Here is a 72,089-nt window from a genome sequence, read left to right on the forward strand (position 1 = left end):
GCATCAGTGTCCAGGTGCACTCGTGATAATCTCACACTCTATTTGCACTATTTCTCTTCTTGTCTTCATCATGACTATGTGTCAGAATACTCATTGTGAATGAATCTACAATTGAATTGGAATCTAGATATTATGTTGGTTGATTAGAAAACATTAGGAAACCCTAGATCCAATTAAAGAGAAATTAGATCTAAACAGGTTTGGGTTCGAATTTGAATCAAATTGAGAAAGATGATCTTAAATTTATAGTCAAACCTATTGGATGAATTAATGGATATGTTTAGTACATAATTATTTATAAATTAAAATTCTTGTTTAGAAAAGCCTTTTTAATTCTAAGTATATATTCTCTTTTGTAAATCAGTATATATATATATAAGTTTATATATATATATATATATATATATATATATATATATACTTTTAAATATAGTAATAAGTAATTATATATATATACATATACATATATATATATATATATATATACACACACACACATATATATATACATATATATATACACACATATATATATACATATATACACACATATATATATATACACACACACATATATATGTATATATATACATATATGTATATATATATTTGTGTAAGTCGAAACAAGAAACTTGATTTACAAAATTGTATTTGCAAATCGTATATTTTAAAATGCGATGGGAAAACTTTAGTTAAAAATCCGAACGCATTTGTTAAGAAAATGTTTATAATGCTAATGTTTTTGGGGAAGGGCGGATATATCCACCCCTGCCCGCACCTGCATTTATGGCACGGGCGGTCACTAGTACCCGCTGACGCAGGTACTGCGACTGCCGTCGCAGGCCCTACGTCAGAGGGCAGGGCCGCACGGCCTCATAATGCATTAGCAGTTTCAAAATCGCATATAATTTTTATGCCAGCGATAATGAATCGATTAATATATTTTATTGTTATTGTAATATATGAGTTTTATGCGATAATCAGTTTTAATAAAGTTTTCACAATAGTTTATATTTAATAATATATATTTATCACATATTAATATATGTTATTTAGTTAATACAAAAATGCTATTTAACATGTATTAATCAGTTGTAAAATGTTATTATTAATAATAATTTGATTTAAATTATTATTAAAGTAATTTATTTAGTATAGATTTGAATGATTCTTATTTATTTAAATACAGTTTATTTTAATTAATAAAATTATTGATAATTTTATTAATTATTAATAACTGATGATTACTAAGAAGTTGTTATGGATATTATATTGAGTTGTAATGGAATGTTAATTGATGTGATTAACAATGATACCGATGATTATTATCGATAATTCCATTAAGTGTTTCAATTCTGATAATATTTCATCAAGTCTTAATTGAGTTATTAATATAATAATTTGATCGTAAATGGTGAGTTACATGTTAATTAATTAACTTAAATGTGAACAATGTTATGAATTGAATTAATATGTTATTCTTAATTCGTTATGTAAATTATTGATACACCTTAATGGTGTTAAGAGTTAGTTAGATATTAACTGATGAAGTTTATGCAAGGTTTCTCTAGATCAATTAATTATAGTTATCATTTATTAATGTTTGTTGGAACTACAAGCTATTAATAAAAAATGGCTAATTCAATTAGATTTAAGCTAGAAAAGATTATTTAACGATTGAAGTTTTGTAAAGACATTAGTTCTTGGATTTGAAGTATAATTGATTTTAATCAATTAATGAGTTGTCAATATAATTAAATGTGATAGAGATTTAACTAGGAAATGATTATTATTAATATGAAATCATTAAGAAAGATGAATGTAGTCATTATGGATAAGATTTCTAAAATAATTTGTTAATATTATTATTATTAAAATAATAATATTTGTGTATTGGATTTTAATTAATAATTAAGTTATGTAATAGAGATTTATTTGATATAATTATTTTAACGAGATTGTAGATTATCTATATTGAAGTTGATAAATCTTTTGATTTGAATTATGACTTTAGGTATTATATGGTTGTCAACGGTGATAACGATTAAATTAAAAGACTCAAACTTTAGTAATATTTAATTGAACACTATTAGATGTTAATAGGTCATGGATTGTGCACCTATGTTAATTGATTGATTTAATTGATCATTTTAATAAAGTTATAATCTTCTTATTCGAAGACTAGTAATTGACTTTCTTACATTTTGACGAATAATGATCCTTGATTTATTTTGGAAGTTGAAGTAACATTAAAGAGGAGTTAATCAATTAGAATATGGATCATGGTTAAAATAGAGAACAATTTAATTAAGGTCAATGATGATTAGTTTAGTGAATATTTGTCCTTAAGTTATTCTTAGAATGTAATTCTAAATAATAGAAGGATAATGCTATCGGGGAAAATGGGTTGACTTGTAGGTCAAATGATGAAACTTAGACATTGGAAGTATACTTGAAACTGGAAACTGAAACCCCTACACTTGAAAATGGAAAAAGAAACTCCACACATTATTCAACTATGAGATTATAGCAAAACCAAAACATGTGTCTGCATTGTGTATTTTATATGCTTCTTGTTTTGGGTTTTGGGTTGACTAGTGTTGACCAATCCTAGGTTGTTACCAGAGGCTCGGGGGTTATGAGATATGTTGGCATGTTGATCTTATTTGGTCTCAATTTTTATAAGCACAACCATGGTATGTGATCGTATGCTCTATGAAATGTTTGTATTTGTTCATCAGTCTTCATGTGTGGGGCTGAGATGTATGTGTATGAGACACTTGAGCTAATCATTTTTTTGAGTCATCGATCAATTATCCTTGGATTACTTTCTAGTCGCCATGATGGGACTGAAATATGTGGATTTATTTCCTGATGATGTCATATTGTGACATGTTTGACTCAACCATTTTGGAGTATTCGATCAGTATGATTTTGAGATATTTGATTAGTATGATTTTGAGATATTATTGGTTGCTTGTTGAGAACCAATGGATGTGATTATATATTTTGGTTATTGAGAACCAATGGATACTTATGATTATCAGTGATGCCTTCAGTTGCCAATAGAGAACTATTGTGGTCATGATGTTCTATGGATGTTTTTCAGATGCTCATGGATATTTTGATGATTCTTATCTTGGTGATTTGATGATTCTTATTATAGATATTTGATGCTTTTATCATGGATATTTAATGATTCTTTTTATGGATTATCTTTTGAATTTTCTTTATAGTCGCTTGTATAGGACTGTGATGATTTATGACTCCATGAGCATTAGGGTAGGTAATCTACTTGTAGTGTCGGGAAGTGGCTTGCAATGGGGGTCGGGGCCCTAAGTGGCTACCAAGATAACTCATTGTAAGTTTGGTTAATAAGTGATAACATTTACACACTAAATGGGGATTAAATGGACCTAAAAAGATAATTGTTTTGGATGTTCTCGCCCATGCCTTGAGCGCTTGTACAGGCTAGGATGGGAGTAGTGAGACGCATGGTTGCGACCTTGCATTCCATATTATGCCTCGTTAGTATGAGAGGATACTAGTGGCTGCATGAGATCTGTATGGACTCGTGGAGTTTAGCTAACTGTCAGGGTAACTTGTACGAGATAAATGTGATGACACTTTCCCGCTTGCAGAGTAGGTTTCCTACATGTCATTGTGTGCCTTTGGCAAGTAGATGTTAGTTGTTTTGTGATTGGAACCTTTGAGTTAGTATACTTTTAGGATTCCTGGACTTGTAGAGATTTGTGTTATGTGATTTTGATAGCCTGTTTGGGACTTGAGATTATGTCCTCAGCACGGTGGGAGTGGACCATTTAGGTTTCATGCGGTCGGGTGGTAGTGTTTTATCACTCTTATCATTTGAGATTCGTCCAAGACACCGTGGCTAGAGTATTATTGGTTGGTATTTATCTTCATTCTATTCCTGGATCATTATGATAGATGATATACCTTATGATGGATGTATTTGCTGGTATGTTTCTTATATTGATGGTTTGCATATGTTAGATGATGGTATCCTATGTTTTACTTTGCATGTTAGTAGGATGTTTTTAGGAGTGACATTCCTACAATGATAATACCGATGATCTCTTTGGTGCTTTGGAATGTTATGGACGGAGGGATGGCTAGGATCCATGATGGTCTAATGATGCTATTTACGGTTGGGAGGAACCGTGCACTTAGTTATTTATGTTTGTGATATATGGTTATCTTTTATGATGGATGTTTATATCTTTATGATAATGATGTATGATGTATGGTTTATGGTTTCATTTATGTTATTGCATCATGGATTAATATTGGATGATGATGTACTTTATTTACATGGATGTTTGTCATACTTTGTAAAATGTATAGTGGATGATTGAGCAATCTAAAATGTACACTTGTATATGGTTTAAGAACATTGGATGCATCATTTTTATTTCATAAGGATGTGATGTTAGATGAATAAGTTATGATTAGAAGTAATTCAATGTTAAGGGATCTTTAAAGAATGTAATTTAATATGTATGTTATGTTTACTTTCAATTGGATGTTACTATTGCTTCCGCAAGTATTGTGTATGGTTTTACTTTCATGTTTTAAAAAAAAAATTGTTTGGCAAACTTAGTGAAATTCTTTGGATCCCTTGGCGGGGCATTACAGTTAGAAAGAAAATAATAAGGTTTAATCTATGTGATTATAACTCACTTTGCAATTTTAGATCTCTATTCAGTTCAAGTGTTGATTCCCTAATAAGCCTTCCTTGTCACGTCTATCCTTTATTTTCTTGGCAACCCTTCAAGAAATCACCCTTATCTTCATAATATACTTAATCCTTCTACTTAAATTTTCTTATCAACCTCAGTAACTTTATTCCATCTTACTAGAAATCTTTTAAATACAAACAACTTCTCTATTATCTTCTCTTCTTTGCATCATTTCATTCATACTTACACATAAAGTTTGTCTCTATGCCTCCTTAAATAAGTGATTATGGTCTTTTACCATTTCTCAGAATCATTATAGATCGTAGTATTTGTGACATAATCCAATAGATTCATTGTATCTAACTATCAGTCTATTTATCTCCTTCTTTTCTAGAAACTTCTCCTAGAATTTGTTCATTATATATCTTACCTAATCCTTTCCTTGAATTAAATGATCCAACACATTAATCCTTATATTTAACACACTTTCTATATCCCAAGAAATCAACTGAGTCTACTCAAAATCATTATTTCTCATATTCATTCAGTATATTGTCATTCAATCATTACTAGGTTCTGACACTCGATCATCACTAGGTTCACTTGCTCGACACTTACACTGGGTTCTAACATTTGGTCATCATTGGATCACTTGGTCAATTATAATGCTTAGTCAACACTACATTTCACTCGGCTTGTATTGGCACTAAATCGAAACTAGCATCCCTCGCCATAAACTCCAAGTTCATTAATCTTCTATTGTATTCCTTGGTAAAGCTTAAGAAAACTTTCAGTCTTTATAATGTAAATACTCATATTATCTTGTCAAAGTCTAACTAATCAAACATCCATTGTAGCTTCCTTTTCATAGCTCAACCTTTCCTCTAGGTGCTTTTGTTATGAGTAACTTCTCAAATCCTCTCCATCAATCAAATAGATATGACACTTAGATTAGATAGAAACATTTCTTAGTAGTATTTTTGACATCAATGATTATATAACAATTGTTTGAATTGTAGTTTCCAATAGAAGATATCCCATCAAGTTCAATTTTCTTTTTTAAAGTGAATTAAGGAACCAATAATTGATCATTCGTACATCTTTATTGATTTGATATGTACTTTAGAACCACTTGCATAAAGAGTGTTGTTGTAAACATTTTCATTTTAAATAAATAAGAATATTACTTTATTTGTGCAAATGATCATGTGCATTGATCAAATAATGACCAATTGTGGTTCATTTTTAATTATTTTTTAATAAACTACTTTTGAACATGTATTGGGGATCAAATTATTATTTTGGGGGTTAATTTTTTGTATGTACTACTATGTAGGGTTATTTACTATTGGGCGTCACTATAGAAAAAATGAACAATTATTGCACCCTAAGTTGCTATTGGGTATCTCTCCTTATAATTTTTTTGAGTAAAAAGAAGGATTCCAAATATGTACAACATGCTTTATTGAATTTCACCAATTGTGCAATATAATAGAGTGTACAACTCTTATGTGTTATGTTTTCATAATAAAAAACTTTATACACAATAATGGTGATCGAGACATTAAAAATATCTACATGGGTATCAAGAAATGGTAGTAATGAGTAGTACAATAATTTAAAGTGCAAGCATTTTCATCTTTAAAATCATAGTAGTGCACTAAATAGTAGTAGTGAGTAGTACAATTTGATATAATGCAACTTTAGAATCATTCTTTAATGCAAACCTTTTCATCACTCGTCAATAGTACAATAACAATCCACTACTATATTGATGGTATAATGCAAAAAAATACTAAATGAATACTATATAGCCAAATAATAGAAATTATTAAAAAAATTACTCTTTAGTGCAAAAATTATTATAGTAATCAAATATTTACACTCTTTTAACAAGTTAAAACACCGTAAACCCTAACAAATAACATCAACTATTAAAAAGATACATCATAAGGTCATAGTTGACCTTACTTGTTGATATTGATTTCTTTTACAAGGCCTCATAAATACACAATGATATAAACATATAAAATTATCATTCTGTCTAAAGAGAATGATATTTCAAAGGAAGAGATACCTAGACTACTTGTATAATTGTTAACTCATTTGAAAGGTGCAATTTATATTTGATTTTACTTGAGTTTCTTATGAGTTAATAAAAAGATTCAATCTCAACTTCTTAACTTGCACATTTGAAGATTTTTGTAAATATTTTTGTAGCCTAAATTAGGTTAGAATGTCAATATTTATTAGCCATGAACTTTTTATTAGGAATCAAAAAATCTTGTCATTTGTTTCTAAGTATAAATATGTAATTACTTGCATAGTTATTATTTCAAAAGACATGTATTGTGTTTGATTTTACTTAAAAACTAAGTACTCTCATACCACTTGGTAAGAATATATTTAGTATCTTGTGGTTGATATTTCCAAATTGTTATTGTTATAAACATTGTTATCTTTTCTACTCAAAACTCTTAAAATGTTAAAGTAAGGTTCTCTAAACTTTAAAGATTAGTAAAAAGTTTGATCCATAATTTTATTTCTATGAAGTTGAGCTTGTTAAATTTTGTATTGAAAAAGTATGAATTTGTAGTTTATAGAATCCTATCTCCTTTACACACATAACTATTTATGTTAGACAAGATGCAAATTATTAACCAAATTTTATTTTACCATAGATTGTACGAAAAATGTTATAAAGAAAGGAAACATAATAGAGATTAACTATGTGTGTGTGTGTGTGTGTGTGTGTGTGTGTGTGTGTGTGAGAGAGAGAGAGAGAGAGAGAGAGAGAGAGAGAGAGAGAGAGATGATAGTTTTAGAAATATACATTCCTTTAGTATCACACTTCATTTACAAGTTCTTTAAGGTTCTTCTCTTGCAATTTCTAGGACTCCAAGAAAATAAATTCTCACTATTTAACAAGTGAGTTGAAATATTTTCAAACCATGTCACTAGTCTTGCATTATGTTTCACCATTACTTATATTGATTTTGAAGATAATGATGTATATCTTGAACTGATATTAGTTCAATTGGTCCATGGAAAAGACAACACATAACATTTTCTTATTGAGACAAATTTTCAAATATGAGGTGAAATTTTGGCTTGGATAATTAATGATTGGTGGAGGTGACAACTAGGATTAGGTTTTTCTAAGGATTGAGGAAGACAATATTTAAGGTTTGGGTTGTAAATAATCAAATATATTTTAAATTTTATAATATTTTAGTGATGGGGTTAAATTACTTAAGTTTTTAATTATATGTTTACATTATTAGACAATAGAGATGTAAAATAAAATTAGACAAGAGCCTACAACATAATGGTAACTTGTGAGCCTCTTATCTAGGAGGTCTTGGGTTCAAATCTACTCAGGTTTAACACATATTAATAATTAATTTCAAAAATAATAATTAGTAATTAATATAGGCTTTGGCCCATTACAGATATTTTATTAAATCACAATATCTTAAATTTATTATTTAATTAGGTACTCCCCTCCAATTTATAAGCACAAATCTCACCTATAAATAATTGGAGAGACTCTCTACATCTCAATAAAAATTAGATTGCAAAAAATTGTAATTTTATTCATAACCAATATATAGAGTAAACATCAATCATAAGTTATTTACAAAGTTGGCCTCTCTAACTTATTAAAACTTCCTTATCACAACTTTACATATAGATCCCTACCAAATTACCTTTATCTTTTGATATACATCCTCCCAAATATCACAATTAATCTTCGAAGTTGTCCATTAGTCAAAGAAATGCCTCTTCTCCAACACACCCAAACCTCTATATTCCTTTACCTATGTAGCCACCTATGTCTAATTTATGTTACATATTCCTTTTCCCTTGGTCTTTTTTCCCTATCATTTCCACTTTATTTAAACCCGGTCAACTTCTCTAAGGGCTCGTTTCATTGCTGAAATTAGAAGGGAATTAGCATATGAAATTCTTAAAAATTTATAATCTATTGTTTGGGTCTGCCAAATTGGAATTGGGATTGAAAAAAAAATCTGGTATACCCATTTACCCCCTGAAATCTAGATTTGGTATTCCACCTAAATAGGTGGAATTGGTATAATGCTCATTTTAATTCCAATTTGCCTCAAAACTAGCATTACAAAATAATTACAATGAAACTTGTTTTCAAGTTTGATTGAGCTATATTTTTTCCCACTCATTTTTTTGTTATTACTCTTTGTGGAACATTACCTTTGCTCATAAATTTGCTTGCCTCTGGTTTTTATGGACCTTGCTGAGGTATGGGTTTTGGGATTTTTGCTCTGTGGTTTGGGTTGTGCATGTCTTAGGGCTTGAAAGAAGTTTTATTTTCCTACAGTATAAGGAGATTGAAGGCGAATTATCTTTCAAGGCTCTGAAATGGTTTTTCTGCAAGCTCAATTTCTGCTATGTATTGAAAGGTAATGAAACCATTGAAAATATGTTCTCCGTCATTTCTTGTGGCTGTAAATGGAAACTTTTTTTTTGGTTTGCATATACATGGCTTCTTTTTCTTTCCTTCACCTGATGGTCACTCTCATCTTTTCTTCAAGAAGGGTTTGTAGACTATTTGATTTCCCTTCTCTTCACATTTGTATCAATAATGATAAACTTAATATAGCCCGTAATTAAAATAGATGGTGACTTTAAAAACCTTTCCATTTATTCTACTATCAATTTTTCAATCAAGGAAAATAATATATTAAAAACACTTTCATTCTTGTTGATTTTTTTAAATATTAAATAATGCTTATTCTGATTGGCATTCCAATTCTAATTGTGAAACCAAATAGAGCCAACTTGTATTCTCATAATGAATTCTTGGTCAACCAAACAGTCTCAAATCAAATTCTGAAAACCATAAGCTGGATTTCAAGTTCTAGAATCCCAAATACAACATTTTGAATGCCAATTCTTAAATTGTATTCCACCAACCGAAAGGGGCCTAAGGGCCTATTTGTTTCCTAGAATTGAGCTAGAATTGAAATTTTCCAATAGCAAAAAATCCAAATTCCATGTTTTGTCTATATAAGAAATATAGAATAGGAACTTATAAGTTATATAATTTTAACCCATCATGTGCATAACGATTCTATACCTAAAAACCTAGAATTGGAATGGGAAAACCAATTTACATTGAATCCTCTCAAATAAAGTGCAAAGATCTTGTTCAACATGCTTTCATAGCTGAAATATGTAGAGTTGAGAGACAAAGCTCAAGTTTGTATGGGTAATGCATCCCTCCTCTTGTTCGAGGAATCAAGACTTTCATTCCCTACCCACCATACATTATTAGTGAATATGGTAACTAGTGATCAAGTCATTCCATCTGACAATCACTATATTTATAGCTATATGTCTCCCATTAGTAAGGTAAGGTGAAGCCCCTACTTTCCTAGTTGAATCCAATTATCCATCAGAAATTTGGAGCTTCACAAATGGGAGAAATATGATGAGGGTTTCCACACACAAATAACTCTTCTTGGCCTCAATTCACCCAAATATTTACCAAAAACTCTCATTTCAGGAGCAATTAGATGATCTATAAGCTATTAGATATGTCATTTTTCAATCCCTAGATGATCTATGTGTCAATACCTTGTTCGAATCTACAAAATGATTAATATCATTTGAGTCTCAGATAGAAATTCCAAGAGATGTTGGATGACAATATGGAGAAAATAGCCATGAGAAAGGTCATGATATACATGCATGGTGTGGTCGACTCTAATATCAATAATTTTGGTGCCTTGTTAGAGCTAGTGATAGACAAAGTATGTCTAAAATTCCAATTCCATATTTGTGGAACCAAACCTAAAAGCACATCTTCTAACTCATCTTCCAAATAAATGAAACATTTCAACTATATTCCAAAAACTATTTTCCAAGTTTAAAACTTCCTATATTGTCAAATACTAGAATCATGGTTTCATTCCACCAAACGAATAGACCCTTATACCAGCCACCCTTAAACATCACACACTAACGAAAGAAATAAGTTTGAGAACAAAAAGTCAACTTTCACTATTTAACACTTTTGATTTAAAAATTATACTTAGTGTATGATATTTAAGTGGTTTCCGTAATACCTTTTCTCCTTCCCCTTCACTTCCCTATTTTTTTTTCCTCTTACCACCGTATGAGGATAGGGGCCGGGGGCATTCTTCCGATCGCAAATAAGGACAAATAAGGTCTCTAAGCATGCTGGCAAAGAGTTTTGTACATTGGCTATACACCCGCCATTTCATTTGCTTGAAGGCAAACAAAGTTTCTTTACACTATTTGATTTACGGAGACCCCTTCACTCATGGCAATTCAAACAATAGTTCGAAGTGGCATTTAGTGAAATAGTCCACTTCCTTCTCACATATGGCAATTTGCAACTACAACATCGGACAACCTTTTTGTTTTGGCCATCTCCTCGTGACTTTAATGTCCATGTTTTCAATTTAACCTGTCTTTTCATGCACAATCAACATTACCCAAATGTATAATATCAGTTTGTTTGATCTGGCTTTGATTCCGATTCTTTATTGATTGTGATAAGGAAGTCTTCTCGCAAACAACTAACTTGTGAATAATAATCCACTATAATTGAACATGAATATCATTTGGAAACTAGTAATGTTCGGTGGCAGACAAGTTCAGCAAATATAAGAGAGATTGGAATATCATGGGAGACTGGATTGTGAGAATCAGGCATGTAACGGGTGTAGGAAGAAGAAATAGATATGATGGATCTTTTATTTGACAGTGAACAGGAATGGTTTATTGAAGATCAGAATGAGAAGATCTTGACCAAGCGGCGATGGCTACGGAGAATCTTGAGCATCAGCATAGTGGGAGACATACAAAGAAGAAATGGATTGATCGATTAAAAAAGAAGCAAACGGACATCACCAGACAAGGAAGAACAGCGTTGGAAAACATATGTGTCTTTGTTCTCTTACATTTAAGGGGAATGGCTTAAATATCACATGCTAAGCTTAATTCTTAAATCAAAAGTGTAAAATAGTCAAAGTTGACTTATTTTTTCCAAACTTATTTCTTCCCTTAAGGCCCTTTTGGTTGCTGGAATACAAACAGAATAGGAATAGAAAATTAGAATTCGTTTTTAATTCTCTGTTTGGTGCACCAAATCGGAATTGAGAATAGGAATACGTATTCTCATTTTGCCCCAAAATGAGCATTTGTCCATTCTCCAAAATACTTGTAATTGGAATTGCTATTCTAATTCCCATTTTGAATTTTTCTTATTTGAAAATGTTTTCAAATCCCCTTCATTATAACTTCCTGTTGGAGCTCCCCAAAATTAAAAATCATGGCCATTTTCAAACTGATGATACTAAACTATATATATATATATATATATATATATTCAAGATCTATAAGCGAACTTTTTAACTGCTTGAAATTATACACAAACTATGCAAACTTTTTGGTATGCATGTCTCACAGCATATGGGTTGAATCCCGAGGAGAATATAGTATGAAAGAACAATGTACAGAAGAAAGTAAATGTGCATACAAGACACAGATTTCAGAAGCATGTAAAAGATGTCCGAGTAGTTTACAAAAAAGTTTTGATTGCCCAAAATCAACACATTTTCAAAACCACAAACCTTGGCCGAGATGAGGGATTCCCATATTTCAGATCTCTGCTAGTAAATAGAAGTAGAAATCAGATATATACAAGGAGACACTTAATAAATGACTTTATTTTGTCTGATTAAAGTTTTGATGATGTTTTTGTTAGTTTGATTGCAATTTGAATAATAAGAATGCATCAAATTCTAATTTCTATTTTGCCTATCCAAATAGAGAAAACAAATTCCTATTCCAAAAAAACAATTCAAGAATAGCAATTCCCATTTCTCAATTCCTATCCCCGCAACCAAATAGGCCCTTAGTGTGTGATGTTTAAGGGTGATTTAAGCAGGCAACAATCAACTTATGAAAGAGTTCTTGAAATAGAAGTATTTTATCCCATGTCACTACTTGATTTTTTGTTAGCTCATAAACATGTGTAATTCATGGTTAGTTAAGAGTGACTAATGATTTGAGCATCCAAAGTTAAAACTATGCCTAGATCTTAATAAACTCAATGATAGTGTTGCCACAATATCTACAAGGTTGAGAAGGTAGGTTTTTTTTGAATTTTAACTATTTGCATTTGATGAGTCAATTGAATGGATTGTATTTTTTTAAATGTATTGAAAGAATAGGGATTTACATTTATTTCTTAACATGTTGCTCAAACACAACAAAACAAATCTAAGAAGTGAATTTTTTTTATTTTTATTTTAAAGACAATTCCAAGAATTGAGTGATGGATTGAACTACTATTTAATTGGGATATAGTATCTTATCATGTAAATAGATTTTTATGTATAAATTTAGAAGTATGATTAAAGTGTTCTTTTCTTAATGATAGATGACAAAGTGTGATCTAGAACATTAATATTGAAAATACAAACACAATCTAATTCATAAGCTAGACATTGTAATTGTAATAGATTGTGGAGATCGGATATCTCTCATGCTACATTTTTTAAATTTTTATTTGGACTAAATGTGTAACAATTTATAAATACATATGTATTTTTTAAAGAAAAAGAAAATAAGATAAATAAATAAAATTCATATAGGGTAATCTTAGAACTCGTATTTGATTATGAACATGTGAATTATTGTCTTTCAATGAGAGAACTCATGCAAGTTTCACTAAGGTGAGTTTTACTACCTTTTTTCTATAGTTTTTGAGCAATATTAGGTACATTTTGGTATAAAAATATTATTTCAAAAGAGAAGGACATTGAGGATACCATGATGAATAAAGAGGTTGAAGAAGAGAGCCTAATACAAGGAGATTTAGGTACACATTCTAATAAAAAATTCAATACAAGTGTGTCTCCAAACCCTCAAGTTTATTCTCATAATGAAATTGGTGATTTTGTACAAGCATGTTATGATTTGAATAATTTAGGTTTTCTTCATGAGAATAGATTGTTAGATGATCATGCATGAAAAAAATTCTCCAATAGAAATGGAAGCTCCAAAAGAAATGCAAAGAAAAAATGAAAATGAGATTCAAATTCCAAATAACATTGAAAATGAAATGCCAATTCAAAATACAAACACAATAGAATTTATAAGCTAGACATTGTAATTGTAATAGATTGTGGAAATCCGATATTTCTCATGCTATGTTTGTTAGAAATTAGCTCTTAAATGTGTAACAATTTATAATCCATACATATGTATTTTTTAAAGACAAAGTAAATAATATAAATAAATAAAATAAATATAGGGTAATCTTAGAACTCATATTTGATTATGAACAAGTGAATTCTTGGTTTTCAACATTGATGGCTTTCAATGAGAGAACTCATTCAAGTTTCACTAAGGTGAGTTTTACTACCTTTTTTCTATAGTTTTGATCAATATTAGGTACATTTTGGTATAAAAATATTATTTTAGAAGAGAAGGACATTAACAATACCATGATGGATGAAGAGGCCAAAGAAGAGAACCCAATACAAGGAGATTTGGGTACACATTCTAATGAAAAATTTAATACAAGTGTTTCTCCAAACCCTTGAGTTTATTCTCTAATAAAATTGGTGATTTTGTACAAGCAGGGTACGATTTAAATAATTTAGGTTTTCTTCATGAGAATAGGTTGTCAAATGATTATGTACGAAAAACTCCAATGGAAATGGAAGCCACAAAAGAAATATAAAGAAAAAATAATTTAATGAGATTCAAATTCCAAATAACATTGAAAAAAATGTCAATTGAAAAAAACAATTATATATGTGAATGTGTTGAAAACAAACTGATACAAGTATGAGAATGTGTTTCAATCATTGTTTTGTCACTAATGTCAAACCTGCTATTTGCTGGTAAGAAAACGACTTAGTTGATTTGAGTCCTATCATTTGTTTGATTGATGTGGAGGTATTGATCAAATGAGATAACAAAAGCACCTAAAGGAAAGGTTGAGTTATGGTAAAAAAAAAAAGGAGTACAAAGATTAGTTAAGACAATGATATTATAGTGTATTGATTATCTACTTAAGGCTACAAAAGTTGGATACATTGACTAAGTCTAGAAGAACAAGTAAGAAGAATTGAGTCTATCAAGCTTGACCAAGTGGATAGTAGGTGACAAGAAAAGTTAGTGCAAGACGAGCAAAAAATTAGTTGGAGCCGAGCAAAGTGAAAGTTCAATGTATGCTGAGTGATACATCATAAGCCAAGTAAAGTTTAGTTGATGTTGAGCACCAATAAGTTTTAGTGTTTACTGAGTGATCTAGTTGAAGACAAGTGGATGAACAGTTTGGAACCCGAGTGACAACATATTGATGTTGAGTGCCAGTATTCATGTTAAATCATAGATTTGATGAATCTGAGCCAACTATTTTATTTTCTTGAATTTTGTGAAGCATGTGGAAGATAACTATGATGAGATGGTGGCACATAATTCATGGTATACCATTTTGAGGCAAATTCAAATAGGATTGAAAAAAAAGTTTCTAGAAGGAACTCAAATGAAAAAATGGGTAGATTAATTAAATCCTAACTAATCCTACCTAACCCTAAAATGGACAATAGAGGTTGAATGACAAAAGATATTAATTTTTTATTTATAAAGATGGCTGATCAGAAGCAAGGTGGGTCATGTTTGAGAACCTAATTTAGACAAGAGGTCTAAGGTATTGCTTCATTTAGTGACCAAATAGAAGAGACTACTATTGGCAAGCAAAGAAAAAAGGCTTAAGAGTATGAATGCTTGAAGGGAAAACAAGCTATCAAGGCTAAAGTGTGTGAAAGCCAAGTAGAATGGAGGATTGAAACAAAGATCTGTAAACTACAAGTGAATTGTAATTTGTTATCAGATCAAGCCTTATTGTTACTTTCTAATCATTGTACCAGTCTAGGGTAAATCCTTTGGATTAGGGTTGACCTAACAATCATTTGTAAATCCTTTAACTGGGTGACAATCCAAATGAATAATCTAAAGTCCTCTAACAAGGCTCACTTCTAACAAGGTGATTGGAATTCTCTAACCAGATCACATTTAACAATATGTATTGTAACCTTTAACAAGGTTGGCCTTTCACAAGGCATTACTTCATAAGAGCGAGAATGAGTAACATCTTACTGGTGGTTTTTCCTAAATTGAGTTTGAAGTAAAATCTTTGTACCAAATGTGATATTGAATCTATTATGTTTCATGTTTACATTTCTACAAAGTTCTTTTGACCTAGGACAATAATCTATAAGTTTAAGTGATTGTATGATCTAATGGATGCATGTATGAATATGTTTTATGGATAGTGGTTCACTAAGCTATGAAAAGTTTTATTTGTACATCTTGACCTTGGATAACTGATTCACCCCACCCCCCCACTCGCCCACCCCCCCACCACTCAATTATTCTAAAGGATTCCAACAGAATGTAGACATATAAACACTAGTAGTGAAGAAACATATTTGAATGATAATGAAGTACATGAACATTTCCATTTTCTAATGATGTCTAGATAATCTTCATGGAGACAGATTAGGACACATGCTAATAGATTAAATAGACACAAAAAAAAAAATTATAATAAGAAATTTGGGTTTCAATGTCAATTAATGTTGCAATTAATTAAAATTTCTAAAATGAAAAAAATGATGAAAATCACTACTATAGAGAGGGGGGTTTTACGACAATATTTGAGACAACTTTTAAGTAGATTGTCTTTATTTGATATGATATAAAACTTATATATTGTCTTTAAGTGGGTGTCTTAAATAATTATCTTTATAAGACAATAGGAAATACCAGTATTATTATCTTTTGAGAGACAATTTAATTTTGTCTCTATAGAGACTACAATACCACTAGTTAATATATGTTAGGGCATGATGGAATTGAACCACCATCCTTCTACTTATAATGTAAGTGCTCTTCTGTTGAGCTAGCACCCTTTTAAGAATTGAAAATAATTATTATTTTCTTTTATAGGGACAAAGATAAAGGATTTAGCAATATCTCTTATTATTAGATACGAATGATCAAGATTCCCTAGATATAATTTATTAGATACAATAGTTATAATAATTAGAATATCATATTGCACCAAGAAATTATTTATAAAGATATCAAGAAAATGTTTGTATAGATTAGTTTTAACTTTCTTGAGCCATCCTCCCAAATAAAGAATTATATTTTAATTTTTCATAGTAAGAAGCTATGCAACCTACAATATTTTCTTTCAATGTGCACTAAAAGAGAAATAGTAAAGTAGATGTATTTATAGCCAATCAACTAATACATCCATTTTGTTTTGAAATGAAAAAATATATATCAATTTCAAAAGGATTCTTTTATAATCTATAAGGGAAAGAGGAAAGGTATTTTTTGAATATTATTTAAGGGTGCTAGCAGTGAATAATCATTGCATTATTTATGCCTTCCAAATATGGAGAGTCAGGTTTGAAAGATTGTAGGTGTAACACATTCATACTAGTTAGAAATTCTGACTTTTCATTAGAGATTTGACCTGTGGTGAATTTACAGAGCTATGAGATAGCTAGCAAGATTTTTGGTGAAGGAGAAGAAAGATTGAAGCTATCTTCACTTATGACACCAAGAAATAGTAGAAGGTTTTGCTTAGGCTAGTTGAAGACCAAAGACTCAAGCTATTGCTCAAATGTCCATCAATGGCTTTGGTTGAGGCTGTGCAAAAGGCGGTGGGACCACAAACTAAATTCGTGTTGGTCCCTATCTTATATATTGTAATTGTGCCATAGCCTCAACAGAAATATCATTGCTACTACAAAAAAAAATCCATCACAAAAAGAGTTCTTCTTTGAGAGAATACATACTATATCAATAAATAAAACTAATGATCCTATGAGCTACATTTACTTGTAAATGTTGCATACTAAGATTGTTCAACCATAAAATTGATGTACAAAGGAGTATCATTTTAACCATCAAGTCTTAATCTACAATACCGATATTAGAAAAAGCATAATGGCTTGCAATTTTAATATCTCTACTAGATTATTTGAAAGAAAAAAATCCATTCACTCAAGAGGCTAGAGTAGCATCTCCATAATTTTTTATTGGTACTTTGTGCACATACTAATATCCTCTCCATCTTATTCTTCCTCTTCTACATTCCATAGGAAATAAGCATATGATCCAAGAAAATAATAGTCATATGGAGCAGCCTCCACAACTTGATTTGAAATTCCCAACAACACTTCTATCATCAACCCAATCAATGTGTATGAGCACTAATTCATCTAACATATCTGATCCACTTATTCCGCAAAACTAACCATGCATTCCTTTTGGCAACAAGTCTCTCCTTAACTCCTTCACTTGACTTCTATCCCACCAATCAGACCCTTGACTCCATAGGCACTCCCCCATAGTTTCACAAGACCTTTAAAACATCCACAAACCCTTCCAATATCTTGCATGGCCAAATGGATTCTGACTGTACCATTTTTATCATGCTACAAAACACACCCTTCCTCAAACTTCATTAGATCCTATCCCTCGCTATGGGTTCCTCCCAATGCTTGCAGCCTTAGAGACCCTTGTCTCAACATAATGCTAGCCCTTGACATACCCAACCAATATAACTTGTACCCATCCTAAACACAATAACAATTTGTTGTCAAACTAAGATATTTATAACCTTACCCTTTGAGAGAATCACAAAAACATGAATGTGCCCTCTAATTTCTAATCATTACAACACACTTAGAACTCATCCTCCCACATTTTCAAACCATCTAATTTCTTGCAAATGTGAATAAATGAACAAATTCATGCACATTCCACTGTACATTGCCATATTTCAATTTAAGACAATGGTTAAAAGCCTTCAACATTCAAATTTGTGTGGTAGAAATTTCATGGTTCTCTCCATCTTGGAGAAAACAAAGTATACATCTAGTCCAACCATCTTGCTAAAGGTGGGCCTTGGATCAATTTGAAGGGCTAGGCTTTGACATTTCATTTTGTTCACTAGTTACCCTAGGTAAGGGTTTCCTAGTTTACACTAAAAATTTGATAACTTCCTCAATATCTAATTAAATTAAAATCAAACTAATTGTAAAGTGAGAATGTATCAATTTACTAACTTTTCAAGGTCATTAAAGGGAAATTACCAATTTGTATGAACAAGGAAACTGATCTGACACATGGTTTGTATTGTAAAGAATGAAAAGAATAGAGAATACATTGAAGTTGTTATCCAATTTAATTACCTTTTCACCCAAAGGATGGTTTAAATAGTTCCATTACATCATTCCCCATTAGTGATAGTTGTCTTTGAATTATATGACCATTTTGGGCTTTAGAGCCATGATTACTTGTAATAGGAAATAGGCTCATTGTTTAATGTTTATTCATCTTGAGGATCTTATGAGAAACTTTCTTACCTTAGGTATCAATTATGGAAATGCCATGAATTTTGTTTCTTCCCCATAAAGATTACATTTTTGTGCCACACAATTTTAATTATGAAATACAAGACTTTTTGGATAGCCACACCCCTCCCAAGATTTCAAAAATTACCTGTATGTAACATTGACTAAGTATTTTGAAAAGGAAAAAAATAACTAAAGGAATCATTAGTTCAGTATATTTAAAAGGAGGAAATTTAAATTTGAGTTAGTGGAATCAATAGCATTCCTTTTCTCACACTCCAACCTAAGATCATCACTTGGGAAAAATATATGTATTCCTCTAAGAAGATTTGAACTTAATGGTCAATTACAATAGAATTGCCTTGAGCTTTTTTTGGATAAAATGACACCTTTGGTGGACATCTATAGAAATTTCTTGTTAAGTCATCAATTTTATGTTCCTCAATAGTTGCAAAAGGAATTACATTGACTGCCACTATGAAAAATAAAAATAATTCAAAGGTCAATACTAGTTATTTATAGAAAAGCAAGTATAGGAACAAACTATTGTATGCAAAGATGTGATTGTCCCAAATTCATAAAAATCTTTGTTAAAGAAATATAGAAAAATTTGAATGAAAATCACGTGGCTTGAAAGCATTCCAAGGGTCAGTGATTAGAAGTTGTTGGTGTAAATAAGTATTTTCTATTTACACTTTACTTAAGTTTACTTAGTATGTATATTCATATTAGTTGTTATGTAGACACCTAGGATTTTTCATAGTCATATGATTTATTATGTAGACAACATAGTAGTTTGCACTCCAATTGAGAACACATTGTCTACTACATCTCTTTATGGGATACACCTTTGTATTCTTATCCTATCATTATTGTATGTACATTCATGCACAATGGAGGATAATCTAATCTTGGTGGACAAGTGCTTAGTTGTTATGATTATCTCTTTGTTGACTCCTAGTCATCTTGATTGTCTTTATATACAAGGCACTTCTATAATATATTTATCTGAAATCCATTATCAATTTAGTTAAAAGGAAATGGTTCCTAATACTAGGAAAATTCTATTAATCTTGTTTATTCAAAAACTTTAGTATTTATGACACTTGAAAATGAAAAATTGAACTCTGTCTCTAAAACAAAATCTTATGTTTCAAAATCAAACAAAATATTAAACTACACTTGCTATGTTGTACATTTTACATTGTGTTGGGTTGGGGTTGACTTAGTGTGTTGACCAATTTTGGATGTTTACCAAAGGCTTGGGGGATATTTTTATGATATGATATTATTTATATTTTGGTCATGATCTTTTATACTTGACCATGGTGATGTATTCATGTATTTCTATAATGAGTTTTGATCAGATGTTTATTAGTGCTTTCCAATTGCTTGTCTAGAACTAAGATGAATGATGTAATTTTCCTGGTGTAACCTTTGAGTTTTGATTAGTTATCTTTTTATGCTATCTAGTCACTCATATAGGACTGAGGTGATTATTGTGATTTTTCTTTAGGTGCTTTCCAGTTTCTTACATAGGACTGAGGTGAATATTTTGTTTTATCTATAGGTGTTTTCCAATTGCTTCTAAAGGATTAAGGTGAAAATTGTAATCTTATGAGTTGTACCTTTTCATGAGCTTAGGGTAGGTTACCTATGTGTACATTGTAAAGTGGCTTGAAATGGAGGCCGGAGCACTAAAGAGGCTTCCTAGGTAACCCATTATAAGTTGTTATAACAAGTGATAATATTTCATTAAATGAGATTAAAATGAATCAATAAGAGTTAGTGCTTTTCATGCCTATGCTTTGAGTGCTAGTGCAAGGTAGGACTTAGTATGCCTTGTCTATACGAGAGGATACCGATGCCGCATAGAGACACTAGGGGGCCAGAGTCCATAGAGGTTTCTAGGATAACCTTAAAGTTGTCTCATGTGATGACACTTGCCCACTTACATAGTAGATTTCCTATCTGTCTTTTTTTCCTCTGAGTTTATATGTTACTTGTGTCTTGGTACCTTTGAGATAGATTGCTATCAAGTTTTCCTTGACCTAGATGGTGGTTATGATTTTTGAGATTGTTATCCATTTGGGAGTTGAGAATATCTCCTTAGCACACTGGGAGTGGGCCATTTAGGTTCCATGAGGCTAGGTGGTAGTGCATTTTTATTATACCACTGAGATCTGAAAGATGGATGTCATTGCTAGATGTACCTGTGGAGTTGTTCTTTTCTTTCTTATCTTGTATTTCTCATGGATGGTGATATTTTGTGATACTGTATTAATTATCAAATATCATATGTGATAATGTATTTATTTATGATGTGTATTCTTTGAGCTTTTCATACTCTGTGACTTGTACAATGGATGATTATACACTCTAGTTATGCCAAGTGGCATCTTATGTAATTGTATATTATTTAATTGAATTTGTACTTGTGGTTATTCCATGGTGTGGATTGTGGTTATGTGTTAGATTTAATATTAATAAACTTATACTTGTGATTCAACATCATGGAATCCTTAAGAGATGTAATCTATTTTGGATGGTGGTATGTATGTGAGTGATTGCTTCTGCTATGTTATCTATTGATATTATTATCCTTTTTTAAAAAATGTTTAGAAAACTTAGTGAAAATTTATGTTAATTTATTTTGGGTTCCCTGGCGAGACATTACATCTTGTATCAAAGCCCCAATTTCTACATTGGGAGCTCTGGGTATACTGGAACACCACTAGTGTCAACTAGTTAACCTAAAATGAAACTTAAACAGTTTTATGTATCTATTAAAACTTGAACACTTTGAACTTTAGACTTAATTTATTGAACATAGAAAAAGGAAAAACTTGAAAAACTCTTGAGTTGGATTTCAAACATGTTTTCTTATCAATGTGCTTTATGGTGGTATTCCTTTTTTGAATTTGTGAGCATTTTTGTTGTTTTTGGTTGGGTGTTGTAGAAGGATGGTGTCTGAGACTAGATCTATTGTTAGGGGTCATAGTGCAACTAGAGGTAGAGTTTTTGGGAGAGGTAGACTTGGTAGTCCCCTTTCAACTCCTAGAGAGAGTCTTATTCAGGTGGAAAATAGGGAGGAGAGCCATAGAGAAGAGCATGCCGACTCAAAAGAGACTTATTTGAGATAGATGATGAGGATGATCTTAGAGTGCCTACCTCCTCCAAGGGGTGCTAAACAAGAGCGATCAAATCATGTTGGGAATGAGAAGAGATGGAGATCTAGGAGTACTCAAAGAGACCTCCATGGTGATAGATAGAGGTTGGTTAAGGAAACTTAGATGAAGGACCTATAGAGGTCCAAGATCAAACCCTTCAATGGGGTTGGTACAAGATATGTGGAAGAGCAGTGGTTAATTGCATTAGATAGATGTTTTGAGATGTAGGACTTTGACTATAATGTCAAAGTGAGGTTTTCCATCACCCACCTAAAGCTCTTCAGGGCTACATGGTGAAACATTGAAGAGAAGAAACTGGGTGTGAACATGAACACTTTTACAGGGAGTTATTCCATAAGAAATTTTGTGAATGGTTCCTACCAAAGGAAAGGCACTAGCAAAGGGCAGATGAGTTCCATGATCTAAGCTTTACTATGATCATGACAAAGTATGAGTAGAAATTCTATGAGCTCATGCCTTGTGTAGGAACTAGTGACAATTCACCATTAATGGTTCAACACTTCATTCAAGGTCTGAACAACCATCTCATTGGGGGTGTCAAGGTTTTCCAACCTAAAACCACAAAGGATTCAATACATTAGGATATCCTTGTAGAGAAAAATGTCACCTTGGGACATGGTGGTTTTGTGGGAGCACCTGCAGCATCAAGGTCCAACAGTAATCAAGGAATGGGTAGTAGTAGGAAGCCTCCTTCTTCTGGAGGCAATCAACAATAGCAGTAGGGAGGACCTTATCCTCCATCATGAATTGGTGGAAGTGGTTCACACTCTAGGGATTCTCGATACTCTCAGCACAATAAGCATAACTAGTATGACTAGCCAGCATGGAGTACTCATTCTTTTGCTAGTGGGAGTAGATTTCAGTAATCCAGTGCACCAAGAGTGCATAGGAGTTTTTATGGAGAATGTTTTCATGTAGACAACATCGACATAAGTCATCTCATTGTCCTCAATGGAAATCACAGTTCTCAGATCAGAGACCTACAACTTCATAACCCATTGTTGGAGATATGGGTAGATTGCAAAGGGTGTTTTCAGTGGAGTCTTATCATCCTATAGGGGGAAAGGATCCAATGGGACCTACATAGTGAGTGCTTTAGTTTAATCTTTCTTGTAGGCTTCTAGGAGTAAGCCTAAGTCTAGGGGGATGGATGTAATGCCCACCCTTAGTTCACTTTTCATATTTTATTGCCGAACTCTTTTAGGCCAAATTTATAATTATGTTTTTATAATTAGCAGTACTTGGTTACCATATTTGATTAGATGTTATTTCATATTTAGTCAATATATTTGATGAGCTACTTGATACTGAATTATTTCATGTGTTCATGGTTATTTCAGGTGTTTATGTTTATCTTGTCCATGATTATACATGTATGTTCATATAGTGATTTTAGTTATCTCATGATGATATTTAGATGGATAATCTATATTCAGTTTCTATGGATACTTAACCTATACTTTCATGTGTATGGTATACTTGTATGTTTTACTTCATGATTGACATTTCTGATGTGGTTGAGGGAGGGAGTCATATTCACCTACTACTTGGGATCTACACGATGCACCACTTCCCTCCATTACTAGTTTAGATTTATATGTATATGTACATGCTCAGATTTTATCTAGATTATAGGTACTAGGCATTGATTTCCCTAAATCGCAAGGATGAGCGAGCCCTATCACAATATTTCAATGGTAAAAGAGTGGAGATAGTTCTTGAGTCCAAATCCTAACCCTAGGCCAATTGTCCTAGAAAGTAGGACAAGTATCTGAGTTATTTACCCTTTCGAATTTATCAAGTGACATGAACTCAAAATTTTGACCCTTGAGTTTGATTTTGTACCTTGTCATTTTATGAGTTTTCGGGTTTAGATTGTGGGTTTATTTTTATTTTCACTTATAATTAAATCAAATAGAAAGATTATTAAATGATTTAATTTAACAAAAAAATTATGAAGAAAAATTAATATTTAATTGTATTTAATTAATTGATAAATTAATTAAATAAAAGAATTAAATTTAAAAGATCTAATAAAGTTCTAATTTTGGTGTGATTATATTTATTTAATTTAATAATTATTTATTTAGGAGTTTTCATTTTTATAATAAACTCTAAGTATTATTATTATTAGTTAAATTAATAAATATTTCATTAAAGACATCTTGTCATTTAAATAGAGAGAGAGAGAGAGAGAGAAATTAATTTTAAAAAAATTATTTTAATTAAAATGAAAAAAGGTTGTACATGAAATTAAAATATAATAAAATAATTAAGAAAAAGGTTTCGTGTGATTGCAAAACTGAAATCCTAAAGGGAGAAAACTCTTTATTAAGAAATTAGAGTTCATTTCTCCACACACAGATTTAGAGGAGCCAATTTCCAAGAAAGAGGATTTTCAAAAGGAAGGGAAATTTCTTCCAAGCTTTGAGCATCCAATCGATTAGAATCATATTTAAAGTATAATCTTGTGAGTTTTGTGCAGTAGTTTCCTCCTTGAAATCATTTTTTCTTCTCTGTGTTTGTATGGAAATATTATTTGAATTTAATTCAGGTTGAAACCCCTGTGTTAAAATTACTACTCTTTGAAACCATCTATGAAAGAATTTGAGAATTGAAACCCTCATTTGATAATTTTGGTGATTCATAAAGAATTGTTTTAGAAAATTATGAAATTGGGAAAGGGTTTGGAAAAAAATACTTGTATTTTAATTAGATTTTACAAATTTGATAGTTCTATTTTGTTTTCCTATCAGATCTATGAGCGAATTTATTTTTTTAAAAATAATATTTAATATATGATACTAATTACCATAGTAATTGAAAATCACTGTGGTAATCGTATATTGATATTTTTATTATGTGTTTTTTTGTTAATGATTATTTTATAATAGAAATATTTTTTTGTAAGGGGGGCATTGCTTTAATTTTTTATATTAAGAAAAATAAAATAAAACTTGAGTGAGGAGGGGCCATGACCTCCCCCCACCATGGTTGTAAAGGCAACTTGCCGCTAATGGTAGTGAGCACTGCCAAAGCAGCACACATTGCTAAGACAGTGAACGCTACCAAAGCAACAACTACCAAAGCAATTGGTTAACTAGCGACCTCCCCATTTGGAGAATGTATTTTGAAAATGCATGTACAATTGCTTGCGATTTTAATTTTATATATTTTTTATTATATTATTAGTAATATTAATAGTATTAGTGGTATTAAATATTATTAATAGTATTGTTATTAACCATTATTACATTGTTCAAATTAACTATTACTATTATTAGTCAATAATATACTTATATATTATTTTATTAGTAATTTAATAATAATTATTATTTTTAAAATAATTTACTTAATAAAATCTTAATGATAATAATGCTTAATCATGAGACATTGTTAAATAGTTTATGTTTATATTTTCTTTTTGACTGAGGGTGTTATTTTGTTTAAAAGAAAAATGGATTCAGTTATAAGGAAATGGTTCCTAATACTATGGAAATTCTATTAATTTTGTTTATTCAAAAACTTTAGCATTTATAACACTTGGAAAATGAGAATGTGAACCCTATTTCTAAAATAAAATCTTATATTTAAAAATCAAACAAAATATGAAACTACACTTGTTATGTTGTACATTTTACGTTGTGTTGGTCAATTTTGGATGTTTACTAGAGGCTTGGGGATGTTTTTATTGTTGGAAATATAAGGTAGGCAAGGTTATTGAGAGGGGAGAGGTGAATCAAGAACCAATAAAACTTTATCTTATTTCACCAATTAATGCTTCATGTAATATTCTATTCTAATTGCATGCATGAAAGAATGAAAGCATTTAAAAGATTTACAACACTTTGACACAAGACATGGTCACTCAAAAACCTTCCAATTAGAAAGTAAAACTGGGGTGGGGATGATAACCACGGGTTTTAGTACTATAATATAAAGTTAACCTGTTAAGGCTTACAATTGATCACTTCTAGTGATCTTCCCTATTAGGAGCATTAAGGATTGTGAGGTCCACCTTGTTAAAACATTTACAAAATACAATGAAGTATGCACTTGATTAAGAGATTTAGCAAAAGACTGTTAAGTCTACCTTGTTAAAGGATTTGACTGATGCACCTTTTAAGATGAACTACTAGCTGATCTGTGATCTACAACTCTAATTTGCAAAGTGAGATTCCTTAAGTTTCAATGATCACTTCAATGTAACAGATAAATATTTGTTGTCCCTTGTGCTGCTTGTAGCCTTCTTTAATTTGCACTCCTACTCATTATATAGTTCTATACATACATACGTGGATATGATACAATGCATTATATATATACCAATCTAAATCAAAAGTTATTAGAGTCAGCTACAATACTAATTTTATCATTATTCACAAAGTTAGCCCAACTACTTTAACTTGGACTCGAAAGAAAAAATCGGTGATGTTCTGATACATGAAAAACACTATCAATGCTCAACAATATTTGGCACTCAGTTGAACTTGAAGCTTAGTCCATATTAATCACTTCCAAGAAGATCAAACTAGGTCAGCATTGTGTGACTTGGTGAACACAGAGAAACTCAATAGTAATTGGATCACTTGGTTGACACTGTATGACTTGGTCAACACTGAGCTCGGTAGACACTATTAGACTTGGTTACCACTACAGAGCTCAGTTAATACTATGATATTCTTCACTTTCATTGAATAGCTTGGTGGCCTTTGTTATGCTCGATTTGCACTATACATTATTTATGAAGCTCAGTAAATACTATATAGCTTAGCAAACAATACAAACTAACTCATGCACTCAATAGACACTGTATTTTGACTACTTGTCTTGGGAACAACTAAATCACTTGGTTAACACTGCAAACTAAATGATAAGCTTGGTAGAAATTGTAGAGATTGGTAGCAATGTAACCAATTGACTAAGTGTTGAGTCACTGATAGACAAATTGACCTTAATGTCAACAATCCCCCCCTTTGGCATTAGCAAAAACACTTATTAAAACAAAAAAAATTGATCATTCAAAACTATAAGTCAAAATTTCCTTTTCCATTATTTAGCATCCTCAACTCGATTTTGACTTCCATCTATTGTGGCTTGATCACATACTCTATTTTTATGATTCTTCAAATTGCTTTTGTAAAGGTATTTTCTACTTATCCATACTACTATACTACTCCCCCATACATATCTCTCTCCTATATACATACACATGGAGTATAGGATACTTCTCCTCATTTACATCTAAAAAATATTCATTTCTCCCCCTTTTTGACATAAATGTCAAAGGTGTATCATATCTATATGTTAATACCAAAATGTGACAAGAATTTAGAATGTACCTTTAGAATAAGTACCATTATTTTGTCCCAATTCTCTTGTAATACCTTGCTTGCATGCAATGCAATCTGAACTTTTGTTGATAATTCCATCATGTGATTAGATATGGAGAAGTTTCTATCATGGATGAGTGTCTTTGCATGTACAATGTCTTTCTACAATGCATCCATGTTTGGAAGAACAATGACCTAGATTTCTACAAGTGTGGCTTGAATTATAGCTTCTTCCTTTAATAATTTTGCCTATAGATTTGTCAGATATCTAATCTTTGAATAATGTGCAAAACTATGACTTGGGTCAAGTGACAGATGGTGTACACTTGCTTTAATATCTATATCTATCTTGGACATTTTATCCTTAATCTCCTTTGTGAAGATAGATGTGTCGCTTAGTTTGAAAAATAGTGAAACAACATTATTAATAGATGTTTCCAATGAGCCAAGAATAGTAGCTAACTCTACTTGATCTATTGCAATTCTTTGTGCAGCCTTTTCCAACACTCTATTCTCAAATTTTCTTTCATATCTTTGTCATAGTTTATGTTATCCATTCAAGTCTTTATTATATTTTTAGATAATTTTTGCTAACTAGTCCAAAATGGGTTGTTTTCCATCAACCTCAATAATTAGAGCATCAATAAATATTCTTTTGATGTCTTCAAGAACTAGATTTTCTTTTGTCTTTTATTCTCTAAGCTTTTGCTACTTACCTGTCTTCTTCAGAATTTCACCCATGGTATTCATTTGATCAAGGATGAGGGTAGAGATATCCCAATTTGGATTAACTATATCCTCATCTAGATCAAATTCTTTTGCTTCATCTTTACCCTTTTCTTTCAGAATGGTAGAAACAATTTGTTTTCCCTTATCTAAGACTTTAGTACTCAGTTTGGACTAGTTCTCAACTATCATTGTACTAGTTGTGGATACATTTGGAATAGAAAAATTTATGTAAATTGATGGACTAGAAACAAATGTAGAAATGGCACTAACAACAAGAATACCTTGTTGTTTCTCAGTCAAGCTTGATGATGTGGAACCTTGTTGCTTGGTAGATGAAGTGATGGGCACTTTAGTCAATGTAACATTTAGTTGAATAGATCCAAAGCTTTGTTGGGTGCTTGGTATAGTAGTAGTATCCACAACCAACTTGGTAGAAGCTTTCTTTGAGCCAAGTTGCACTAAGGCTTTGCTCAGAGAATGAGGAAATGAGGCCGTTATTACTGCTGCAATTTACTCTACATCAATTTTCTCAATCCCTTCTATCTCTAGAAGGCTTCCTCCAATAGCTTCATGTTCTTCCTCCTCATCATCCAAATTAAAATCATCTAACTCATCATCTTTTATTTCTATGTCTTCTTCCTCATCTTCATCATCCTTGTCATCAACATGAACAACTAAGTTACTAGGTTGATGCAACTGATAGATGTTCTTCCATGTGGTTCTAGCTACCTTCATCACATATTCAATGTCCTTAAGCAATATCATGAAAGTATTTAACTTGAAAGTGAACTTCTTTTCATTTTTCTTGAAGGATTTATTTACCTCCTTCTTACTGAGATTTGGCATGAGATTCTTCAAGGCCTATTCATAAATGTCATTGGCAGTCTTCTTTGCATTTTTCTGTCTAGGCTTTATTGCTTGCATAAGTTCATCAAGAATTTCCTATACAAGCTCATCTAGTGAGTACTTCCATTTACCTAGTTTGGTCATGAGTGTATCTACTATATACCTTTTCTCTTCCTCATTCCTTGTCTCATATTTGAGAAATTTGAAACATGTCATGCTAGTTCCTTCTTTCATCTTCTTCAATCTTTCTTGAAGTTTAGGTGTAGATATTTTGAAGATAATCTAATCAGCTTCATCTTCACCTAACTTCAATTTCTTCTTGGACTTAGCTTCCCTTCTTGTGAATACAATAGGAGATGACTTGGTAGGTCTTGTTATGATAACCTTACCTTTCTCCCTAAGAGGCTCTTCTTCCTTAGATTTGGCTTCTTCTTCTTCTTCTTCCTCTTCTTCATCATCTTCTACATCATCACCTTTTCCCTTGGTATGCATTACAAGAGAATTTGTGTTCTTTGTGCTTTTTAGTAGCTTCTCTACTCTTTTCCTTCCTTTATTTATTTCTTGAGGTATCTTGATCTCAAGCACAATTATTGACTTTGCTTCATCATATGTTCTGAAATAGGTGGCTTTGGGATCCACAGGTTCATTCAGCAGAGCCTCTATGATATCCTTAGTGTCATCAATGTTGATCTCATACACTAGAGGCTTAACCCATACCACTCTAGGTTTGACTACCTGAATATATACTTTGTCACAATCCACCATGAAAGAGATATCATCCTTGTAATCTTCTACAAGCCTCTTAGGGATCCTAAATCTGTTTTGCATCTTCTCTTTGAATATTTCAAAATAGTTATTCATTATGCTATAAAAATTCTCACCCATCTCTTCTATATACTCATTGATCTGATATAAAATAAGCACACCCTTCCTCCATACTATTATACCTTTGGAAGGGAAAAACTTTTGAACAAAGAAGAATAAACATGTCAAAAGAGATCCAAACTTACATGGCTTATTCTTTTACCCTCTGATTCTCTCCTTGTTCTTTTTGAATTGATTCAACAACAACTTGGTAAGGTCAAAGGATAGATTATTCTTCACTACCTTGTATGCAAGATTGACAGCCTCACATGATACATTGTTTAGTTGAGTATAACTATATATTTTTTGTGCAATTACATGTATGTCAAACTTCATCTCCATGTTTGTTACACCACTTAGTTTCATGCCTCGCCCATCCAACTCGAAAAGAGTCTTCTTAGCCAATTCAACTTGACCTAGGGTTTTGGTTGTCTTAGCTTTATTTAGCATTGGAAGGCTAGTGATTCTATGAATCACTTTCTTTGTAATTTGAATGGGTTGGTCCAGCCATAACTACCCATTGTGAACACATCTTAGAATAAATCTAATCCATTTGACCTAAAAGTCTCTTGGTATATGTGAAATATGCATCAAACCCTTGGTTTCCAAATGTTGATGCTTAGGTTGTAATGCACCATCCATACACAATTCATTATATGCTTCATTCATCTCTAGGGTTCTGAGTTCTTAAATGGAATAGTGATATAATGAATGGATTTCATACACGAGTAATACCTTGGGTGGAATTTGAGACTACACAACAGCTAGGTTGAGTGTCTCTATAATCCTTGGACTCAACTTGAAATTAGGTGCGTATAGTTGACTCCATGAATCAACATTTTGGAACCTTTCTTCATTTTGAAGATTCCATGCTCGACAAGGTTTCTAAAAACTCAATATTTCTTCAATAAGAAATACTCAAATTGCTCGGGGCTCTAAATTCATTCTTCACAAACAGCTGTAGAAATTTTTACTGAAATAATGCATTTAATTTCTTCCTTTTAAAAAATTCCCTCCTTTTAATAGCCATTAATACTTCATACTCGATGATAGGCTGCCCTACACTCAATTTATTCTTTAATGCTTGGGAGACATCTATAACTCGATAGAGTCACCATCACCTAGTAGGAACTACCAACTTTGAGTTTGCAACAATATGCAACCCAACCTTACTTGGTAAGGTCTTAATTCCTAACCTTTCTCAGTAAAGTCTCATGTTTTCCATCATGCTCAAAGATCCCTACACATCTTGAATGTTAATGTGGATCTTTCTTCTTGATAGCTAAAACTAATGTTAGATTACTTCTTCCGAATCATTGTTCTAGTGGTGTCCATACGAAACAAAGTTGAAATGATTGAACCACCCAACTCATTGACTTGGGTATCATTCATTTCATGATCTTGGTTAGCATTCTCTAGACATTTTGGTACCCATTGTTGCCTCATTTGTTTTATGATATTCTTAGCTTTGGATTTCTTTTCATCTTCAATTCTACCTATGTTCATACAGTTATTGGCAAGATGTCCAAGTTCTGTACAAATAAAACACATTTTTGTAGTATCTCTTTTCCTCATTTGATGTTGCACACAGTTTTATCCAATGTGCCCTAATTCACCATAGTAGTGACATCTACATCATGTATTTTAATCCCATCCAAATATTGCTTTCACAATTTGTTCTATTGGGTCCCACTACTTGATTTTGCACTCTAAAGATTTGTGTCCTTGTTTCTTGCAATTGTGACATTTACCTTCAAGCTTAGGTTTCTCTTTGCATTCACTTGCTCTATGACCATGCTTATTACAACTATAACACTTTCCATTGAATTTTTATTTAACATTATTCTAGCATTTTTTGATGTATGACCTATCTTACCACAATGATTGCAAGTAGGAATTTTATTCTTTTGAGCTCCTTGCTGAGATGATTCACCTTTTTCTATGTATCCTATTCCATTTTTTCCTTTGTGTTTATATTGACATTGTTCATTCAATTGATTCATGTTTTCTTGAGATTTCATTATTCTTTCATAGGTTTTTTTTTCAATGTTGAGATCATTATGGAGTCTTTCATTCTCCAATCTTAGATTCATAAGCTCTTCATTTGCATTAGTGAGTTGATCAATAAAGTCTGCTTGCTCAAGGGATAGTTGCTAAATTTCATTGTTCTTTTCTTCTATCTCTTCTTTGGATTTGTCTTTTTCTTCCATGAATTCACAGTCTCACTAATTGGATTTCTTGTTCTCTTTTCAGCTTTCTAACTTCTTCTTGAAGATTGGAATTATTTTCTAATAGGTCTTTGATTTCTTCATCAAATTTATTTGAATTTCTTTCTTTAGTGTAGAGATTTTCATTCATTTGTACTACAAGATCTTTCCTTCTTTTTAATGATTGAGAGAGTTGCTCATTTTCTTTCTTCATTTGTCCAATGGTCAATTCAATAACTGACTTTTCATTGTCAATAGCCTTATCTAGCTTGTATAACTCCATTTCCTCTTATCTTTTCTCAAGTTGTTAAACTTCTCATGTGAGAACCAAATTGATATGATATGAATTTTTGGAAATATAAGGTAGGAAAGGTTATTGAGAGGGGAAGGGTGAGTCGGGAAGCAATAAAACTTTATCTTATTTCACCAATTAATCCTTCATATAATATTCTAATCTAAATACAGACATGAAAGAATGAAAGAATTTAAACATTCATAACACTTTGACACAAGATATGATGACCTAGAAACCTTCCAATTAGAAAGTAAAACTAGAGTGAGGATGATAATCATAGGCCTTAGTATTGTATTATAAAGTTAACCTGTTAAGGCTTACAATTGACCACTTCTGGTGATCTTCCTTGTTGGGAGAAACGAGGACTGTGAGGTCCACCTTGTTAAAGGATTTACAAACATACAATGAAGTATGTAATTAGTTAAGAGATTTAACAAAAAATTATTAAGTTTACCCTATTAAAGGATTTTATTGATGCACCTGTTAGGATGAACCAATGGCTAATCTCTAATATGCAACTTTGATTTGCTAAATGAGATTCCTTGAATTTTAATGATCACCTGAATGTGATAGATAAATCTTTGTTGTCCCTTGCACTACTTGTAACCTTCTTTAATTCCCACTCCTATTCATCATATACTTCTTCACATACATACTTGGATATGATACAATGCATTACATATATGCCAATCTAAATCACAACTTACTAGAGTTGACTACAATACTGATTTCATCATAATTCACAAAGTTGGCCCAACTGTTGTAACTCAGGTTTTGAAGACAAGGTCAGTGATGTTCTAACATATGGAAAAAACTATCAATGCCTAACAATCTTTGGCACTCAGTTGATTTTGAATCTCAGTCCATACTAATAATTGATTCACTTCCAAGAAGCTCAAAATCAGTGAACACTATGTGACTCAGTGAACATTAAGAAACTTGGTAGCAAATGTATAACTTGGTTGACACTGTATGACTCGGTCAACACTAGATCCACTTTTTTAACCCTATAAGCTCAGTAGATACTATTGGACTTGGTTATCACTACAGAGCTTGGTTAACACTTCAATCTTCTTCACTTACACTAAATAACTTGGTAGCCTCTACTATGCTCAATTTGCACTATACATTGTTTATGAAGCTTAGTAAACACTATGTAGCTTGGAAAACATTCCGAATGAACTCAAGTGATCAATAGACACTATATTCTGACTACTTGGCTTGGGAACTACTGAATCACCTAGTTAACACTATAAATTGAATGACAAGTTGGGTAGCAACTATAGAGCTCAGTAGCAATGTAACCAATTGACTAAGTGTTGAGTCACTAATAGACAAATTGACCTTAATGTCAAAATTTAAGTGATGTTATGTATATTTTGGTCATGATCTTTTATACCTGACCATGGTGATGTATTCACATATTTCTATGATGAGTTTTGATTAGATGTTTGTTAGTTCTTTCTAGTTGTTTGTGTAGAACTAAGGTGAATGGTGCTATTTTCCTAGTGCAACCTTTGATTTTTGATCAATTATATTTTGATGCTTTCCAATCACTCATATAGGACTAAGGTTATTATTGTGATTTTTCTTTAGGTGTTTTTCAATTACTTGCATAGGATTGAGGTGAATATTGTGATTTATCTATAGGTGGTTTCAATTTTCTTGTAAATGACTGAGGTGAAAACTTTAATCTTATGAGTTTTATTTTTACATGAGATTAGGGTATGTTACCTATGTGTACATTGTGAAGTGGCTTGCAATGGAGGTTGGAACCCTAAAGAGGTTTCCTAGTTAACCCATTGTAATTAGTTTTAATAAGTGATAACATATCATTAAATGAGAGTAAAATGAATTAATAAGAGTTAGTGTTCTCCTCACCCATTCCTTGAGTGCTAGTATAGGCTAGAATGGGAGTAGAGAGGATTCTAGGTTCCAATTTTCCTTTGTTAGGATGCCTTTTCTATACAAGAGGATTCTAATGCCACATAGAGGCACTAGGGGGGCTAGAGTGAAAAGAGGTTGCTAGGGTAACCTTAGAGTTGGCTCATGTGATGACACTTGTCCACTTACATAGTATATTTTCTACATGTCTTTGTTTCCTCTGGGTTTAGATGTTACTTGTGTCTTTGTACCTTTGAGATAGATTTCTATCATGTTTTCCTTGACCTAGATGTTGGTTATAACTTTTGGGATTCTTATGCATTTCACACTTGAGGTTATCTCCTCAGTGTGGTGGGAGTGGGCCATTTAGGTTCTATGAGATTGAGTGGTAGTGAATTTTTCTTATACCATTGAGATCCGATAGCTAGATGTCATTGTTGGATGTACCTATGTAGTTGTTCCTTTCTTTCTTATCTTGTGTTGCCAATGGATGGTTATATTTTGTGATACTTTATTTGATTATCAGATAATTTATGACATGATGTATTTATTTATGATGTGTATTCTTTGATATTTTCATACCCTGAGACTTGTACAGTGGATTATTATACATTCTAGTTATGCCAAGTGGCATCTTAGGTAATTATCTATTATATAATTTAATTCATACTTGTGGTTATTCCATGGTGTGGATTTTGGTTACGTGTTAGATTTAATATTAATAAACATATAGGTGTGATTCAATGCCATGAAATCCTTAAGAGATGTAATCTATTTTGGATGGTTGTATGTATGTGATTTATTGCTTCCACTATGTTATCTATTGATAATATTATCTTTAAAAAAAATGTTTGGCAAACTTAGTGAAAATTTAGCTTAATTTCTTTTGGGTTCCCTAGTAGTGTGTTACATGATCATTATTGAGATTCTCATTTGATCATCTCTTGCCTCTCTTGTGCTATCTCTTGTGCTTTGAGATCTTGGCATTACATTAGTGCTTTAGGCAAATTCTTACAGAAGATATTATGAGATAAAAAAGAACATGTCTACTAAAATGAATGTTTCATATACTATACTTTACAATTTCACCAAGAACAACATTCATGAGTGGAAATAAAATATGTATTTCCACACATGTGCTGTCAACATTGGATTGATGTCCTTGCATGAAAATTGGGTTTTTTTCCACTTTCTCTTGCCTATGTGGTGTACAATTATGTAAAACCTAAACAACAATAGTGCACAAAATAGAAAATAAGAAATACCAAAGAGATATATACAAGGGAAAAATAATTTTGTTCAATAACGGACTATGCTCTATTTTCAACAGAGAAAATCAATTTTCTTGTAGCGTACATTGATAAAAGGATTATACTTTCTCCACTATTGCGAAAATATAGAAATAAGAAATATATTCTCCTCAAAATATATGATGGCAATCAAAAAATACATAATTGTTTCTTATTATAGTTCTAAATAATGCAAAAAAAGTTCTTTATTGTATGTAGACCATTATGAAACTTACGATGGAGGAAGAATTTATTAACTAAGCTATGAGTAAACTATGCATTATTTATTGGAATAGATTTCTAATTATGCATTGATAAACTAGGAAGATTTCCCTAATTAATTCTAATGAAAACTAAAGAAGAACAATGGAGCTAGAGTTTGGGAAAGTAATGGATGTGGAGCTAGAGTTTAAAAACCATGTAATCAATGTCAATCTTCATAAATTAGAGGGTATTTGAAGTTTAAAAAAAGTTATTTCCATGTGAGGAATCTAATTTAGACCCATTTACAATGTCTCTTAACTTGTGATTTCCACCTTTTTTATTTTTTATTTTAAAAAAATGATGCACACCCACTTCCTGCAATGACGACATTGTATCACAAAGGTCCTTCCTCTCAGTACCGTTCTTTTGATTAAGAATTCATGGGTTTCTACTTTGCTCCTCCTAGGTTTGTAATATTTTGATATTCTTTAATATTCTTGGAATATATGGTTTCTCGCCCCTTGTATAATGGATTCTTTTTAACTCAATAGTTAAGATGAAAATGTACATCCTATGCACTTAATGTCATGGTTTCTTTTTCATTAAATAAGCAATACACTAAAAAAAATTAGAATATAGTCAAAAAGAGAATCTAAAGTAGTAACCCCTTTATTCTGCATACTAATATTGTAGATCTGTCTACTACTCTTCAAATCTAAAACTGTTTCTTTAACTTTATCCAAATATTTAAACACATTCAATCATTATATCAATGCTTTAATCTTCATGTTCCAAAGAAAAAACTAGAATCTAAAGCATGAATTTGAATGACATTTCTTTCTTCATAACATTAAATAAACAACTATAGAAAAAAATTCATAGTAAGATTTCTAATCTTTGTTTGAATCTATACCTGTAGATTTTGGTGTTTCTTCAACTAGACTTATCTTCAATGATGTGATCTAGTAATATCTCCTTCAAGCCTACAAGTCTCTTGGTATATATCCCTATTCACTCATTGGTATATTCTTCTCTATTAATTTATTTGATTTTCTCTATTAATTTATTTGACATTCTATCTTTGAAAATATCTTTCCTTCCTTCTGAATCCATTGCTCATGCCCAAACCCCATTAAACACATTAAATAAGAAAATTAATTAGCTAAATTGAACCTAATTTAAACAGAAAGATAGATGTATAACTGACCCATCTATGTGAATAATATCATCTACCATGCCCAATATTATATATCAAACCAATAAACATTTAAATCTTGTTAAAAAATAACACAAAGTAAATCATATATAGGAAGTAACTCTTCTAAAAAACTAACAAAATACTCTTTTCTCCTCCATTTTTGGCAGTTACTCCATCTAATATCAGTAACCTTTCCTCATCCAAAATCTATTCCATTACTAGATGAAAATATTTAAAAATTCTATTAATTTTCCTAGTGTTAAAAGAGTTAGAAAGTGACACTACAACACAAGACTCAGAACCACACATGGCACACCGGTTAAACTTAGCCATTTCCTTAAGTAAAGTAGCATAAGAATTTCTTATACTAAATATAACATGTGTTGATAGAGAAAATAACTCAAAGTACTTGCACAATTTTGAAAATACTTAATGATAACTCAAATGCAACAAGAGTTTGTATTTTGCCTAGAAATCTACAAATAAAACAATGCTAAGAAAATATTGGGTATTCTTTAATTGTTAGGGATAAAAAATTATTGTATTACTATAGATAAATTAGAAATATGTATCATGTATGATAACATGTATTCCTAATAATTAAAAGGAGATTATTAGAAATAGTATACTAGATTATAATAAATAAAATCTAGCGAAAACAACCTTGGACTATAAAATAACCAAACACAATAATAAAATATGAAAGTACAAGGAGAAGAAACATATAGTTAGTAGATTACTATGAAGTGAAAATTATATGAATTTAGAAGATTGAGTTCACTATGGTTGTTTCTTCTAGTGCATACTTGACATCTTTTTCTAGTAGCTCTTAAATGCATTTGCTTCTTTGAGTAAGCTTCACATTTGTTTATAGTTGATTTTGGTTCATTCAGTACCATAAATAAATTATTGGAGGAAGGACTTTGGTTTTAGCATTCAATTGATTTGATAGTAAAATCATTATTTTCACGCTTCAATCTATTTACTCAAAAACTTTAAGGTTATTTCCTTACGGATAAAGCTTTTAGGAATGACCCAATATAGGGTGGCTTAGCTCATCATCTTTGTTTGGGTTGCCAATATCACTATATACATCATAGCCATAATTATGTTTGAATCTTCCTCTTTCCCATCCCATTTCCTCTCAAGATTTCTCATTATTGATTCTTTAATTTAAGAAAAACATGAAGAGTATGAATAGAAATATAATTTTGTAAATACCAAGAACAAGTTTGTTAATGACTATAGCCAGCTAATAAATTTTAAAGAGAATGGTATCTATATTTATCTTTATTTGCTTAAAATTATGTAACTGATATATGAAATTCTTCTCATAAATTTAACTCATACACATGGAAGGATTTGAGAAAATTTAAAACTTCTCTTTATAAGTCTAACTCAAGATCTTAGAGGACTTGTGGAATTCAAAAATGAGATTTACCCACCTAGTTCAAGAAGAATTTCCTACAAGAAAGTTTCCATTAAGAATGAAAAGATTCATCTATCTATTTTAAAATCTCAAAATTTAGAAAAGGAACTTTATGATTATTCATTGAATTCTGTAACAATAGAAAAGATGCTTTCTATTTTTAATTAATATCTTTGTAGCATATTATGATGCCAAATGTAATATCTAGGATGATCTTGTCAATATAGCCAATTTTTAAGATGTGAAGGTGGATCTCACTAGCCTTGATAAGGAAGTTAGATATGACATAATCCAATACACTATGGAGTGTAATCAGCTACTTGTGAGTCTTGCAAAAATTAATCTTAGTCCTCAACAACAAGGCTTGCATGAATATCAGGGTGAGAAAATGAGAAAGTTAAAGGAGCTTGCCCATGTGTTTGATTTTATAATTTAGAATGCAACATATTCATGCAATTTAGAAACTTCTTGGAGGGATTGAAAGGAAAAAGACGTAGCATTGTGAAAGAATTAAAAGAAGTATCAAACCACTGCAAGATGCAAAGATATTTACCATGTGTGATGGAAGTGGTAGAGACTAGAATGCTTCAAGAAAAAAATTCCAAATGAGTTCCCACAATTAGTTTAAAAGATGCTGAAAAAAGGTATCTATGTTAGAGTAAATGGTTCTTTTCCATTTCACTCTTCTATTAAGTTTACTTAGGCGAACTTATAAATTAGGAGGAATTATATATTTTGGATATTATTATTATTAGGAGGATATTGTTGAGTCATCCCTTGGACTTCAACTACTCCTAAAATGTCACATGTGGTTAATTCCAATTTGGACACCACCCTTCTAGATTGTAGGTGGATGATAGGTGGATGAGTCCATGAGGACTCTACTTCCTCCAAGTTGAGACACTTGTCTCAATCTTGTCCAAGTTTCCTCCCATCTTATGCCTATATAAATAGGCTACCTATTTCTATTTCAAATCTCAAATATATATCAAATATATCATACAACATATTAGGAAATATTAATGCTATTATGCATCTGAGCATTTACATCATAAATTAGTCTCATATTTGTTGTGGTTTCACAACGCATGCCCCATTTCTCCTAGAAATGGGGACCCCCTAGCAATTTTTTTGGTTTTCTCAGATGATGAAGAAGATGAAGAAGATAATCTCCTCTTGAGTTAGAAGACATGCATGGCTAGGGCTACTCAAGAAGAGAAAAGAAGAAGCTCCACTATGACACTACCATTCATTACTAAGGAACCTATTCATGTTACCATTTCTAAAGATAAGAAGCTACAGTAGATAGATGCTCAGGAAGGGTAAGAAACATATATTTTCACCATTTTTGATTTCGACTTTATGCCTGTGGGAACTAAACTAGTGGGTGATAAGATATGAGATACACCCATAAACCAACCTTTAACGGAGGATTGGAACCAAATATCACCTCTACCACAAGGGTCTCTAGGTATGTCATCACCATCATTTCAAGACTTGTCTTTCTTGGACAAAGGTTTAGTCACTCTGCTCCTGCCTATTACTGAAGAACAAGAACAAGCAATACATCAAGAAGAGCTAGAATAGAGGCTAGCTGATGAAGTTTCAGAGGAGGGAAAAATACTTTAAGAAATTCAACAAAATTCTTAGGATGCAAAGGTAAGAACTTTTTCTACAATAGATACAAGGACTCCCAATAAATATCTCTCTCAGAAGGAGAAGACTCCATAAAGAAGTGATAAGGGTAAAGGGCTAGTAGTGCAAACTTCCTCTTTAGCTAAATATATATCTCCCATGGGCACTACACCAATATGACTGAAGAGGGAGGTTATGATTTGGAAAGAGAGGTAGTTGGATATGACTCTTGAGGAGAGTATGGATGAGCTAGTGAAAGCAATCAAGAATCCTAAGCCACCTACGGGTGATACACAAAAATTGGCCTTCATAATGAAGAATAAAGACCAAGACTTTCTTTCCCATATAGTCATCCCTCCTACACATGTTGATACTGAAGATTTGACTCCTAAGGACTATCGAATTAAAGAAGTCTTGTGAGGAAAGCCAATGGTAGACATGGTGAAAGTAATGATCACTACAGGAATCAAGGAGGTGTTCATGAAATTAGATGGAAATGAGTTTGAATTGGTGATGTTGTGCAAACAAAATGAGCTTCCAAGAGGCTATCTATATGGGATTGTAGGCACTTTGGACCAAGATCACCTAGAAATTAGGCTCTCTACAACATTAGAGAAAAAGGATAAAATGAATGTACAACTTGATTCATTTTTGGGAGCATGTCAACAATGACATGAGAGTTTTGAGCAGAAAGGTGTACAAATAATACAGGGTAATCTAAGCCTATTACATTATATTTAGTGTAGTGCAGAGAAGCTGGTATCTATAGTGAACTAGGATTTTGGTTTGATGGATGAGGTGCAAACCTAGGCTAAGGACCTTAAAGCTTTGACAATAATAAAGGGTCAAAGATATCTCACTCTCATGAATGTATATATGGCAGAGGAGTTGGATAAATTAGAAGATTGGATTGAAAAGATCGATGTGGGAAATAAGGTCATGGAAGGACTTCATGAAGATACTCAAAAGTTAAAAGACTAGACTCAAGAGACAATTTTAGAAGAAGAGAGGTATTATGATGCTACTGCCATTGAGATTTGTGGAGATGACTTGAAAATAAATCTCAAGTTAGTGCAATCAATGGTTGAACAATTTTGAAGAAATTTTGAGGATGCTTTGTCTGATAAAGATATTAGGCAACCATTTAAGACTGAAGAGGTATTGTTAGAACTAGATGCTAGACTTGAAGATTTTGCAAAGAATTGAATGGATGTCAGTAATTATTGGAAAGTGGTCGAGCATAAATATGAGGATCTAGATTTTTTGGAGGTTACCCAAGTGATGGAAATTATAGAGAAATTCAAGAGCAAACATCCTGACATAGCTCTAGCATAAAGGGGAAGAAAACCTTGAAGCTAGAATTTTAGTTTTGACACTTGGGAAAATTTTGGATTTTTTGAAGCTACCACCAAGGTACAGAAGGTGTAGAAGGTGTAGAAGGTGCATTATTTTAGAAGTATACCTACAATTTTGAAGAAGTGATAGTGCGCCGACAATTAACTACTAGTTTCTAATTTAGAGCTTTCAATGCACCAAAAATGTATTTTGACAATAGTTTAACTCCCACAAATGCTTAGATAAGGTTGAACTTCCATTGTTAGAGAAATTCAAAACACTTTTGAAAAATTGTTCTTGGAACATTCAAAACTTTCATTAACCCAATTGTTATGCATCATCAATTCATATCAATCAAAAGGGACCTAGCTAAAATAGTTTCACACTTTAGTCATCACTTTCATATGACATATCACAAGTTGGAAACACAATACACTATGCCAATTGAAGCCATGATTCAAATTTATCTAAATTCTATGGACCATCTTACAGCTATTTTCCTAAGAAAATTTCATGATACAAATATTGACACGTTGGACAAGGTCTTCTCAGAACCAATTACCTTCATGAAATAGGCCAATCCTAATGGAGGAGGATTGTTGCCCCTAGCTCAAGCTATTACTACAATACCAACATATCTTGTTGGAGCACTAATGATGCCTAGCTAATTCATACCAACGAGTCCAACACCACTAAAATAGGAACCCATTCCACAAGTTCCAACTTTAACATACCCATGATATGAACCTCCAAAAGTTTCTTTCTTTGAGCAAAAGGCAACAACATCCACTAAAAAAGAGAATAGTGTTGCATCTAAGCATGGTCAAATGAAGAAGACCATGTCTCCAATTACCAATGAGCTGACCCTTTGAAGTTTTTGCAAGGATAGAATAACAAATTTCAAAGAAAGAATGTTGGCCCTTACAACAACAACAATTGTGATCAGAACTACAATAGGAATTTCAATGGAAATAACAATAAATAATGATGCAGGAAACAAAAATGGAGGAAATAATTCCAATCCTCCTGATCACAACAATAGTTTCCAATGATAGAATTGACAATGGAACACTTATCCAAATAATGGAAGCATTCCTATAGATAATAAAAAATAACAATACCCAATATGTGGACATCAATCAATATGATACTAATCATAATGTATCTAATGATGATGGTTCATATTACAATGGAAATCAAGAAGTGAATCAAAATTCACATGGCAATAATAATGAGCCCCCTATCCAATTCAATGCCATGCTACTAGAATCCTATGATTCTTCACAGAACATGAAAAGGGAACAAAAAGCCAACAAATAATTTTCTTTTCCATTTAGTCAAGAACTAGATGCTCAACCAAGAGAAGTGTTTTCTTTCCAAAATGATAATTGAAATACTTACAATTTGCGAAGTTAGAAGGAACCCATTAAAGATGGTATTCCTCCTACATTACAACCAACTCCTCTAGTTCTAAGAGAAAGTAACAATACAATACCTATCAAACCCCCATATGGAGGACAAAAAAAATAGAATCAAGAAAATGTGCCTACAATCTTGAAGAATCCTGCATGGTATACTGAAAAGTATAGTGCAGTGAAAGATTTGAAACAAACAAAGGCCAACATGTCCATGTTCAACATGCTACAAAATTTTCCTAATCAGTAAGAAGTAGTGATGAAAAATCTTGATAATGTGAAGGAAACCCCTAATGTGAATATTGTCCCTCAAAAGATGCTATCACAATATGTCAATACTTCAAAGGCCATGCCAACTATGTTTAAAGACAAGGTTGAGGTGCCTCCTTTTTTGCTTACCATCAAAATCTATGGGAGGAATCTTCACAATTGTCTAATTGATTTAGAATCTTTTTATAATGTCATGTTGCTTTAGATAGCACAAAGGTTGGGAGTCACTCCTCAACCCTCAAATTGAATAGTGATGCAACTCGACAAAATGGAAGTAAAAGTGATTGGTGTGTTGAAAGATGTTTAGATACAGTTGATGGTTGACCCCCAAATTCAAGACATCATAGATATACATGTGGTTAAAATTCTTGCAACATATGGATTTCTGCTAAGTAGAGAGTGGAAAAAATGCTTAAGAGGATGGTTTTCAACTAATTTTCCCTAGTTGTGGTTACCTTGGAAAGGGTTGAATAAAAAGATCAAGATTGATGCTTAGACAAAATTGAAAATAATGATTATAGAATACAATGCATGAAATGAGGTAGCACTTCACAGTTAGATTTAGGTTCTTACAAAGTGATGGCTTTTGATACAACTTCAACTAAAGCATTAGATGATCAAAATGGGGGATCCATGATTCCAATCCCAAATGAAGAGACTATGACATAGTTCATAGATAGCATGGCGGAAAACTTGCAATTCCTAGGTGAAGAAGAAGACCCAAGTGTTTTGCTCCTTCCTAGATTTCATAGATTACATAAAGTTAGTCATTTAGAGCTCAAATGTTCACATTGCCAAGAAGTGGTTGCTTGGGTACTAACTCAAATAATGGAAATAAAGAGCAACCACATTCCAAAAGAAATACCCATAGAAAATCCAAGTTCCACATACATATCTAAAGCCATGGGGAAAGATGGAGAACAAGTAGAAGATATCAATGCATCATATAGTGATACCTCTTCAAATGGTGGAGGTTTGTCTTCTCCTCCACCCAAAATGATTAAGATCCAAAGGAGAAATTTCATAAAAGGCCAAGGTTGGAATTCAATAGTCATTCATACTAAGCATAAAGTTGACAAAATTGTAGAATTGATTAGGGAAATTCAAGATCAGTAAGAGAAACGTACACTCTGCATATCAAAGATAAACAATAAAAAATCATCAAGTCCACCATATGAGAGATTACAATGGATCCCAAAGAAACAATCCTTTAAGGTTTAAGTGAAATAAAAGCTATGGATGAACAAGCATAAGTTTAGGAAGCCCAAAGAAGATCAAATATGGACACTCAAGTTCAATGTTTCTAAATGTAAATTAGGATCTAGTATAGGTATTGAATTAATATAGCCAAAAGATAGGTCTTTTTATGAAGAATATCAATTAAAATTTAGATTTACTAAAAATGTTGTAGAGTATGAAGCCTTGATTCATGAACTTCTCTTTGCATTAGAGAAGGGAGTTATAGCCCTCATAATTGAAGGAGACTCCTTTTTGGTGACTAGACAAGTGAAATAAATTTACTCTTGCAATGATAGGAGATTACTCACTTATCAAAAAAGAGTATGGGATCTAATGGATGACTTTGAAACTTTGAACATAAAGTCCATCCCAAGAAGGAGAAACATGGTAACATATGTCCTAGTAATTTCAACTAGTGCATTACAATCTATCAAAAGAACAAAATTGAAAAGAGTTTTAGTAGAATTGGTTGCTACCCTATCTATCTCAAACAACATTATGAACTTCCAAGTTTTCCACAATGACCCACACATATTTGAGTTTATCATGTGCAATGACCATTTTAAAGGATGAGAGATTGATGAAAAACCTAAGGATGAAGAACTTGTAGATAAATATGGGATTCTCAATTTGAAAACCAACACTATCCCTAAGGGGATGGTCGAGTTGGAGTGCATTTTTTATCACAATGAATCAACACTTAGCAAGAGAATGGACAAAGAAAAAGGGATTGAGGAACATGGTTCATATAATTTTGGAATGAATGAAGATCCTAAAATGGTAAGCATTGGAAAGGCATTCAACACTTAGGAAAGGGATGATATGCTCCAATTTCTTAGGGAATACAAAGATGTCATTGCTTCGAGTTATGAAGAACTCAAAACATATGATCCTACTATCATCACACATGACATTACATTGAAACTAGATGCCAAACCTTTTTGACAAAGGAAAAGACTTGTTAATCCCATTATTGAACCATTGATAATGAAGGAGGTCAAAAAAATTCTCGATGTTAAGATTATCTTCCCCATTCATCATTTTGCATGGATGGCTAACTTGGTTCCAGTGAGGAAAAGAACTAAAGAGATTCGACTTTGTGTGGATTTTCATAATTTGAACTTAGCATCTCAAAAGGATAACTACCCTTTTCCTTCACTTGATGAAGTATTAATTTTTTTCAATGGATCCAAAATGATGTCTTTCTTAGATAGATATTCTAGATACAACTAGGTGATGGTTGATGAAGAGGACAGGTTGAAGACCATTTTCATGAAAAAATGGGGGACTTTTTCCTACAAAAGAATGCCCTTTGGGTTGATCAATGCAGGGGCTACATTCTAACGGGCCATGGACAAATATTTCAAGGGGCTAATAAACAAATGTATATTCATCCTGAGTATGATCTAAAGCATTGATGCAAAAAACTCACACACAATCTCACCTAGAAGAAGGAATTTAATTATCATGGATTGTGGAAAGTTGTTATCCTTAAATGTATAGTCATCTACATGGATGACTTAACTATCATTTCAAAGGATTAAAGAACTCATATTGTTTATTTAAGGTAGGGGTTCAACAAATGTTGGAAATATGACATATCAGTAGTTAATCCCAAGAAGAGTTTGTTTGGGGTCACTAAAGGAAGGATCCTAGGTCACATTATCTATAAAGCTGAAATCTCCATAAATCCTAAGAGAATTAAAGAAATTCTAAATTTTTCACCTCCACATAGTCATAAAGAACTCAAATCTTTCTTTGAGAAGATAAATTTTGTGTGAAAATTCATAAGTGGATTTGCTAAGATAGTTTGCCCCCTTAATGAATTGCTCAAGAAGGGAAAACAAAATAGATTGGGTTCCAAAAATTAAGAAATCATTTGAGGACATCAAAGTGGCTATTTCCATAGCTCCAATACTTATCAATCTAGATTATGAATTTCTATTTAAAATATACTATTTTGCTTCAGAACATTCATGTATTGGGATTCATATGTAGAAGAAAGATAAAGAGGATGAAAGACCCATTGATTAAATTAGTTGTCCTCTAAAGAATGTTGAGTTGAACTATTCTAATCTTGAAAAATAGTCTTTTTCTTTGATAAAGGCAATCATGAAATTTTTCCATTATATACTAAGGAGAAAAGTGTATGCAATTATGCCTAATCCTATAGTTAAGTCATTACTGATACAAAATGAATTGGGTGAAAGATGAGGAAAATGGATGGTGGTACTACAAGAGTTTGATTTATAGATTCAGCCAATGAAGTTGGTGAGAGGACAAGGATTGACAAAGATGATAGCCAATAATAAGATTAGAAATGAGAATAAATTCATATTTGATGACAAAATCAACATAGAAGATCAACAAAAGAAGATTATAGTATCTCAAGTTGATATTGATCAATGTATAATAATGGAATTTTGGTATCAAGATATTGTTTACTATCTTTTACAAAAGCAATACCCCAATTGGATGAATAGTTCCCAGCATAGAGATCTCAAGATGAAGTGTGAATCTTACATGATACAAAGTAGGAAAACTATATAAAAGGATCTACGAAGGAATCTACCTAAAGTATTTGGGACAAGAAGAAGTAAAAGAGGTTTTGGAGTAGTTTCATGAAAAGTGTGACATGGGACATGGATCAAAAGAGACTACAACCCATGTGATTTTAAGATTAGGTTATTTTTGGCCTACAATCTTCAAGGATACTTTTGAACATGTTCATACTTGCCACATTTTTTAGACTAGTGCTAACAGAGAGACATTCGGTGATGCCATTACAACCAATATCTAAGGTATGCTCTTTTGCAAAGTTAGGGCTAGATTTTATTGTTTCACTAAATCTAGCATCAATAAGAGATACGTTCATTCTCATAGAAACAAACTATTACATGCACTAGGTAGAAGCTAAAACTTTTAGAAATTTCATGACAAAGGTTGTTATAGATTTCTTGGAAGAACATGTTGTTATTAGATTTGGGATGTCATTCTTCCTAGTTTGTGATAATGGATCAGCCTTTGCGTCACTATTCCTTACATAGTGGGCATTGGATAATCAGGTTATAATCAAGTTCTCTTCAAATTGCTATCCCCAAGGAAATGGTGTGGTTGAATCTACAGATAAGAACTTGATCATGGTGATAAAATGTTTGTTGAAGGAAAATCCTAGAGATTGGCATACTCAACTTAAATATGCATTATGGATAGAACAATTTAGGGCCAATAATGCTTTGGGAACATCCCCATATCTACTTGTCTATAGACAAGAGTCAGTGTTGCCACTTAATCTCAAGGTTCCTATTTTGAAATTCATGAGTGGGTACACTAAAGATGCTAACACAGTTTAGATCAAATTAATGAATCTCTCAGAAATGGATGAAAAAAGAATAGTTGCTTTAGAGCATATGGAAAAACATTAGGCTATCATTAAAATGGGGTTCGATAAGTGGGCCACAATCAAGTCTTTCAGAATATCCAACCTTGTTCTTCTATGGGACAAGGTGAATGAAAAGTCAAAAAACCACACTAAGTTTCAATGCTTGTGGATTGGCCCTTATCAGATCATGAAAATTCTATAAGAAAATACTTTTAGGTTGAGCTCCTTACAAGGAGAATTAGTTCTATTTCCAGTCAATGGGAAGTTCCTAAAGCATTACTTTGAGGCCTAAAAGCAGAAAACATTTCAAAAAAAAAATCATTTTTGCAAGTGTGTTTATTTTCTACAAGTGTGTTTACTTTAATTTTAGTTATGTGTTTGCTTTCAAAGTTGAGTCAACCCAGGGGTTAGGTGCAATCTAGACTCTATGTTGACACATTTCATAAACCACTTTTTTCTGGTTTGACTTTTAGGAAGAGGTATTTCTTTGTCAAAGCATTCAAATAATCCTATTTCTTGTACCAACTGAAGAATGAATGTTACTTGCAATAATAGAGGACTTTTAGTCTTGAAATCAGAATTTCATATCAATAGTTCTCAACACTTCACAAATTTTAAAGATTGACTATCTTGGTGTTTTCAAATCAAGGTTGATGGTATTAAGGGATAGTCTAAAGCCTACTGGTTCAAAAAAAAGGTCTTTTCAAGGAATTGCTAAGGTTACTGCTTGGCATGAAAGTTTCCATAACATTCTTAAAAGAGGAACAAAAAGGTTTTCAACTAAAGAAAGAATCTGAGAAATGACACCAATGCCTTGGCCAAACAGTCTAAGCATGGTTAGGGTACAAAAAGAAAATAAGAAAGGAAAAGTGGTTTTAAGACTAAAAGATTTTAGATGGTACGACAACAGTAATATGATATTAGGGATATACACTCCAAAATGGCTATCCAACATCTATACAAATTTTCTTCATGGAAGAATCAAATGGAAACATGCAAGCTCTATGAAGAAAAATTCAAAAGATTACCCAGTACTTCAAATGTCAAAAAGTGATAACTTGTAAAGAGCCCTCATAATGGATTCTCTCATTTGGTCAGATAACTGATTGATAAATATGTTTTGCGAGGATTCCCGATGAATGGACCAGTGGGATAAAAGATTTTCTCCAAGTTGCTAGAAGCGTGTGATTGACTATATCTAAGACATCAAAGGAAATGAATACACTGAGCTCGAAGATTCAAGATTCTAAAGTTTTTACTATGAATAAAATCAAAATATGCTTGAAGTGTTTAGGATTCAATTGGTATTTGACACATATTAGTAGAATTCTTACTGGTGAAGCAACGCCTTTTCCATTTCTTCCCTTTTTGTTGGGGTTGTTTGTGTTAGGATTAGCCTCAAATAGAAATAATAGTTACATGCAAATATAACCAATATTAGAAAATAATAGATCACACAAAAGAGAACACAAGACACCAAGATTTAACATGGTTTACCCAATCCTTAGGCTACATCCACCAACAAAAAGTCCAATATTATTATTATCTAGTGATTACAATCCACAATCCCTTATAGCTCAATGCCACCATAACAAGCTACATTATCACCATTACATTATGAAATCCCTAACCCTAAGCCTTTTTTATACAAGATTTTACCGCTTACAAAATTAGGGCTAGAATAAGTTGTCCAATAAGAAAAATAGCAACTAATGCCTTTTACAATATAAAGTCAATTTTGGCTTCACCCCCATGGGGCCGTTGCCCCTCAACCCCACCCTATACTATGATAGGGAGTGTACCTAAGACACTAGCCTAGGACCTTGTAGGGGCACTGCCCCTTGACCCCATCTTGAGGGTGCTACCCCCAAACCACTATAGAAATAATATGGGGATAAAATTGCATCAAATAAGCCTCCAATTTTGATTAGGTTCCACATCACAACAATCTCCCACTTGAAGACTAATCAGACTCCATAAAAATAACCTCCCACTTGGAGATTAATCATAGCACTGCTAAACCTATACCTCCCACTAGAATATATCAATCTAACTTGGACTCTGTTGTTCTTTTATTATTTTCAGTCAAGAAGACCAACCAAAGTAGAAGAGGAGTTCATCTTCTCCTTTCTCACTACCATTGTAAACATATCCACTAGATTTTCATCTATATGTATCTTCTCTAGCTTTAACTATTCATCATCCAAAACTAACCGAATGAAATGGTACTACAATTGTATGTGTTTTTTCTTTGAATGTAGAGTTAAATTCTTTAAAAGATGAATAATACTTTGGCTATTTGTGAGAAAATAATTATCTAGCTATGGGTGTCCAAATTCTTCCATGAAGAACTGAAGCCATACCATCTCCTTGGCTACCTCTATAGCAACAACATACTCTACCTCTTTTGTGGATAAACCATTAACCTTTTGCAATTGAGAGACCTATCTTACAGATGCCCCACCAATAGTAAATACATAACTTGTAGTACTTTGAATGATTAAAGCAGCCCAAAAATAGCTATTGTCTAAGTTATGAAGATAAAATTTGTGATTTATGTTGAAGTGGAAATTTATGAAGATAAAACATGTTATTTGTGTTAAAATTTTCACTATTTGAGATGTATCAATATTAAAGGAGATTATTGAAGATAAAATTTGTGATTTATGTTGAAGTGGAAAGTTATGAAGATAAAATATGTTATTTATGTTTAAATTTTCACTATTTGAGATGTATCAATATTAAAGGAGATTATTGAAGATAAAATTTGATAATATCCCTTGCTAAATCTGAGTCAACATAGCTTGATAAATTAGTAGTAAAGCCCCCAAAATGTAAACACTTATTGGATGTTCCTCTCAAATATCTGAGAATCTATTTAACTGCATTCCAATGCTCAATTCTTGGATGACTCATATACCTACTTACAACTCTCATTGCATGTGTAATATCTAGCCTTGTACATATCATAGCATACATTAAGCTTCATAAAACTAAAGCATAAGGTACCTTAGACATCTTATCCTCCTCTTCTTGTGTCTTGTAACACACTTCCTTAGTCAACTTCAAATGACTAGATAAAGCTGTGTTGATAACTTTAGCATTCCCCATAGAGAAACATTGTGTCACCTTTGCAATATAATCAGCCTGAGATAATGTCAATTTCTTGTTCTTCCTATCTTTTCAAATTTTCATACCAAAGATTTTTTTTTTTGCCCCCAAATCCTTCATAGAAAATGCATGTGCTAACTAGTGTTTTGGCCCCTTAATGTGATCCATGTTAGACCCAGCTATAAGCATATCATCAACATATAAACATAAAATAATGTAGATGTCATCATCCAACCTTTTAAAATAAACAAAATGATCTAAATGACACCTATTATATCCATGCTCATGCATAAAACTGTCAAATTTGAGATACCATTGTCAAGGTGCTTCCTTCAGGCCATATAAACTTTTCTTTAATTAGCACACTATGTTCTCTTTATCTTTGACCTCAAATCATTGTAATTGTGCCATATATATCTCTTCATCCATATCACCATGAAGAAAGGTTCTTTTAACATCAAATTGCTCCAAATCAAAATCTTTAGTAGCCATAATGCTTAAAACAGTGCGAATAGAAGTCATTAATAACAAGAGAGAATATCTCATCAAAATAAATGTCTTTCTTTCTGTGCAAATCCTTTTACAACTAATCTAGTTTTAAATCTTTTCTTACCTCCATCCTCTTCTTTTAACTTGTAAACCCATTTATTCTATTAAGCCCATTTACCTACACACAACTTCCATAAATCCCATGTCTTATTTTTCAGCAAACAGTTCATTTCGTCTTTCATTTCAAACTCCCACCAGGAATCTTAATATCCACCTGCATAGCTTCATCATAACATTCAGGTTCACTAGCATTAGTAAGTAAAATATAATACAAAGAAGGAGAAAATATTTATGGAGGTCTACTTAGCCTTATTGAGCATCTAAGATTTACTGGGGTGTGTGGTATTTTTTGTTGTGGTTATTGTTGATCATGAGGAACTATTGGAACATCATCTTTTGGAGTATCATCCAGCACTACATAATCATTTTCTTTCTTCTCATGTTGTTTCAACATATCTTTGTACAACACTTTCTCATTAAATATGACATGCCTACTCCTTAAAATTTTACAATTTTCAAAATCCCAAAGCTTAGAACCAAATTCATTAATGCCATATTCAACAAATACACATTTCTTTGACTTAACTTCTAGCTTGGTTCTATTTTCAGAATCTACATGAGAAAATGCTTCACAACTAAAGGTTTTGAGAAAAGAATAACTCACCTTCTTACCAATCCATGCTTCCTCTTGAATACCACAAACCAAAGGAGTAGAGGTCCCTCTATTAATCAAATATATATCAGTATTGAAAACCTATGCCCATATGTTTAAGGAAAACCCTACATGCAACCTCATGCTTCTTGCACGCTCCATTATGGTCTTGTTCATGCATTTAGCCACTCCATTTTCTTGTGGAGTCCTTGGAACAATTTTTGTCTACTAATACAATTAGTGGAGCAATAATATTCAAATTCATGATTGCAATACTCACCACCATTATCAGATCTGAGACATTTTAATTTCTTGCTAGTCTCATTTTCAACCAAACATTTCCACTTCTTAAAAGTTTGAAATACATCAGATTTATGTCTAAGGTTTTAAACCCACAATTTTCTAGTTGCACCATCAATAAATGTAACATAATAATGAGAGCCACAAAGGGAAGATACCTAAGCTGGTCCCCATACATCTATATGCACAAGCTCTCCTTCCTAGTCTTCACAAAACTCACTCTCTTTTGTTTTCCATCCACACAACTTTCATAGAAATCCATATTAACACATTTTAGACTTGCTAAAACCTTTTTTGAATGAATTACTTTCATACATTTGTCACTCATGTGCCCAAGTCTATTGTGCAACAATGTTGTATCATAATCTACAACAACTATGAGGTGTAGCATGAAAGGAAGCACCAAAATCTAAAACCCATGAATCATCAACACTTTGTAAAGAAAAAAGAAAAGCATCATTTTTGAATTTGTTACTTACCACATTTGTCTCCTTGTTACCTTTTGGCTTATCTCCTTGATTGTTCTTTTGAGTCCAAAAATCTTTCTTCTTATGCCCTAGTTTACCACAGTACCAACAATCTCTCAATCCTTTGGATTGAGACCTCTTCCCCTTTGACTTTTCACTTAATTTCCCATGATTTATAGAATTATTTCCTCTTTCAGTTGTTCTGCCTCTACTTTGTGTGTTCAAAGCACTTCTTGATGTTGATCCACTCGAGGTTTTCCTATGAGTTACCTCACTCAAAATAACACTGATCACATCATCAAATTTTAGGGTATTACATCTAAAAACATAATTATTCACAACCATTACCAAGCCATTCCAACTTTTAGGAAAAGAACACAAAATCAAGAGAGACCTAATTTCTTCATCAAAATTGATACCACAAAAGATAATTGACTAGTAACAATATTAATTTCATTTAAATGATCCACAACAGATCCACCTTCTATCATCTTCATATTAAATAAACACTTCATGAGAAATACATGATTTGAAGTGGAGGGCTTTCGTATAGTTTCACTAGGGTTTGCATGAACTCTTTTGTCATCTTTGCTTTTGTAATGTTAAATGTCACTGATTTTGCCAAGCATAATCGAATGCTTACAAGTTCCTTTCTCTCTAAAATTTCTTAGTCCTCATCTATCATAGTTCCCTATTTCTTTATTTTTTCTTCCAATGGCTTCCATAAATCCTTCTAATAAAGATAGTCCTCCATTTGCATCTTCCATATCTGAATGTTTTGCTCATTAAACTTCTCCACCTTTAGCTTAGCCTCATCTTCCATTGCTCCCACTCAACCATGATACTCTCACTCAACCATGAGACCTTCTTGTAGAGGATCACTTTTTTAAAAAAAATTTAAAAAAATGATGGTTTGGCTAAAAAAAATGAAAACCATCTAGCTCTGATACCATGTGTTAGGATTAACCTCAAACAAAAATAACAGTTACATGCAAATATAATCAATATAAAAAATATATATATCACACAAAAGAGAACACAAGACACCAAGATTTAACATGGTTCACCCAATCTGTGGGCTATGTCCACCAACAAGTCCAATATTATTATTATCCAATGATTACAATCCACAATCCCTTATAGCTCAATGCTACTGCAAGAAGCTACAATATCACTATTAAAATATGAAATCCCTAATCTTTAGCCTTTTTATAAAAGCTTTTATCACTTACAAAATTAGGGCTAGAATAATTCATCCAATAAGAAAAATAGTAGCCAACACCTTTTACAATATAAGGTCATTTTTGGCTTCGGAAGTGCTACCCTTGAAACCCCCGTGGGGGCATTGCTCCTCAACCCTACCTTGTACTATGATAGGGAGCACACCTGGGGCATTGGCCTAGGACCCCACAAGGGTGTTTCCCCTTGACCACATCTTGGGGGTGCTGCCCCCAAACCCTAGTTGAAATAATATTGGGAGAAAACCGCATCGAATAAACCTCTGAGTTTGATTAGTCTTGACATAACAATAATTTATTATGGTTTCACAACACACACCCCATTTCTCCTAGAAATGGGGACCCCCTAGTATATTTTTTGGTTTTTCCCAAACCCCTAGTCTAGGGCCTGAGTCAATTTGGTACTCCACTTGGAGTCAAAGTCCATCTCCTATCCTCAGCCTAAGAAAATATGAAGCCAAAACTGAGAAATTTTGAGAAAAAGGGCAATTTTTGTGCTAAAAGGCACACTAGTGCACCTAGCACACATGCACACCTATCCAAGGTGCACAAGTGTGTGCTTTTCTCCTTTAGAGATGTGCATTTACACACATGTATAGGTGTGCACCTCTAAAGGGTATGCACTACCCCAGCCTATAAAAGCCTTGGACCCCCCTCCCTTCTTCTCATTGTTTTCCTTCATACCTCCAGAATTGCACATCTACACTTGTTGAGGTGCACTCCAAACCTGCAAACAACACAAACAACACAAGCTGTCAAAGGTGAGAACATGCACACCTATCCAAGGTGCATAGTGTGCACCTTTACTTATGCTAAATACCTTAAAACTAAAAGAACCTAGAAGCATAACAAAACACTAAGAATGTGCACATCTCCCTAAGGTGCACACATGTGCTACTTTTTACATTAAGACAACAAACACTTTAGCTAATGGTGCATGGATAAGCACCTTGTTAAGGTGCACATCTATGCACCATTCAAAACCTAAGACAAAAGTGCATATAGGGTAAATCATGGTAAAGCATGTGCATAGTAGCGCACATGCACATGTGCACACAAAATGACTATCTAAGAGTCATTAAGTGCACCTAGCACACCTATCAAGGTGTGAAAGGTGTGCTAAATTACTTTGTAGAGCCTTGGGAGGAATTTGAGTTTTTTTTAGGGATTTGGCATTCTAGGTTTGATTTTTTGTCAATTAAGATTTTGTTTAGGGTTTAATTTTCAAATCTCTAGACTAATAATTTTATGTTTTGTGTAGATAAAATGGCTTCCTCATCATCCTCAATTGCTGAAAAGATTGCTTCAAAACCTATTGTATTCAAGTTATAAGGTGCACCTGAGAAATCATGTTTTCAGGATGGACATTTGGAGATTAGAGATATTGAGTTGGGACACATAGACTAGAAAGAATTCCTTGTACGCTACAATAAGCCTAAAGAGAGGTTCCTAAAGGTGTTGACACTTATCATATCAATATTGGTGAATGTCACATCACATCCCACATCTATGTAGTCTTCTGAGCTCATTATGGCTCTGGCCAAGAACTATGTGTCCAAAGAAAGAGTTGTCAAAAGTGTCATAGGGGAGATAGTCCTGGACCTTAGACTTAGGAATATTGAGAAATTATTCCATCTCCCTAAAGCTGATCAATATGTGAAGATAACTTATCATTAAGTAAAAATATGGTATAGGGAGAATGACAAGAAGGCCACAAAGATCATACAATCATCATTTTTTATTGATAGAACACTAATGGGATGCAAAGATGGAAAGGTAGATATTACTAGGGGATATATGAAGGATGATATCAAAAATTCTATTGTACTTTTGAGTAGAATCATGGGTCTACCGATATAAGGACATCTTCATATCTAGATGGTCCATTTCATAGAGACCATCAGAACAACCAAAATGCCAATTGATTGGACCACAATACTGAGTGAAAACTTAGATGAACAACTGGTAGGAGTTAAAGCTGACCCCAAGTTTTACATGACATAATATTTAGTTTACTTATTGGCGGAAAGGACAATTGACTATCCAGGACTACGCAAGAAAGGAAGCATGCAAGATGCCAATGTTTGGCCTTATGCAGTATATCCCCAATTAGTGAAGAAAAAGCTCTCAAATTAGAGCAAGGAATTTTGGATGGTGAATGATGCTTTCATATTTGCAATCATCTAATTCATAAAGGGTGATTATGCTAAGAGGATATCAATAGAGGTAGTAGAAAAGATCATAGAGATTGATGCCTATTACATCTAGTTTAAAACATTCACTTACCTAAGGGTAGCTAGTATGATGGTAAATCCAAAGAAACACTCAAGATATCTATTAGATAGACTCATCTTATTGGAGATTGCAAGGTAGCTCACATATGCATATGACATAGTGAGAAAATAGTATAAGAAGATATGGGTATGGCTTATTACTATAGGTGCACATTTTAGCTAAAGAAAAAGAAAGATATTATGACCTTTGACTCAGAGTCAGATCAATATTCCTTGGAAGATTACAACTCCCTTTGCCCTTATTCTAATAATATTGGAAGAGTTCAACATTTGGCAGGGAACCAATTTGTGTACAAAGATGCTATTGAAGATTATTGGATGAATGCAACAGATGACTATGATATCTAAATAAGGGATTATTGTAGGATGACACTATATCTAGCAGGAAGTGCCTTAAAGATAAAGGGCCTGCTCAAGGCTATTCAACAAGACACTCAAGATGTCTTGGATCCCTTATATATCAAAGACAAGATATATGATAGGCCGATATGAATATAGATATTGACATGGATGAGAATGCAAATATAAACCACAAGGCTAGGAACATAATTTAGTTAATAAGGGACTAGATCAAGAAGCCTTTAAACCTTGACCCAATTCCATAGACTGTTACCTTTCAAGTCACAACATGTCCAATTAAGTGTAAAGGTGCAAAAGTTAAGGTATCAACTTTCCCTTCTCAATCTCTAGTAAGGCCAAAAATGGTATATCAACATGATAGGGATGTTGGGAATTTTAGAGTAGATAAATGAAAGAATAAGAGGAAAAGAGATTCCCCAAAGCAAGTTGAACTCAAAGCTAAAGAACCTCAACATAAAGAGGTAGCTCAAGCCTAAGATAATACACAAGTGCCCTCATAGGAATAGGAATAGGAGCAATAACTAGAGCAAGAAGCACAAGAGGTGTCACCACCTACACAAGAGGAAGAGGCTACTCCTTTAGCTAATAAAAAGGCTAAGGTTGGGCCTATGGTGAAAAGAACACAAAGGGGGAGATTACAAAAGAAATTTATTCCCATTCCTTTAGTTCCTGAAACCATCCCTGAGGTAGACGATAAAGAAGATGAAGAAGATAATCTCCCCTTAAGTCAAAGGACTCGCTTGGCTAGGGCTACTCAATAAGAGCAAAGAAGAAGCTACACTGTGATGTTGCCATCCATTCCTAAGGAACCTATTCAGGTTTCCATTTCTAAAGATGAGTAGCTATAGTGGAATGATACTCGAGAAGGGCAAGAAAAAGATATTTTCATCATTTCTAATTTTGATTTTATGCCTTGAGGAATTGAAATAGTGGGTGACAAGATACAAGATACACCTATGAACCAACCTTTGGGGGAGGATTGGAACTAAATTCCACCTCTACCACAAGGGTCTTTGGGTACATCATCACCATCATTTTAGGACTTTTCTTTCTTGGACAAAAGTTCAATCACTCTACTCCCTCCTATCATTGAAGAACAAAAAATGTAGTGCATGAAGAAGAGTCAGAACAGAGGCAGGACAATGAACTAGTAGAGGAGGGATTGATACCTAAAGAATCTTAGCAAAATTATCAGGATACAAATGCAATGACTTTGGCTACAATAGATATAGGGACTCCCAATGGAGATCTCTCTCAGAAGGAGAAGACTCTAGAAAGGAGTGATAAGGGTAAAGGGCCAATAGTACAAACTTCCTCTTTAGCTAAATATATGTCTCCCATGGGTACTACACCACTATGGTTGAAGAGGGAGGTTATGATTTAGAAAAAGAGGCAACTAGATATGACTCTTGAGGAGAGTATGGATGAGTTGGTGAAAGAAATCAAGAATCCTTAGCCACCTATGGGTTATGTGCAACAATTGGCATTCATAATGAAGAATAAAGACTAGGACTTACTTGCCCATATAGCCATCCCTCCTCCACATGTTGATACCAAGATTTGATTCCTAAGGACTATCAGATTAAAGAAGTCTTATTAGGAAATCCCACAGTAGACAAGGAGAAAGTAATGATCACTATGGGCATCAAGGAGGTGTTCAAAAAAAGATGGAAATGAGTCTAAATTGGTGATGTTGCATAAAAAAAATGAGCTTCTAAGAGGCTATATAGATGAAATTTTAGGCCCTTTGGACCAAGATCACCCAAAACATACTCTCTGTACGACATTGGAGAAAAAGGATAAAGAAAATGTACAAGTTGATTCATTTTTGGGAGCATATCAACAATGGTGTGAGAATTTTGAGCAAAAAGGTGTACAAATAATACAGGGTAATTTGAAGCTATCACATTACATTCAGTTTAGTGTGAAGAAGCTAGTATCTATAGTGAACAAGGATTATTGGTTTGATGGATGAGGTACAAACTTGGGCTAAGGACCTTAAAGCTTTGACAATAATAAAGGGTCAAAGATATCTCACTCTCATGGATGTATATATAGTGGTGGAGTTGGATTAATTAAAAGATTGAATTGAGAAGATAGATGCAAAAAATAAGGTCATGGAAGGACTTCATGAAGATATACAAAAGTTAAAAGATCAAACTCAAGAGACAATTTTGGAAGCAAAGAGGTATTATGATGCTATTGAACTTGAGATTTTTGAAGATGAGTAAAAAATAAAGCTCAAGTTAGTGCAATCAATGGTCTAAAAATTCTAAATAACTTTTGATGATGCTTTGTTTGATGAAGATATTAGGCAAGCATTTAAGATTGAAGAGGCATTGTTAGAAATGGACACTAGACTTGACGATTTTGTGGAGACTCGAATGGATGTCAGTAATTATAAAAAAATGGTCAAGAATAAATATAAGGCTCTAGATTTGTTGAAGGTTACCCATGTGATGGAGATTATAGAGAAACTCAAGAGCAAACATCCAGACATAACTATGGCATAAAGGGGAAGAAAACCTAGAAGCTAGAAATTTAGTTTTGACAATTAGAAAATTTTTGGATTTTTTGAACCTACCACCAAGGTGTACTATACCAAAGGTGCAAAATAAATTTCTAAGAAGTGACAGCGCACCGACAGCTAACTGCTAGCTTCTAATTAAGAGTTTTCCATGCACTAAAAATGCATTTAGACAATAGTTTAACTCCTACAAACACTTAGAGAAGGTTGAGATTCCATTTTTAGAGCTTCCAGTGACTCTCAAATCCTCTTATAGCTTCCTTTTTCTTATCTACTTCTTCTTTCAAATTTTTACAGTCATGTAAAGGTTCATGCACCCATTAAATGATATAAACAAGGATGGAGTCCTACTTAGCACCATCTAGAGCGTCAATTTTTATATAATTAGATTTGTTTTATTAGTTTAGAAGCATATGTTTTAATTAAGATATCTCTCACTCTCAACACAAATTGTCGAGATGATTTCTTATAAATTCAGGAATGTAACATGTATTCTAGGCCATTCTTTTGATGCAATAATATATGCTATTGGTGCTCTCATTTTGAGTGTAGTTATTCTTACTAGAGTGTGTTATTTTTGTAGATTATTGTTCATGATAATAATGGAGCCAATGGTTTTTTTGTGTTGATTTGATTGTGTGATCTTTTAGTTCTAGTGTTTGTCATGTGTTGATGAATTCTACTGACGTACTGAGTTGGAGAAGAGATCACCTTATTGTTCCTACATAGCTTCTTGTCTTGCTTGAGCACACTTTATGTAGCCTTTCATTTCAATGAGAAGTGAAAAATCTTTTTGTTTTTACTAAGTTCCTATTGATGATTGCATTAGTGGATTTGAGGAAAGTCTACTCCTATATTCATTGGTTTCCTATCTAATCTTTTCAACAATTTAACTCGCAAACATGTTGTTACTATGGTTTACGTCCATTAGGAATTTCCTTTTCATATTATTTTCTTTCATTTCTTATTACCTTATCTTTGTTATTTGATTTTCTGACACTTAATTAAATTAGGAGTTCATAGAGTTGCATTGTTAGATTGCATTCATTATAAAACAAAAAATACCAAAAACAATATCTCTTTTGTGGTTACTTTTTGAAACAACAAGCAAATTGAACATCTTATCTAAAATTGGTCAGAACTAGCAAAGGCCTCCTTGTGAACAAACACATTTACCTTCAACTGAGCAGATTTCAGTAGGTTGCAAGATTGCTTGGAACCTTGGAGTTGATCCTAGATTAGCTTTTCAAGAGAGGAATTTGAAAGGATTCATGTCATTAAAGCATCATGCAAAATAACAGCTCAATAATATTGTGATTATGTCAATTTCATTTCTTGTTGTTTAATCTAACCCTTTCAATAGATTCCAGATTTATATTTGTTTTTAGAATTTTTAACATGGTATCAGAGCAGTTATTGAAAGATTGGATTATTTTAAGAGGTCTTGGAAAATCCCATATGCTCTTCTCTTGCATTTCTATATGACTTGGAGAATTAGAAAGGATTTATGAAGACCCATTAATCTTTTTTGCATATATATTGTTTTTATTGATCTGGTGCTTGCAACACTTTGAGGGATTTAGATCTTGAGGGAAACATGCAAAAAGAGAATTTTGTTGTCGGTAGGGCCCACCATCCTGTGGGGCCCACCTCTAGCTAGGCCCACACCAAGTGGGGTCCACATCTAGCAAGGCCTACCTACATGCAATGTCTCACATTGGGTAGGGCCCACCTCCAACTAGCCCATATTATGTGGGGCCCACCTCAAGAAATACCCATCTTCTTGTCGGGCCCACCTCTTGTGGGGTTCTCTTGCAATTCTTGATGATAGTCCTTGTATAATCTTCAATTTTGCAACTTCTGAGGCATCATTTGAGCTCATATGGACACTTTTTAGGTGCTTATTTTTTTAAGTGCATGATTTTGTCTACTTCTTAGCTTTGGTATCAATTTTGAGATATTATGGGTAGACATAGTACTTTATGAATTTGGTCAAAGTTGGCCTAATTTGGCACTTGTACTCTATTATATCCTTGAGTGATCTAGTGTCCTAATTATGTAAGTCTCTTATTGCTTCATATTTGAAGTTGTAATTATCAAAATTAGAAGTCCATTTTGGCAAGTAGAAATTGTAGATGCACTAAATTATAAAGTGTCAAATCATTACATCAATAGTGAATACTAAATATTGGTGAATTAATTTTAATTTATCCAAGAAAATATAATATTTAGGTGAATCAAATCTAACCATGTATCAAATATTGTGGTGAATCTTTGAGTTTGTATTTTTATTGGTTCTTTTTATTGATTGATTTTAAATATTTTATAACTAAATGTTATATAAAATGTGATGATTTAGGTTGCATTAAATCTTAAATTATTAGCCAAATTATTAGCCAAATTATTAGACAAAAATTTCTAAAATTAGCCAATTAGCAAATATTAGCCACTAAAAATACCTTGTTTAATTGTTTCATCAACATAATGAATTAATCTATTTTCCATTAACTTACTCCATGTATCTATCTTCCATGTGGCATAATTATGAGGATTTAGGAGTGGAAATTAAGAAGAACCCATGAGTGAAAATAAAGGAACACATAGGTGAAAGAGGAGAAAAAAGAGACAAGAGACACCCTTTGAAGTGAATCAAAAAAATACTTCCCCCCCTTATAGTGGTGATTTTGGCACTTTATGCTTAGTGCATGTACAATGGGCCACTTGCAACCAAGGAAAAGTGGACTTCAAAATTTGTTACAACTTCTAAACTAAAATTTATAGGCTCAAAAATACTAATGCAAGAGATCAAGTCAAGATCCAAGCAATGCATACAAAGAAATAGGTAAAAAATGACCAAATATAGAAATTAAAACTATGCTTCAATATTATTTAAATCTAATGATAGATTAAAAAAATAGAGGAAAAATATAAACTTTCAAAAAAAATGACGCCTAAAAAAGGAGTTTGTATGAGCCTGAATGGAGCCTTAGAAGTTGCAATTTTGAGGACCAGACACGAACTATCACCAAAAATGCATTTTTTTGGAAAATGCATCCATCAAAAAATAAATATGATTCCACCACTACAAATATCATTAAAAATTATCCCATTTAAAAAAAAAAATGCTTAAAAAGGGAAGAAAAATTAGCAAGTTATGAGCTCTAGAAGATTGAGTATCAAATTGAAAAATCAATTGGAGAGGGGGTGTGTTATAGCCTTGTGATGTGATTTTCTCCCAATTCATTGTATTACTAGAAAATCTAAAAATGAGCCAGATGGTTATTTTTGGTGACTAACCAAATCTTGAAAGCATTTTGTATTATCACGTGTTGATGATGGGGGTACAATGTAAAAAAAATGTGTTTTAACACCACAAATGACCCTAAGAATTATATTTAGCTAAGAGAGCCTTTGGAAAGCCTCAAAAGAACCTATAACTCAAAATACAAATATAAATAAAATATATGTGACCTACAAACACTTGTTAAGGCTCTAGTACCATGTTAGAAACCTCAGATCTAACAAGTAGAATGCAAGCCCTCAAAATAATAAAATCTTCCATTATAATGAAATGGATTGAAAAATATAAATGAACTTTAATTGATATGAAATACATGTGATATCATCTATTTATATAGGCAAGAGTCACCTACCAAAGTTTGGTAGCATCTACTAGAGTTTGGTAGCACATGGTCAAATCAACCTACCAAAGTTAGGCACCTACCAAGGGTAGGCTCCTACCAAAGGTAGGTGGCATGTGATAAATGGGAACATGTGAGAAATGAAGACATATGTTTAATTCCTATGAGTAATTAAATATATGTCTCATAAATATCTCACAATATTGCCTAAATAATAAAACTAATATCACCTAAGTAAACTTAAGTAAAGAGTGAAATTGGGAAATGCCAATTTTCTCTAACAAAAACATAATCATAATTTTCCTTAAGATGCCAATAGTGGTGCATGGAGTGCAAAATTTGATTTTAAAAACCTTGAATCTGTTGTGCAAAAAACCCTATGTGTAGAGCAATGGGTGAGAATGGTGGCACCAACATTGTCATCATTAGCAATATGTGCCTCTAAAGTGGCTTGATATGTCCCTCAAATCACTCACTCAATTAGTAAAAGGGCATATCAGAAGACAAATTTATGCAAATAAAGACTTGAAAAGTTTCTTTCCCTAAAAAAACACAAAATTATATATATACAAAAAATTTAGAAAAAAGAAAGAGATGCAAAAATATAAACCTATTGATACAGTCTAAATTAGAAAGGTCAATGCTTTGCACACCTATCAGCAGTACACTACAATCCAGATGTGTCCATGTCATAGTAGTAGATCTACACCACTAAAAAGATCTAAGTAATTTTCTCCCTACAAAATTCTACTAAACACAAAATGAAAAATGAATAATAAAAGACAAACATTGTGCACAACCTATCATTTTTCCACCATAGTGTACATATAAAGTAAATATCTGATCTATAGCTCATAGCCACAAATACTCTACAAATCCCCAAAGTATGACAGTTGCAAACTATAACAAATTCCAACAAAAAAAAAAAAAGTTCCACAACTGAGAAAGATAAACTTAGCTAGAAAATAAGCTTTTTTTTACCTTCCAAAATGGTGTTTTCAAATTTTCACAGGATTTCTTAGAATATATCCCTAATGTTACCCTGATGCCTCATAGCCTCTCTACACTGCAACATTCTAGAATCTTTCCACTATGGACTCTTACCATCCCAACTGCTCCTGGATTCCATCCATGGTCGGTTGCTTGACCATTTAGGGTTTGAAAGAGGACATTTAACTACCCAATATTTACCTGTTGGTGTAAATAAGTATTTACTATTTACACTTTACGTAAGTTTACTTAGGTTAATGCATTTGCATATTAGTTATCATGTAGACACCTAGGAGTTTGCATATTCACATGAGTTACCATGTAGACAACATAGTTGTTTACACTCTAATTGAGCATATGTTGTCTACTACATCTCTTTACGAGATACACCTTTATATTCATATCCTTTCATTGTTGCACATACATTCATGCACAATGGAGGATAATCCACTATTGATGGACATGTGCTTAGTTTTTTTTCTTATCTCTTTGCTGACTCCTAGTCATATCAGTTACCTTTATATACAAGGCACTTCTATAATGTATTCATCCAATTATTTGATATCCAATCATCTAATTGTTCGATACAATTTATTAATTATGTATTGTATTTGATGTTACATAAGTTTCATAATCATTATCAGTTAGTATATGTCAATCTTACTTGGGTAGTGAAGACAGTTTTCTATGTCTACCAAGCATTCCTATGTTTTCCTAGTTTAAAAGGCAGTGTCTACCGAGTTCACTTGGGAGTCAAAGGAAAATATGCAGAAGGTGAGTGTTAACTGAGCTCATTTAGTTAATGAAGGAAAGTTGGATGGAACTAGTGCTAACCAAGCTCACTCGATTGCCAAATGATTTTTGTAAGTTTGTAGTGTTAACCAAGCTTCTGTTGGTTAACAAAGGAAATAATTTCTGAGTTAGTTTCTACCGAGTTGGATCGGCTAATGAAGGATTTTCTTGTTTTGGCATATTAAGCTTAATTGATTTATCTATTGATTCCAGTCAACTAAGGTGATGAATATTAATTATTCCAAGTTATGTTTGAGCCAACTTGACAAAATGGAAGATATATAAGTATAAGGTTAAGTTGTGATTTCAAAGTGTGTGTGAAAAAATAAGATGTTATTGAAGATCTAATGATGAGAAGAGGAAGCAAATTTGAAGGATAATCAGAATATCCTTGTGGAGTAGCAAAGCTATATTCAATCAACAAGGATCAAGTACAAGCCAAAATAGAAATCTATAATCAACAAATCAGTTGCATTCAAATTAGGTCATCTCATTGTTACTCTCTAACCATTGTAGCAGTGATCTAAATCTCTTAACAAAGTTGGCTTAATAGTTATTTATAAATCCTCTAACAAGGTGGCAGTTCTATTGAATTGTCTAAAGACCTCTAATAGGGTGATTAAATCCTTTAACAGGGTCACACCTAACAGTGTGTTTTCTAATATTTAACAAGGTTGGCTCCTAATAGGGCTCACTTTAGAAGAACAAAAAATAGTAACTAGTTGCAATTGGTGGTTTTTCCCAAATTGGATTTCCATGACAAATCTTGGTGTTTACTATGTTCAAGCAATTTTTTTTAATGTGTTTGCAACTAAGTTAAGTGATGGTAATCATTGATAACATCTAAAGTTTATATGTTCAAGCAATTTTTTTTTAATGTGTTTGCAACTAAGTTAAGTGATGGTAATCATTGATAAAATCTAAAGTTTATATGTCAAGCATTTACTGAGTTATAACATTATGTATGTGTTTACATAACCTCAACAATATTCAATTTTCAGTTTGCATTTTGTACTAACATCTAAGGGATTTGGGATTTATTTTAGAAGTAAATGTATTCACCCCTCCCCTTTGAGTTAGTCCTCTTATATTTCCAACAATTGTTATTAGAGCTTTTAGTGCTTTTAGAGAAGGTTTCAAGGACCTAAGCTAAAGATTAGGATGTCCTACAAAAGAGAAATTCCCATGCTGAACAGAGACAATTTTGTAGCATGGCAAGTACTTATGAGGTTACACCTAGCTACTATCAGTAATTTATGTTGCAAATATCTTGATTCTGAATACAAAACCCCCACTGGAACATTATCAGTTGAAGGTATTGCTAAAAATAAGAATCATAATATCATGATGATTGATATTGCATCTACTCTCAGTTATGCTAAATTTGATGAGGTAAAGGATTACAAAACTACTCTTGCAATGTGGACCAAACTAAAAGATATATATGGAGGATATGAAAATTTAAAAAGATCCAAATAAGAAATCCTCAGAGGATAATTTGACCAAATGAGAATGAGAGAAGATGAAAACATTGTAAAATATGTGGAAAGAATCAAGGCCAGTGTAAGGGCGATCAAAACATGTAGAGGAAACATTGAAGAGAAAATAGTTGTAAGCAAGGTACTTAGAACTCTTCTTCCTATTTATGCAATTAGAGTATCTTCTATTCAAGAAATGAGATGTGATCCAAATAATAAAATTGCTGATCTCAGATTAGTTTTGACAATTGAGTGTCAACACACTTAAGAAATTTTCTAAGTTGATGTCGAGTATAACATAGATGCCAAGTTACAATATGTGACAAGCCAAAGATTCAACAAGTGTCGAGTCATTTAGATGCCAAGAAAATAGACAGTGCCAAGCAAGTTTCAGATGTCAAGTGACTAATATATGCCAAGCAAAGTTCAAGTCTTGAGAAAGACAAATTTTAGAATGTGCTGAGCATCAACAATTAGTAAGTGCCGAGTAACATAGAATCAACATAAGAGTTTGTGCCTTCACAAACTAAGATGTAAACCATTTTTGAGCTAACATATGAATAGATCTTGAAAGATTAAAAGATAAGATCAAATCTATTTGATTTCCTATGTAATCAACATACAACCAATCAGAAAAAATGGAAAGATTTGAGTGAGAAAGATAAATGAATCTCAATAATAGATTCATACCTAACCCTATGTCACAAAATCCTTTTAACGAGGTTTAAGCCCTATAATTTAGAGAGAGAGAAGGTGTACAAAAAGAGAATTCATGCAAGAAGATAATGCTAGAAAAGTTTGAAGGAAATGAAAGGGGTGAACTGATCAAGTTAAAGGTGACTTAGAGGAAGGAAAAAACTAAAAATTAGTTAGAAGAATAGAGTATCAGTACTACAAATGGCTTCATATCAGATTAGTGAGGATTAGACTAGATAGAACAAGGATCTAAAATCAACAATAGTAGATTGCAAGTAATCAGGTCAAACATTCTACTATACTTTCTAACAATTGTATTAGTAGAATGAAATCCTATGGAGAAAGGTTGGTTTAACAACCATTGTATAAAGCCTTTAATAGGGCGACATTCCAAGTGAATATTTTGTAAATCCTTTAGCTAGGTACACTTCTAATAGAGTGTTAAAATTATTTAACAAGGTAGGATCTAAAAATCCTTGTAAGCTTTCAATAGGGTAGGCCTTTCACAGGGAAGATCATGAGAATGGTCAAAAATATGTAACCTTAACAGGTGAACTTTATTGTTGCAGTAGTGAAGAGTTGTGGGTGTCATTGCCACCCTAGTTTTACCTTCTGATTGGAGGGTTTCTGGGTAATCATATTTGGTGTCAAGTTTTTATGTGGATGCATTTACTTTACATGTTATTTTTGTATGTTTATGCATGCAATGTTTTAAAGTTAAAAGTTTTATTGGTTAAAGTTCAGCACTTTTGATTCACCACTCCCCCCCCCTTAGAAGTATATTTCCCACTTGTTAATTCTAAAAAATTGGTATCAGAGCTAAGTTCTCATCAGGAAAAGCCTTATAGCTTGGAGAAAAGATATTGAGATGGAAGTCTACAAATTGGGAAAAACCATTGAGAATCAGGAGATTGAGATACACCTCTTACTACAACAATTGGATGAAGTTAGAAATGCCTTGAGGAGTTTTCTAAAGAGAAGGAAAGAGATTTCCATAGGTGAGAATGATACTCAATACAAGAATATTGACACCACAAAGTTATTTTTAAATGGTAATTCATGTGAGTTTGATGTAGCAATTTCATATACCATGGACAAGAACTGAGCACAACCTGAAGAGATTATAAATCTCAAGTTGGAGCAAGAATCACAAGCAATACTGCTATGTAAAGTAACTAAAAAAAAGAAGAAATCCATTGAGGATAAGGTCATGATTGAAGAAGATAAAAGAATTTTGTCAAACAGATTAGAAAAATCAGCAGAGTTGTCTAGGATCTCAAATATTCAGTTGGATACCTTGAGACAAATGATGAATGCCCATCATGAGTTGAATGTTAAGGACATTGAAATAACTACATTGAAATTGCAAAATGAGAAACTTTAGAATGACCTAAAAAGAGAGAAGGAGTTTTCTAAAAGCTTCAACAAGCAAAATGAAGCCATCAAGTACTTAGTTTAAAGAAACATCAAGCTTGGGCTACACAAACATTGAAGAAGGAGAGTCATCCAAGATTGCTGCACAATTGAATGACAAAGGCAAGAACTCCAAACTCACTTGTCATCATTGTGGTAAGAAAGGACATACAACTAATGTTTGTAGGAATGAGAATGCTAGTTAGAATGCTAAGCCAAAGAACGTGACACATTATTACAAGTGCAACAAACAAGGTCATTGAACACATGAATGCAAAACCAAAACCATGCATGCACCAAGATTTGAAGGACACTGCTACAATTGTCAGAAGTTTGGACATAAAGCCTTTGAATGCAAATCCAAGTTCACATGGTCATCAAATAAGGGAAGAAGCCATGGAAATTCCTATGATTGGAATTACAACACAAGATATAGCTATCACTACTGTCAAGAGTATGGACACATCCCTAAGAATTGGGTAAGAACACATTTTAGTAGAAGCTTTAGCAGATTGTTGAGCCAAACTACATGCTTTAGTTGTTTGAGGACTGGGCATATTAACAAGCATTGTCAAACAAGATCAAAGGCACCTAACTCAGACTCAAACAAGTGAAAAAGCAAGGTAGATGTTGGGCACATTAGAGGAGAGATGAATAAAACATGGAAAAAGAAAAATGGATGCAACACATCAAATGAAGGGATCACTTCACCTAAAGGGTCAAGTGGTCATACTTCATCAAACTAGGAAAGAATGTATGTGGGATTGATATTTAAGTGCTTTATCATACATCAGTTCCTAGAATGAGATAGCACTGAAAAGGACAGATCAACATGAATAAAGATTTAAGATTAAATCTTCAAATTTTCACACTGTTGCCAAGTAAGGAAAGTTGCCTTCAGATGCCGAGTGAAATCCTAGTATATGCCAATTTTTCTACCAATGTTAGTAGAAGTCAAGTTAGTAATGGTTTCCAAGTAAAAGGAAATTCTTATTGAAGCTGAGTAAGGGCAAATCAAGTGGATGTTGAGTGTTGAAAAATCAATGGAGGCTGAGTAAAGTAGAATTGCATAAGGAGTCGAGTGGATAGCTATATATGCACTAAGCATTAAATGCTATGTAATAAAGGGTATAAGGTCAAGTTTTTTATCATTTCTCATCATTGAAAACACAAAGAAAGAGCGAGAAGATCATAGAAACAATTTCCAATTAGAGATTGATGCTTTTGCAAAGATTCCAACAAAGATTCAACATTTTTTCATCAATCTAAAGTATTTACTCAAATGCCGAGCTATGCAGTTACAAAATTTCTATATCGTGAAACCCCAATTTTCAGAAATGGCATCTAGCTCTAGGAATCCCAAGGATAAGGAACCATTTGAGGTTCATTTGGTTAGAAATGAAGTAAAACAACCAAATTTTAGGCCAATTCCTAAAGTAGCTTACAAAAATGACCTTGTTGGCACTTTGTCTATTATTCCACCTAAGGTTTTTATAAGATGTCAGAAAATGTTATAACTATAAAGTTGGAGTAATAGGTGACATGGGGATTTGGCAAGTCTATGATAAAATTTGTGAGGATGGGGTAATAAAGGAGGAATTCCAAATTGTTAAAAGGAAGGGCTTAACCTATGCCCTATATTTCCTCACAGTTTTCAAAACTGAATGGATAAGAATAGTGTTGAGTAGAACTCATGACAAATGCCTATGGTTGGAGGATGGAACTATTAAATTTTCAAAGAGAATAATACATAGGATAATATTGTACCCAACCCTAGAATGGCCAAAGACATTAAGGAGTGATTCAAAAGAATCCATAGAGAAGTACACTAGGGCTAAGTGGAATAAAAGGGGCATGAAAATTGACCCAATTAGAGATCCACTTGTAGAATTTGTTGTTAGGGTTATATCCCATAAATTCTACCAGTCAAGCTAACTAAACAATGTACCATGCATTATAGTTGATGTGGGATACTAACTTGTCAAAAAATATCATGCATATGATCTAATAGAACTGCAACTACAATAGATTATGGAGAATTTCAGAGCAATAAGGAGATCCAAGAGTGCTTAGTATAAGTTTGGATCAATTTTGATATGCATATTTTTCTATGTTTAGAATGAATTCCCCTCTTTTGGTAAAATAAGTTGGAAAACAAATAGGTCTATAACACTAAGAGTTAATGAGTATATAGAGCAAATGGGAGCCAACTTTGAAACCTTAATGACAAACTATTTTGAAGACTTTAAAAAATCTATGAAGCAAAGGCTCAGAATACCAATTTCTCTAGTGGATCAACACATCAATGACATATGTTTCTTAGTTGACATTGATTATACATATATCCAAGCAGTAGTACCAAGGGTGAGATGGCTAAGGCCACTTGGATATGAAATTAACATTGATGAGGCATCAACAACAATACAACATTGCTTGCAAAAGACATTGATAAAAGTGCAAAACCTTTTGGCACTTTTGATGTTGTAAAGTCCAAGGTAGAAATGGAGTTGAAGACTAGTTCAACCCTAAAGAAGAAGGAAAAATTGGTCAAACAGCTAAAGGTCAAATTTGGTGAAGGGACAATAGAAGAATATGATGATGATGATGATGACGACGAAGAAGAAGAACAAGGCCAAGAGCCACTTGCTCTAACACAAGGCATGGGTGAAGATGTTGAAGAGGAAGAAGGTGTCAAGGAAGAGCAAGTTGAGGAAGCACCTACCAAGCTAGAGCCAAAGAAAAGAAAAGCTCAAAAATAGTCTGCAACTCAGCCCAAAGGCAAGAAGATAGCCAAGCCTACTACAAGGGAAAGTAAAAGATCTACAACAAAGGAGGCTAAGGAGCAAGAGAAAAAGAAGGCTACCAAGTAGGAAGGTCCAACAAAGAAGAAGCTGAGAAGAAAATATGTTTCACCTCTTGAATCAGATGAGGAAAGGACTAAATATGAAGATAATAGCCAATTTAGAGTGGTAAGTCACACCACCAAGTCAAATTTAGAAAATATATGTGATAATATTAGAGATAATGTAGAATTTTTTGGCTTGAAAATAATGGATTTTAATAAGTTGAGTAGAGGAGAACAAAACATGGTTGAAGAATCAATCTACACCATGATGGAAAATTTCAAGAACACTCCACTTGAACTTGACAATTCAATGCCCAAAGAGTTGTATTATATTGTTGAAAATAAATGGTATTACTGCCTTAACATGTAGAAAGAAATAAGAGAGTCAAAATTGGCTTGAATAATGCCTAAACTCACAAAAGGGAAAATAACCAAGGCAAATATGAAGCATGCGAGCAAATTTGCACCCAAATATAGAGCATTTAGTATTCTTCAAAATAAGATCGAGGATGTTGTGAAAAAGTCCACTTAAATGTGGAAATTAATCTATGGTTTCACAACTATAAAAGAAGGAGAAGAAGATCCCTTTGAGGGGAGGAACAATGGAGAAGAGGATGAAAATGAAAAGGAAGGTGAAGGAGAAAAAGAAAAGGTAGATGATACAGTGGAGAAGGAAACACAAAAGGATGATATGGAAACTATTGAAGAGCATCAAATAGAACAGAGTGTGCAAGACACACAACTACCAACTACAAGTCCTCCACATGACACTTCTACACCTATAGAAACAATAAAAGTAAAGTATGTTCTTGACAATTCTGGTCAGAAC

This window comes from Cupressus sempervirens, chromosome 3 (genome assembly GCF_028749045.1).
Source record: "Cupressus sempervirens isolate cs-2001-9-10 chromosome 3, ASM2874904v1, whole genome shotgun sequence".
Taxonomy (NCBI): domain Eukaryota; kingdom Viridiplantae; phylum Streptophyta; class Pinopsida; order Cupressales; family Cupressaceae; genus Cupressus; species Cupressus sempervirens.